This window comes from Vicugna pacos, unplaced genomic scaffold, assembly GCF_048564905.1.
Source record: "Vicugna pacos unplaced genomic scaffold, VicPac4 scaffold_20, whole genome shotgun sequence".
Classification (NCBI taxonomy): domain Eukaryota; kingdom Metazoa; phylum Chordata; class Mammalia; order Artiodactyla; family Camelidae; genus Vicugna; species Vicugna pacos.
In genome coordinates this window covers 10,836,639-10,908,727 of record NW_027328741.1, presented here as the reverse complement: position 1 = coordinate 10,908,727, position 72,089 = coordinate 10,836,639, and the positions used below count along the sequence as shown (strand labels likewise).

General features: G+C 45.0%; 3 long non-coding RNA genes across 3 annotated transcripts in view; all 3 read left to right on the top strand.

Annotated features, from left to right (window-relative positions):
* The first annotated feature begins 37,632 nt into the window (after positions 1–37,632).
* Positions 37,633–42,616, top strand: LOC140694129 (uncharacterized). The gene is made up of 3 exons (XR_012069883.1): positions 37,633–37,793; positions 42,164–42,234; positions 42,443–42,616. It is a non-coding gene; the product is annotated as an uncharacterized lncRNA (long non-coding RNA).
* A 299-nt stretch (positions 42,617–42,915) lies between these two features.
* LOC140694128 (uncharacterized) lies at positions 42,916–47,890 on the top strand. The gene is made up of 3 exons (XR_012069882.1): positions 42,916–43,088; positions 47,462–47,532; positions 47,741–47,890. It is a non-coding gene; the product is annotated as an uncharacterized lncRNA (long non-coding RNA).
* A 21,462-nt stretch (positions 47,891–69,352) lies between these two features.
* Positions 69,353–72,089, top strand: part of LOC140694127 (uncharacterized) — a 5,743-nt gene continuing 3,006 nt past the window's right edge. Inside the window, exon 1 of the long non-coding RNA XR_012069881.1 lies at positions 69,353–69,577. This is a non-coding gene — a long non-coding RNA (uncharacterized lncRNA). The remainder of the gene's footprint in view (positions 69,578–72,089) is intronic.

Here is a 72,089-nt window from a genome sequence, read left to right as displayed (position 1 = left end):
ATTCTCACGACCTCTTCCAAGAACAGGAGCGTTTTGATCATCTCTGCCATTTCTTCTCCTTCAAACGTCAGGGACCTTGGACCCGTTATTGGAGAAGAGAACTGAGGAACTTCCTCAAGTCCACGTTGGCACTCCGTATGTTTCTGCCTGTATCAGTGAGGTTCAATATGTCTCATGAATGTCTTTTGAGCCTGGTATCCTCTACAGCTGTCTCCACGCCAGTATTCTCCATTGTAGCAGAACATCTCTCATCCATGTGTTCGCATCTCTCCTCAATCCGTGCAGCCAGCTTATCGGCCAGCTTCTCTTCGTGTCTCCCCTAAAGTCGACTTCACCAGGACTGGGCAAGTCTGAAAGTACCTCGGAGCCTGACCAGTAAGCTGATGACAGGCAGATCTTCCACTGTCTGCCCTTTCAGGTTCTGGAAACTGACCTGTGACCTCAGGTCTTTGGGCAGCAGCAGTATCTCGAACTTACACAGCTTCCCGGACCAAACACCTAAGCCAAGCTCCACAGAGGGCGGCAGCCCCTCCATCACACTGATCCACCCACAGAACTCTGCCCGGTTACCTAGGATCCAACAGCCACAACAAGCCTCGCGGTAAACACCAACATTCCACCTGGAATCCAACCGCTAACTGCCATCCCCAATGGCTGCTGCATCTTGTCAGTGTTGGGGGAGGGGCTGCATCCGACGAGAGGTTCCTAAGGTAAATGTGATTCTACCCACTAGCGTCCCATGGGCCTTTCTTCTTCCCTCTTTCCTTTTGTTCAGAGCTCTATGCACCGTACCAATGGAGGGAAGTGTGTCCCTTTTCAGTTGATGGTTTCACACGTCTTTAAACTTTCTAACAGTTCACAGTACACAGGGACCCACTAAAGGAGACTTATGTTCCTATAATATCCGTACACCCGGAATGCATATGCGTCGCCTGAGTTCTGCTGAAACACCCACACTCTCAGGACATGGATCCATTGGATTCATGGGGGCTGAAATTCCAAGAAATGAAACCAACCCCAATGTGCACTTTGCTGTCGGTCTCTTTTGCACTTAGTACACTTTGGCAGAGCTACTTGCCTTTGTTATAGGCTTCTTACATTTCTTCTCTACGTAGCCTAGAATATGGCATTCCTTCATCCTGTTGGAAGACATACAAGTCTACATCACGGACTAGGAAACCATTTGATTCCAAATCGGCATTAGTGTTAGGTCACGATATGCTCTTATGAATCAAAATTTACGAATATGAATGCACGCTTCTGATTTCCGAATACAAGTGTGCTGAGTACATGCAAGCCACGATACTGGGTCGATGCGTTCTGAATGACCCTTGACCTCACCTTGAGTATTTTCTTTTGAATAATCATGGTTCCCTTTGTATATGTCAGCCAACCATACCATTTTGGTGCTTGTTTGTTGGTTTGATTCTTTGTTGGTCTTCTTCTCGCTTGTTTTGCAAACACGTCAGGCCATGCATCTCTCCTTTCGCTTCAAACAGAGTCAAATAAGCTGATTCACTTAAGAGAGTGCTTCCAATCACCTATGATTTCCTGCTTCCCTCTCCCATCTTTAGGGTTTTGATGTCCTCCTTAAGTTCTTCTTCTTTCTTCTCTGCCACACATGCTCTTCTTGCATTTCCAATAATGGTTTCTTCTTTCCATTCCATCTTGCTGCTTTTCTATTCAGGGGAGTTTTCTCAACCTTTCTTTTAGAAAAACTTTTGAACTGCTGAATTCTTTTAAGATTTGCCGGTCTGTAGAATTCTCTAGCTCTGCCGTTATTTGAAATGGTGTTCATGTGGCATAGGCTACCCTAGGTGGCAGCATTTGGCCATTCAGGATATGGTCTGTGTCCTGGCACTCCTCCCTGTCCTGCAATATTGCTGCCGAGATATCAGCTGAAACCCCTCTGGAGGTTTCCTTGTGACTATGTTGTTTCCTCCAGGTGCATTTTAAATCACTCGGATATTCGTGAACTTTGTTGATTTGAATCATACAGCTGCTGGTAGGTCTATTGGGATTCCACCTCCTTCGGATGCTGTGTAATTCCTGAATTCGCATAGATGATTCTTTCTTGGCTTTCAGCAAGTTTCAGTCTGATTTTTCTACAGATAAATTTTCAGACACTTTTTGTTTCTTTATCTCTTGCTTTTCCATCTGGGACTCATGATTTCTATTCTTTCATGCCCTGTCTTAACCCAGGGTTCAACTGCAATGTTTTCATTTGTTTGCACTTGCTTTCCTATGTCTGCTTCTGACCGAGGTTTTTCTCTTCCCCTGTCTTCAACAGTCATTCACGCGTCCCTCTGCATTATCTAGTCTGCTAAGGACTGAATTTTAGCCCTGATATTATCACAACCATTGAGTTTCCTGATATTTTTGGCTCGTGTTGAGACTTTCTCTTCCCCTTTTCTGGTATTCTGCCTTTTGTGATTCTGAGACACTGGTGTTCTTCAGTGTTTTCCTGACCTTCATTTTCAACACTTGTTCTGGATAGCGTTTTGCAGACTAGTTGTTTGAAAGCTTATCTTTTGCGCCTTCAATATCTTTGGAACTGAAAATGGTACTTCCTGTTTCTTTTACTGTTCTTCTTCATCTCTACTGGTCAGGTAATATCAGGTATCTAATGTAGACTTCTAGGGCTTTGTTAATTGAAAATTTTAGACTCTTGTCTCTACGCAATTCCATGGGATTTCTGTGAGGACAATTTCTCCTAGACATTGATGCCATAACCTGTACCTGTGTGTGTTGTTTGGTATATCTCCAATTGCTGGTGTTGCATTAGTTGTGATGAACAACCCATACTACTTCGATTAGCATAACTTCATTTTGATTATACTTATCTCACACTTCTGAAAGTGCACAGGACACTTCCTCTTGTGGAAATGAAGCTTCTAAAAGTTCTCAGCTCTGCATTCTTCTCTATGTCATTTTGGAGTGTTTCCAAAACAGCAAACTGAGAGTGCTCTTCTGCTTTTTATTGCCACGGGAATGTCCCAATGAAATCAGTTCTTTCCAGAGCTTCTCTGTCTACAGAAACACCAGTGGAAGCATATATATGGATGTCACATATCAGGGCCTGCTGGAATGATCCCGCAGACCTTCCTTGTTGTCCTAGGTGCCGTACCGTGCCGGTGCCATCCAAAATGTAGCATCCGCCTTTGGGAGATAGTGCTGAAGGGAATGCTTCCTCTTCTCACGCTGTGGACTTGGACCACTCTCCCTTGTCCTCTCATCCTTGTGGCACGGGTGCACGAAGGCAACCACAGAGTTGTTGCGCATCCTGTGACTCAAACCAAACCATAATCCCAGCCCAGGTTATGAATGTAGCATATCCTAAGGCTTTTCATTCTGATTTCAAATTCAAGGCCCCCTGGATCCCTCAGACCAGATGCACGATATCTCTGATTCAGCCCCACACGTGCTCTATTGGCAAAATTCCCAATTGGTCCCTGGTCCTGCAGATGTACTGGGTGTGGCCATGGGACATATCGGTAATCGCAACCGCGCGACCAGTGTGGTTGATTTATTATTGGTACACAGTTCGGTTTGCTCTCTTGATTCGACCCACCACATCCCACAGCGCACTCCAGATCCCTGAGACTCAGCGTGTGCCATCATCCGTAGCTCTATGCCTCACTGACCATTGCCTCTGCTACCTCAAATTTGGCAGCTGGGATCTTGGTCTCAGAATTAACTGTGGGGATGTTTTGCGCTGGTTTCTTTGAGTTCTCTCAGCCAAGCATCTGCTGTGCACTCTTGTAAATCTCAGCACATCACCTTCAAACCCATGTCTCCTGTCCGCTTGAGAGTGTGCGTCCAAGTTAAACAGAGTTTCACCCTTGTTGCTCCATCACCAGGGGTCCGAACCTGCACTGGTTTCCATTCCCTGCTTTGCATTCTCCTGCTTCCAGGTGTCCTGAGGCCTCATCCTGTCTTCGGGAGTAACAGACCTCTCTTCGGCCAGTGTCCTATGCTAAGGGCTGGGTGAGTGGATGTTTCCATTGCTCTGTACATGGGAGCGAGTGAGTGCAGGTTGCACTTCTTCTCTGCCAACTGGGCATCGATGAATCAACACTATCCAGATACATTTCACAGAAATGTGATATTTGCTTAGCTCTTTGTTTCTATACAGCCGTGGTGGGAGGGATTGTCCGAAGACAACTATTTTGACATTGTGTTGATATCCCATTTGCAGTCTTTAAGAAGTTTAACAGAACTCATTTACATGTTTTGGGAGTTATACGAAAATGGAGTTATTTTTTGAAACACACTAAATCGACCTAGAAGCCAGACTTGTCAATTTTGGTAACATTGTGTCAGCTCTACGGAAAAGCTAGACAGATAGAATGCAAACTAGCAGTCCAAACTGTTCAAGGGGTCATGTCAGCTCTTTAAGGTTGAAGCCTCCGAAACCAACAGGAACCATGAAATAACTTTTGGAAACATGGAATAACCCCCAACCTTGGATACACTTGTGCATGTGGTGCCCTTTATCCCAATGACACCTCCTGGCCAATGTTGGCATTTCAAGGGGTAACATCCCTCTCTAGGAAAATACAAGAGGAAACAAACCAAATATATACATTTAGGTTTGAATCCAAAAGCACCTAGAGGCATTCTAGCTAGGAGAATCCTGCTGCAGTTATGCTAGTCTATTGAGAACCAGGTGTTTTTCTATCAGTGTTGAGAACGCTTAATCATCCGATCCTGTAGTTTAAAGCCATTTAACGCAACCAAGTCTGCACCCCCATGATATAGTGCCCCCGGGGGCTTGACTCAAGTGAAAGACGATCCACATAAGCTGTGTCTTTAATGTCATTGGCGACTTTTACAGTTCAGTTCACTTTCTGACTTGTACTATTTACCTTCACTGTCTTGAAAAACTGAAGCCTAATACAGATTCATGTTCAGTCAAAGATTCCCCTCACTTACCACACTCCCTTCACCCCAGGGAAGACATAAACACAACATTTGCTGAATCTAGCGGAAGGACATCGTTTCTAGGTGTGAGCTAAGTATTCAAGTTTATCTATTTCAGCCGAGACTATTTGACCTTTAAGGTGTTCACTGTTGTTCACAGAGAGTGAAGCTGGAGGAACTCTGATTCTAGGAGGGGCTTGCTCTTCTCGTAATGGCTTCATTGCAGCTCAGGTACTGATCCTTCAAAATGGATGCCTGAGTGGAGGGGAGGGAAGGGCAAGTGCTCACTAGCTAGGCCCAAACCTGGGAAAAGGCTTACCTGGGCTTGTTGAATTTTGGTCTGAATGGCTTGGGAATGCCCCTTGGGACGTGTGGATTCTCACGACCTCTTCCAAGAACAGGAGCGTTTTGATCATCTCTGCCATTTCTTCTCCTTCAAACGTCAGGGACCTTGGACCCGTTATTGGAGAAGAGAACTGAGGAACTTCCTCAAGTCCACGTTGGCACTCCGTATGTTTCTGCCTGTATCAGTGAGGTTCAATATGTCTCATGAATGTCTTTTGAGCCTGGTATCCTCTACAGCTGTCTCCACGCCAGTATTCTCCATTGTAGCAGAACATCTCTCATCCATGTGTTCGCATCTCTCCTCAATCCGTGCAGCCAGCTTATCGGCCAGCTTCTCTTCGTGTCTCCCCTAAAGTCGACTTCACCAGGACTGGGCAAGTCTGAAAGTACCTCGGAGCCTGACCAGTAAGCTGATGACAGGCAGATCTTCCACTGTCTGCCCTTTCAGGTTCTGGAAACTGACCTGTGACCTCAGGTCTTTGGGCAGCAGCAGTATCTCGAACTTACACAGCTTCCCGGACCAAACACCTAAGCCAAGCTCCACAGAGGGCGGCAGCCCCTCCATCACACTGATCCACCCACAGAACTCTGCCCGGTTACCTAGGATCCAACAGCCACAACAAGCCTCGCGGTAAACACCAACATTCCACCTGGAATCCAACCGCTAACTGCCATCCCCAATGGCTGCTGCATCTTGTCAGTGTTGGGGGAGGGGCTGCATCCGACGAGAGGTTCCTAAGGTAAATGTGATTCTACCCACTAGCGTCCCATGGGCCTTTCTTCTTCCCTCTTTCCTTTTGTTCAGAGCTCTATGCACCGTACCAATGGAGGGAAGTGTGTCCCTTTTCAGTTGATGGTTTCACACGTCTTTAAACTTTCTAACAGTTCACAGTACACAGGGACCCACTAAAGGAGACTTATGTTCCTATAATATCCGTACACCCGGAATGCATATGCGTCGCCTGAGTTCTGCTGAAACACCCACACTCTCAGGACATGGATCCATTGGATTCATGGGGGCTGAAATTCCAAGAAATGAAACCAACCCCAATGTGCACTTTGCTGTCGGTCTCTTTTGCACTTAGTACACTTTGGCAGAGCTACTTGGCTTTGTTATAGGCTTCTTACATTTCTTCTCTACGTAGCCTAGAATATGGCATTCCTTCATCCTGTTGGAAGACATACAAGTCTACATCACGGACTAGGAAACCATTTGATTCCAAATCGGCATTAGTGTTAGGTCACGATATGCTCTTATGAATCAAAATTTACGAATATGAATGCACGCTTCTGATTTCCGAATACAAGTGTGCTGAGTACATGCAAGCCACGATACTGGGTCGATGCGTTCTGAATGACCCTTGACCTCACCTTGAGTATTTTCTTTTGAATAATCATGGTTCCCTTTGTATATGTCAGCCAACCATACCATTTTGGTGCTTGTTTGTTGGTTTGATTCTTTGTTGGTCTTCTTCTCGCTTGTTTTGCAAACACGTCAGGCCATGCATCTCTCCTTTCGCTTCAAACAGAGTCAAATAAGCTGATTCACTTAAGAGAGTGCTTCCAATCACCTATGATTTCCTGCTTCCCTCTCCCATCTTTAGGGTTTTGATGTCCTCCTTAAGTTCTTCTTCTTTCTTCTCTGCCACACATGCTCTTCTTGCATTTCCAATAATGGTTTCTTCTTTCCATTCCATCTTGCTGCTTTTCTATTCAGGGGAGTTTTCTCAACCTTTCTTTTAGAAAAACTTTTGAACTGCTGAATTCTTTTAAGATTTGCCGGTCTGTAGAATTCTCTAGCTCTGCCGTTATTTGAAATGGTGTTCATGTGGCATAGGCTACCCTAGGTGGCAGCATTTGGCCATTCAGGATATGGTCTGTGTCCTGGCACTCCTCCCTGTCCTGCAATATTGCTGCCGAGATATCAGCTGAAACCCCTCTGGAGGTTTCCTTGTGACTATGTTGTTTCCTCCAGGTGCATTTTAAATCACTCGGATATTCGTGAACTTTGTTGATTTGAATCATACAGCTGCTGGTAGGTCTATTGGGATTCCACCTCCTTCGGATGCTGTGTAATTCCTGAATTCGCATAGATGATTCTTTCTTGGCTTTCAGCAAGTTTCAGTCTGATTTTTCTACAGATAAATTTTCAGACACTTTTTGTTTCTTTATCTCTTGCTTTTCCATCTGGGACTCATGATTTCTATTCTTTCATGCCCTGTCTTAACCCAGGGTTCAACTGCAATGTTTTCATTTGTTTGCACTTGCTTTCCTATGTCTGCTTCTGACCGAGGTTTTTCTCTTCCCCTGTCTTCAACAGTCATTCACGCGTCCCTCTGCATTATCTAGTCTGCTAAGGACTGAATTTTAGCCCTGATATTATCACAACCATTGAGTTTCCTGATATTTTTGGCTCGTGTTGAGACTTTCTCTTCCCCTTTTCTGGTATTCTGCCTTTTGTGATTCTGAGACACTGGTGTTCTTCAGTGTTTTCCTGACCTTCATTTTCAACACTTGTTCTGGATAGCGTTTTGCAGACTAGTTGTTTGAAAGCTTATCTTTTGCGCCTTCAATATCTTTGGAACTGAAAATGGTACTTCCTGTTTCTTTTACTGTTCTTCTTCATCTCTACTGGTCAGGTAATATCAGGTATCTAATGTAGACTTCTAGGGCTTTGTTAATTGAAAATTTTAGACTCTTGTCTCTACGCAATTCCATGGGATTTCTGTGAGGACAATTTCTCCTAGACATTGATGCCATAACCTGTACCTGTGTGTGTTGTTTGGTATATCTCCAATTGCTGGTGTTGCATTAGTTGTGATGAACAACCCATACTACTTCGATTAGCATAACTTCGTTTTGATTATACTTATCTCACACTTCTGAAAGTGCACAGGACACTTCCTCTTGTGGAAATGAAGCTTCTAAAAGTTCTCAGCTCTGCATTCTTCTCTATGTCATTTTGGAGTGTTTCCAAAACAGCAAACTGAGAGTGCTCTTCTGCTTTTTATTGCCACGGGAATGTCCCAATGAAATCAGTTCTTTCCAGAGCTTCTCTGTCTACAGAAACACCAGTGGAAGCATATCTATGGATGTCACATATCAGGGCCTGCTGGAATGATCCCGCAGACCTTCCTTGTTGTCCTAGGTGCCGTACCGTGCCGGTGCCATCCAAAATGTAGCATCCGCCTTTGGGAGATAGTGCTGAAGGGAATGCTTCCTCTTCTCACGCTGTGGACTTGGACCACTCTCCCTTGTCCTCTCATCCTTGTGGCACGGGTGCACGAAGGCAACCACAGAGTTGTTGCGCATCCTGTGACTCAAACCAAACCATAATCCCAGCCCAGGTTATGAATGTAGCATATCCTAAGGCTTTTCATTCTGATTTCAAATTCAAGGCCCCCTGGATCCCTCAGACCAGATGCACGATATCTCTGATTCAGCCCCACACGTGCTCTATTGGCAAAATTCCCAATTGGTCCCTGGTCCTGCAGATGTACTGGGTGTGGCCATGGGACATATCGGTAATCGCAACCGCGCGACCAGTGTGGTTGATTTATTATTGGTACACAGTTCGGTTTGCTCTCTTGATTCGACCCACCACATCCCACAGCGCACTCCAGATCCCTGAGACTCAGCGTGTGCCATCATCCGTAGCTCTATGCCTCACTGACCATTGCCTCTGCTACCTCAAATTTGGCAGCTGGGATCTTGGTCTCAGAATTAACTGTGGGGATGTTTTGCGCTGGTTTCTTTGAGTTCTCTCAGCCAAGCATCTGCTGTGCACTCTTGTAAATCTCAGCACATCACCTTCAAACCCATGTCTCCTGTCCGCTTGAGAGTGTGCGTCCAAGTTAAACAGAGTTTCACCCTTGTTGCTCCATCACCAGGGGTCCGAACCTGCACTGGTTTCCATTCCCTGCTTTGCATTCTCCTGCTTCCAGGTGTCCTGAGGCCTCATCCTGTCTTCGGGAGTAACAGACCTCTCTTCGGCCAGTGTCCTATGCTAAGGGCTGGGTGAGTGGATGTTTCCATTGCTCTGTACATGGGAGCGAGTGAGTGCAGGTTGCACTTCTTCTCTGCCAACTGGGCATCGATGAATCAACACTATCCAGATACATTTCACAGAAATGTGATATTTGCTTAGCTCTTTGTTTCTATACAGCCGTGGTGGGAGGGATTGTCCGAAGACAACTATTTTGACATTGTGTTGATATCCCATTTGCAGTCTTTAAGAAGTTTAACAGAACTCATTTACATGTTTTGGGAGTTATACGAAAATGGAGTTATTTTTTGAAACACACTAAATCGACCTAGAAGCCAGACTTGTCAATTTTGGTAACATTGTGTCAGCTCTACGGAAAAGCTAGACAGATAGAATGCAAACTAGCAGTCCAAACTGTTCAAGGGGTCATGTCAGCTCTTTAAGGTTGAAGCCTCCGAAACCAACAGGAACCATGAAATAACTTTTGGAAACATGGAATAACCCCCAACCTTGGATACACTTGTGCATGTGGTGCCCTTTATCCCAATGACACCTACTGGCCAATGTTGGCATTTCAAGGGGTAACATCCCTCTCTAGGAAAATACAAGAGGAAACAAACCAAATATATACATTTAGGTTTGAATCCAAAAGCACCTAGAGGCATTCTAGCTAGGAGAATCCTGCTGCAGTTATGCTAGTCTATTGAGAACCAGGTGTTTTTCTATCAGTGTTGAGAACGCTTAATCATCCGATCCTGTAGTTTAAAGCCATTTAACGCAACCAAGTCTGCACCCCCATGATATAGTGCCCCCGGGGGCTTGACTCAAGTGAAAGACGATCCACATAAGCTGTGTCTTTAATGTCATTGGCGACTTTTACAGTTCAGTTCACTTTCTGACTTGTACTATTTACCTTCACTGTCTTGAAAAACTGAAGCCTAATACAGATTCATGTTCAGTCAAAGATTCCCCTCACTTACCACACTCCCTTCACCCCAGGGAAGACATAAACACAACATTTGCTGAATCTAGCGGAAGGACATCGTTTCTAGGTGTGAGCTAAGTATTCAAGTTTATCTATTTCAGCCGAGACTATTTGACCTTTAAGGTGTTCACTGTTGTTCACAGAGAGTGAAGCTGGAGGAACTCTGATTCTAGGAGGGGCTTGCTCTTCTCGTAATGGCTTCATTGCAGCTCAGGTACTGATCCTTCAAAATGGATGCCTGAGTGGAGGGGAGGGAAGGGCAAGTGCTCACTAGCTAGGCCCAAACCTGGGAAAAGGCTTACCTGGGCTTGTTGAATTTTGGTCTGAATGGCTTGGGAATGCCCCTTGGGACGTGTGGATTCTCACGACCTCTTCCAAGAACAGGAGCGTTTTGATCATCTCTGCCATTTCTTCTCCTTCAAACGTCAGGGACCTTGGACCCGTTATTGGAGAAGAGAACTGAGGAACTTCCTCAAGTCCACGTTGGCACTCCGTATGTTTCTGCCTGTATCAGTGAGGTTCAATATGTCTCATGAATGTCTTTTGAGCCTGGTATCCTCTACAGCTGTCTCCACGCCAGTATTCTCCATTGTAGCAGAACATCTCTCATCCATGTGTTCGCATCTCTCCTCAATCCGTGCAGCCAGCTTATCGGCCAGCTTCTCTTCGTGTCTCCCCTAAAGTCGACTTCACCAGGACTGGGCAAGTCTGAAAGTACCTCGGAGCCTGACCAGTAAGCTGATGACAGGCAGATCTTCCACTGTCTGCCCTTTCAGGTTCTGGAAACTGACCTGTGACCTCAGGTCTTTGGGCAGCAGCAGTATCTCGAACTTACACAGCTTCCCGGACCAAACACCTAAGCCAAGCTCCACAGAGGGCGGCAGCCCCTCCATCACACTGATCCACCCACAGAACTCTGCCCGGTTACCTAGGATCCAACAGCCACAACAAGCCTCGCGGTAAACACCAACATTCCACCTGGAATCCAACCGCTAACTGCCATCCCCAATGGCTGCTGCATCTTGTCAGTGTTGGGGGAGGGGCTGCATCCGACGAGAGGTTCCTAAGGTAAATGTGATTCTACCCACTAGCGTCCCATGGGCCTTTCTTCTTCCCTCTTTCCTTTTGTTCAGAGCTCTATGCACCGTACCAATGGAGGGAAGTGTGTCCCTTTTCAGTTGATGGTTTCACACGTCTTTAAACTTTCTAACAGTTCACAGTACACAGGGACCCACTAAAGGAGACTTATGTTCCTATAATATCCGTACACCCGGAATGCATATGCGTCGCCTGAGTTCTGCTGAAACACCCACACTCTCAGGACATGGATCCATTGGATTCATGGGGGCTGAAATTCCAAGAAATGAAACCAACCCCAATGTGCACTTTGCTGTCGGTCTCTTTTGCACTTAGTACACTTTGGCAGAGCTACTTGGCTTTGTTATAGGCTTCTTACATTTCTTCTCTACGTAGCCTAGAATATGGCATTCCTTCATCCTGTTGGAAGACATACAAGTCTACATCACGGACTAGGAAACCATTTGATTCCAAATCGGCATTAGTGTTAGGTCACGATATGCTCTTATGAATCAAAATTTACGAATATGAATGCACGCTTCTGATTTCCGAATACAAGTGTGCTGAGTACATGCAAGCCACGATACTGGGTCGATGCGTTCTGAATGACCCTTGACCTCACCTTGAGTATTTTCTTTTGAATAATCATGGTTCCCTTTGTATATGTCAGCCAACCATACCATTTTGGTGCTTGTTTGTTGGTTTGATTCTTTGTTGGTCTTCTTCTCGCTTGTTTTGCAAACACGTCAGGCCATGCATCTCTCCTTTCGCTTCAAACAGAGTCAAATAAGCTGATTCACTTAAGAGAGTGCTTCCAATCACCTATGATTTCCTGCTTCCCTCTCCCATCTTTAGGGTTTTGATGTCCTCCTTAAGTTCTTCTTCTTTCTTCTCTGCCACACATGCTCTTCTTGCATTTCCAATAATGGTTTCTTCTTTCCATTCCATCTTGCTGCTTTTCTATTCAGGGGAGTTTTCTCAACCTTTCTTTTAGAAAAACTTTTGAACTGCTGAATTCTTTTAAGATTTGCCGGTCTGTAGAATTCTCTAGCTCTGCCGTTATTTGAAATGGTGTTCATGTGGCATAGGCTACCCTAGGTGGCAGCATTTGGCCATTCAGGATATGGTCTGTGTCCTGGCACTCCTCCCTGTCCTGCAATATTGCTGCCGAGATATCAGCTGAAACCCCTCTGGAGGTTTCCTTGTGACTATGTTGTTTCCTCCAGGTGCATTTTAAATCACTCGGATATTCGTGAACTTTGTTGATTTGAATCATACAGCTGCTGGTAGGTCTATTGGGATTCCACCTCCTTCGGATGCTGTGTAATTCCTGAATTCGCATAGATGATTCTTTCTTGGCTTTCAGCAAGTTTCAGTCTGATTTTTCTACAGATAAATTTTCAGACACTTTTTGTTTCTTTATCTCTTGCTTTTCCATCTGGGACTCATGATTTCTATTCTTTCATGCCCTGTCTTAACCCAGGGTTCAACTGCAATGTTTTCATTTGTTTGCACTTGCTTTCCTATGTCTGCTTCTGACCGAGGTTTTTCTCTTCCCCTGTCTTCAACAGTCATTCACGCGTCCCTCTGCATTATCTAGTCTGCTAAGGACTGAATTTTAGCCCTGATATTATCACAACCATTGAGTTTCCTGATATTTTTGGCTCGTGTTGAGACTTTCTCTTCCCCTTTTCTGGTATTCTGCCTTTTGTGATTCTGAGACACTGGTGTTCTTCAGTGTTTTCCTGACCTTCATTTTCAACACTTGTTCTGGATAGCGTTTTGCAGACTAGTTGTTTGAAAGCTTATCTTTTGCGCCTTCAATATCTTTGGAACTGAAAATGGTACTTCCTGTTTCTTTTACTGTTCTTCTTCATCTCTACTGGTCAGGTAATATCAGGTATCTAATGTAGACTTCTAGGGCTTTGTTAATTGAAAATTTTAGACTCTTGTCTCTACGCAATTCCATGGGATTTCTGTGAGGACAATTTCTCCTAGACATTGATGCCATAACCTGTACCTGTGTGTGTTGTTTGGTATATCTCCAATTGCTGGTGTTGCATTAGTTGTGATGAACAACCCATACTACTTCGATTAGCATAACTTCGTTTTGATTATACTTATCTCACACTTCTGAAAGTGCACAGGACACTTCCTCTTGTGGAAATGAAGCTTCTAAAAGTTCTCAGCTCTGCATTCTTCTCTATGTCATTTTGGAGTGTTTCCAAAACAGCAAACTGAGAGTGCTCTTCTGCTTTTTATTGCCACGGGAATGTCCCAATGAAATCAGTTCTTTCCAGAGCTTCTCTGTCTACAGAAACACCAGTGGAAGCATATCTATGGATGTCACATATCAGGGCCTGCTGGAATGATCCCGCAGACCTTCCTTGTTGTCCTAGGTGCCGTACCGTGCCGGTGCCAACCAAAATGTAGCATCCGCCTTTGGGAGATAGTGCTGAAGGGAATGCTTCCTCTTCTCACGCTGTGGACTTGGACCACTCTCCCTTGTCCTCTCATCCTTGTGGCACGGGTGCACGAAGGCAACCACAGAGTTGTTGCGCATCCTGTGACTCAAACCAAACCATAATCCCAGCCCAGGTTATGAATGTAGCATATCCTAAGGCTTTTCATTCTGATTTCAAATTCAAGGCCCCCTGGATCCCTCAGACCAGATGCACGATATCTCTGATTCAGCCCCACACGTGCTCTATTGGCAAAATTCCCAATTGGTCCCTGGTCCTGCAGATGTACTGGGTGTGGCCATGGGACATATCGGTAATCGCAACCGCGCGACCAGTGTGGTTGATTTATTATTGGTACACAGTTCGGTTTGCTCTCTTGATTCGACCCACCACATCCCACAGCGCACTCCAGATCCCTGAGACTCAGCGTGTGCCATCATCCGTAGCTCTATGCCTCACTGACCATTGCCTCTGCTACCTCAAATTTGGCAGCTGGGATCTTGGTCTCAGAATTAACTGTGGGGATGTTTTGCGCTGGTTTCTTTGAGTTCTCTCAGCCAAGCATCTGCTGTGCACTCTTGTAAATCTCAGCACATCACCTTCAAACCCATGTCTCCTGTCCGCTTGAGAGTGTGCGTCCAAGTTAAACAGAGTTTCACCCTTGTTGCTCCATCACCAGGGGTCCGAACCTGCACTGGTTTCCATTCCCTGCTTTGCATTCTCCTGCTTCCAGGTGTCCTGAGGCCTCATCCTGTCTTTGGGAGTAACAGACCTCTCTTCGGCCAGTGTCCTATGCTAAGGGCTGGGTGAGTGGATGTTTCCATTGCTCTGTACATGGGAGCGAGTGAGTGCAGGTTGCACTTCTTCTCTGCCAACTGGGCATCGATGAATCAACACTATCCAGATACATTTCACAGAAATGTGATATTTGCTTAGCTCTTTGTTTCTATACAGCCGTGGTGGGAGGGATTGTCCGAAGACAACTATTTTGACATTGTGTTGATATCCCATTTGCAGTCTTTAAGAAGTTTAACAGAACTCATTTACATGTTTTGGGAGTTATACGAAAATGGAGTTATTTTTTGAAACACACTAAATCGACCTAGAAGCCAGACTTGTCAATTTTGGTAACATTGTGTCAGCTCTACGGAAAAGCTAGACAGATAGAATGCAAACTAGCAGTCCAAACTGTTCAAGGGGTCATGTCAGCTCTTTAAGGTTGAAGCCTCCGAAACCAACAGGAACCATGAAATAACTTTTGGAAACATGGAATAACCCCCAACCTTGGATACACTTGTGCATGTGGTGCCCTTTATCCCAATGACACCTCCTGGCCAATGTTGGCATTTCAAGGGGTAACATCCCTCTCTAGGAAAATACAAGAGGAAACAAACCAAATATATACATTTAGGTTTGAATCCAAAAGCACCTAGAGGCATACTAGCTAGGAGAATCCTGCTGCAGTTATGCTAGTCTATTGAGAACCAGGTGTTTTTCTATCAGTGTTGAGAACGCTTAATCATCCGATCCTGTAGTTTAAAGCCATTTAACGCAACCAAGTCTGCACCCCCATGATATAGTGCCCCCGGGGGCTTGACTCAAGTGAAAGACGATCCACATAAGCTGTGTCTTTAATGTCATTGGCGACTTTTACAGTTCAGTTCACTTTCTGACTTGTACTATTTACCTTCACTGTCTTGAAAAACTGAAGCCTAATACAGATTCATGTTCAGTCAAAGATTCCCCTCACTTACCACACTCCCTTCACCCCAGGGAAGACATAAACACAACATTTGCTGAATCTAGCGGAAGGACATCGTTTCTAGGTGTGAGCTAAGTATTCAAGTTTATCTATTTCAGCCGAGACTATTTGACCTTTAAGGTGTTCACTGTTGTTCACAGAGAGTGAAGCTGGAGGAACTCTGATTCTAGGAGGGGCTTGCTCTTCTCGTAATGGCTTCATTGCAGCTCAGGTACTGATCCTTCAAAATGGATGCCTGAGTGGAGGGGAGGAAAGGGCAAGTGCTCACTAGCTAGGCCCAAACCTGGGAAAAGGCTTACCTGGGCTTGTTGAATTTTGGTCTGAATGGCTTGGGAATGCCCCTTGGGACGTGTGGATTCTCACGACCTCTTCCAAGAACAGGAGCGTTTTGATCATCTCTGCCATTTCTTCTCCTTCAAACGTCAGGGACCTTGGACCCGTTATTGGAGAAGAGAACTGAGGAACTTCCTCAAGTCCACGTTGGCACTCCGTATGTTTCTGCCTGTATCAGTGAGGTTCAATATGTCTCATGAATGTCTTTTGAGCCTGGTATCCTCTACAGCTGTCTCCACGCCAGTATTCTCCATTGTAGCAGAACATCTCTCATCCATGTGTTCGCATCTCTCCTCAATCCGTGCAGCCAGCTTATCGGCCAGCTTCTCTTCGTGTCTCCCCTAAAGTCGACTTCACCAGGACTGGGCAAGTCTGAAAGTACCTCGGAGCCTGACCAGTAAGCTGATGACAGGCAGATCTTCCACTGTCTGCCCTTTCAGGTTCTGGAAACTGACCTGTGACCTCAGGTCTTTGGGCAGCAGCAGTATCTCGAACTTACACAGCTTCCCGGACCAAACACCTAAGCCAAGCTCCACAGAGGGCGGCAGCCCCTCCATCACACTGATCCACCCACAGAACTCTGCCCGGTTACCTAGGATCCAACAGCCACAACAAGCCTCGCGGTAAACACCAACATTCCACCTGGAATCCAACCGCTAACTGCCATCCCCAATGGCTGCTGCATCTTGTCAGTGTTGGGGGAGGGGCTGCATCCGACGAGAGGTTCCTAAGGTAAATGTGATTCTACCCACTAGCGTCCCATGGGCCTTTCTTCTTCCCTCTTTCCTTTTGTTCAGAGCTCTATGCACCGTACCAATGGAGGGAAGTGTGTCCCTTTTCAGTTGATGGTTTCACACGTCTTTAAACTTTCTAACAGTTCACAGTACACAGGGACCCACTAAAGGAGACTTATGTTCCTATAATATCCGTACACCCGGAATGCATATGCGTCGCCTGAGTTCTGCTGAAACACCCACACTCTCAGGACATGGATCCATTGGATTCATGGGGGCTGAAATTCCAAGAAATGAAACCAACCCCAATGTGCACTTTGCTGTCGGTCTCTTTTGCACTTAGTACACTTTGGCAGAGCTACTTGGCTTTGTTATAGGCTTCTTACATTTCTTCTCTACGTAGCCTAGAATATGGCATTCCTTCATCCTGTTGGAAGACATACAAGTCTACATCACGGACTAGGAAACCATTTGATTCCAAATCGGCATTAGTGTTAGGTCACGATATGCTCTTATGAATCAAAATTTACGAATATGAATGCACGCTTCTGATTTCCGAATACAAGTGTGCTGAGTACATGCAAGCCACGATACTGGGTCGATGCGTTCTGAATGACCCTTGACCTCACCTTGAGTATTTTCTTTTGAATAATCATGGTTCCCTTTGTATATGTCAGCCAACCATACCATCTTGGTGCTTGTTTGTTGGTTTGATTCTTTGTTGGTCTTCTTCTCGCTTGTTTTGCAAACACGTCAGGCCATGCATCTCTCCTTTCGCTTCAAACAGAGTCAAATAAGCTGATTCACTTAAGAGAGTGCTTCCAATCACCTATGATTTCCTGCTTCCCTCTCCCATCTTTAGGGTTTTGATGTCCTCCTTAAGTTCTTCTTCTTTCTTCTCTGCCACACATGCTCTTCTTGCATTTCCAATAATGGTTTCTTCTTTCCATTCCATCTTGCTGCTTTTCTATTCAGGGGAGTTTTCTCAACCTTTCTTTTAGAAAAACTTTTGAACTGCTGAATTCTTTTAAGATTTGCCGGTCTGTAGAATTCTCTAGCTCTGCCGTTATTTGAAATGGTGTTCATGTGGCATAGGCTACCCTAGGTGGCAGCATTTGGCCATTCAGGATATGGTCTGTGTCCTGGCACTCCTCCCTGTCCTGCAATATTGCTGCCGAGATATCAGCTGAAACCCCTCTGGAGGTTTCCTTGTGACTATGTTGTTTCCTCCAGGTGCATTTTAAATCACTCGGATATTCGTGAACTTTGTTGATTTGAATCATACAGCTGCTGGTAGGTCTATTGGGATTCCACCTCCTTCGGATGCTGTGTAATTCCTGAATTCGCATAGATGATTCTTTCTTGGCTTTCAGCAAGTTTCAGTCTGATTTTTCTACAGATAAATTTTCAGACACTTTTTGTTTCTTTATCTCTTGCTTTTCCATCTGGGACTCATGATTTCTATTCTTTCATGCCCTGTCTTAACCCAGGGTTCAACTGCAATGTTTTCATTTGTTTGCACTTGCTTTCCTATGTCTGCTTCTGACCGAGGTTTTTCTCTTCCCCTGTCTTCAACAGTCATTCACGCGTCCCTCTGCATTATCTAGTCTGCTAAGGACTGAATTTTAGCCCTGATATTATCACAACCATTGAGTTTCCTGATATTTTTGGCTCGTGTTGAGACTTTCTCTTCCCCTTTTCTGGTATTCTGCCTTTTGTGATTCTGAGACCCTGGTGTTCTTCAGTGTTTTCCTGACCTTCATTTTCAACACTTGTTCTGGATAGCGTTTTGCAGACTAGTTGTTTGAAAGCTTATCTTTTGCGCCTTCAATATCTTTGGAACTGAAAATGGTACTTCCTGTTTCTTTTACTGTTCTTCTTCATCTCTACTGGTCAGGTAATATCAGGTATCTAATGTAGACTTCTAGGGCTTTGTTAATTGAAAATTTTAGACTCTTGTCTCTACGCAATTCCATGGGATTTCTGTGAGGACAATTTCTCCTAGACATTGATGCCATAACCTGTACCTGTGTGTGTTGTTTGGTATATCTCCAATTGCTGGTGTTGCATTAGTTGTGATGAACAACCCATACTACTTCGATTAGCATAACTTCGTTTTGATTATACTTATCTCACACTTCTGAAAGTGCACAGGACACTTCCTCTTGTGGAAATGAAGCTTCTAAAAGTTCTCAGCTCTGCATTCTTCTCTATGTCATTTTGGAGTGTTTCCAAAACAGCAAACTGAGAGTGCTCTTCTGCTTTTTATTGCCACGGGAATGTCCCAATGAAATCAGTTCTTTCCAGAGCTTCTCTGTCTACAGAAACACTAGTGGAAGCATATCTATGGATGTCACATATCAGGGCCTGCTGGAATGATCCCGCAGACCTTCCTTGTTGTCCTAGGTGCCGTACCGTGCCGGTGCCATCCAAAATGTAGCATCCGCCTTTGGGAGATAGTGCTGAAGGGAATGCTTCCTCTTCTCACGCTGTGGACTTGGACCACTCTCCCTTGTCCTCTCATCCTTGTGGCACGGGTGCACGAAGGCAACCACAGAGTTGTTGCGCATCCTGTGACTCAAACCAAACCATAATCCCAGCCCAGGTTATGAATGTAGCATATCCTAAGGCTTTTCATTCTGATTTCAAATTCAAGGCCCCCTGGATCCCTCAGACCAGATGCACGATATCTCTGATTCAGCCCCACACGTGCTCTATTGGCAAAATTCCCAATTGGTCCCTGGTCCTGCAGATGTACTGGGTGTGGCCATGGGACATATCGGTAATCGCAACCGCGCGACCAGTGTGGTTGATTTATTATTGGTACACAGTTCGGTTTGCTCTCTTGATTCGACCCACCACATCCCACAGCGCACTCCAGATCCCTGAGACTCAGCGTGTGCCATCATCCGTAGCTCTATGCCTCACTGACCATTGCCTCTGCTACCTCAAATTTGGCAGCTGGGATCTTGGTCTCAGAATTAACTGTGGGGATATTTTGCGCTGGTTTCTTTGAGTTCTCTCAGCCAAGCATCTGCTGTGCACTCTTGTAAATCTCAGCACATCACCTTCAAACCCATGTCTCCTGTCCGCTTGAGAGTGTGCGTCCAAGTTAAACAGAGTTTCACCCTTGTTGCTCCATCACCAGGGGTCCGAACCTGCACTGGTTTCCATTCCCTGCTTTGCATTCTCCTGCTTCCAGGTGTCCTGAGGCCTCATCCTGTCTTTGGGAGTAACAGACCTCTCTTCGGCCAGTGTCCTATGCTAAGGGCTGGGTGAGTGGATGTTTCCATTGCTCTGTACATGGGAGCGAGTGAGTGCAGGTTGCACTTCTTCTCTGCCAACTGGGCATCGATGAATCAACACTATCCAGATACATTTCACAGAAATGTGATATTTGCTTAGCTCTTTGTTTCTATACAGCCGTGGTGGGAGGGATTGTCCGAAGACAACTATTTTGACATTGTGTTGATATCCCATTTGCAGTCTTTAAGAAGTTTAACAGAACTCATTTACATGTTTTGGGAGTTATACGAAAATGGAGTTATTTTTTGAAACACACTAAATCGACCTAGAAGCCAGACTTGTCAATTTTGGTAACATTGTGTCAGCTCTACGGAAAAGCTAGACAGATAGAATGCAAACTAGCAGTCCAAACTGTTCAAGGGGTCATGTCAGCTCTTTAAGGTTGAAGCCTCCGAAACCAACAGGAACCATGAAATAACTTTTGGAAACATGGAATAACCCCCAACCTTGGATACACTTGTGCATGTGGTGCCCTTTATCCCAATGACACCTCCTGGCCAATGTTGGCATTTCAAGGGGTAACATCCCTCTCTAGGAAAATACAAGAGGAAACAAACCAAATATATACATTTAGGTTTGAATCCAAAAGCACCTAGAGGCATTCTAGCTAGGAGAATCCTGCTGCAGTTATGCTAGTCTATTGAGAACCAGGTGTTTTTCTATCAGTGTTGAGAACGCTTAATCATCCGACCCTGTAGTTTAAAGCCATTTAACGCAACCAAGTCTGCACCCCCATGATATAGTGCCCCCGGGGGCTTGACTCAAGTGAAAGACGATCCACATAAGCTGTGTCTTTAATGTCATTGGCGACTTTTACAGTTCAGTTCACTTTCTGACTTGTACTATTTACCTTCACTGTCTTGAAAAACTGAAGCCTAATACAGATTCATGTTCAGTCAAAGATTCCCCTCACTTACCACACTCCCTTCACCCCAGGGAAGACATAAACACAACATTTGCTGAATCTAGCGGAAGGACATCGTTTCTAGGTGTGAGCTAAGTATTCAAGTTTATCTATTTCAGCCGAGACTATTTGACCTTTAAGGTGTTCACTGTTGTTCACAGAGAGTGAAGCTGGACGAACTCTGATTCTAGGAGGGGCTTGCTCTTCTCGTAATGGCTTCATTGCAGCTCAGGTACTGATCCTTCAAAATGGATGCCTGAGTGGAGGGGAGGGAAGGGCAAGTGCTCACTAGCTAGGCCCAAACCTGGGAAAAGGCTTACCTGGGCTTGTTGAATTTTGGTCTGAATGGCTTGGGAATGCCCCTTGGGACGTGTGGATTCTCACGACCTCTTCCAAGAACAGGAGCGTTTTGATCATCTCTGCCATTTCTTCTCCTTCAGACGTCAGGGACCTTGGACCCGTTATTGGAGAAGAGAACTGAGGAACTTCCTCAAGTCCACGTTGGCACTCCGTATGTTTCTGCCTGTATCAGTGAGGTTCAATATGTCTCATGAATGTCTTTTGAGCCTGGTATCCTCTACAGCTGTCTCCACGCCAGTATTCTCCATTGTAGCAGAACATCTCTCATCCATGTGTTCGCATCTCTCCTCAATCCGTGCAGCCAGCTTATCGGCCAGCTTCTCTTCGTGTCTCCCCTAAAGTCGACTTCACCAGGACTGGGCAAGTCTGAAAGTACCTCGGAGCCTGACCAGTAAGCTGATGACAGGCAGATCTTCCACTGTCTGCCCTTTCAGGTTCTGGAAACTGACCTGTGACCTCAGGTCTTTGGGCAGCAGCAGTATCTCGAACTTACACAGCTTCCCGGACCAAACACCTAAGCCAAGCTCCACAGAGGGCGGCAGCCCCTCCATCACACTGATCCACCCACAGAACTCTGCCCGGTTACCTAGGATCCAACAGCCACAACAAGCCTCGCGGTAAACACCAACATTCCACCTGGAATCCAACCGCTAACTGCCATCCCCAATGGCTGCTGCATCTTGTCAGTGTTGGGGGAGGGGCTGCATCCGACGAGAGGTTCCTAAGGTAAATGTGATTCTACCCACTAGCGTCCCATGGGCCTTTCTTCTTCCCTCTTTCCTTTTGTTCAGAGCTCTATGCACCGTACCAATGGAGGGAAGTGTGTCCCTTTTCAGTTGATGGTTTCACACGTCTTTAAACTTTCTAACAGTTCACAGTACACAGGGACCCACTAAAGGAGACTTATGTTCCTATAATATCCGTACACCCGGAATGCATATGCGTCGCCTGATTTCTGCTGAAACACCCACACTCTCAGGACATGGATCCATTGGATTCATGGGGGCTGAAATTCCAAGAAATGAAACCAACCCCAATGTGCACTTTGCTGTCGGTCTCTTTTGCACTTAGTACACTTTGGCAGAGCTACTTGCCTTTGTTATAGGCTTCTTACATTTCTTCTCTACGTAGCCTAGAATATGGCATTCCTTCATCCTGTTGGAAGACATACAAGTCTACATCACGGACTAGGAAACCATTTGATTCCAAATCGGCATTAGTGTTAGGTCACGATATGCTCTTATGAATCAAAATTTACGAATATGAATGCACGCTTCTGATTTCCGAATACAAGTGTGCTGAGTACATGCAAGCCACGATACTGGGTCGATGCGTTCTGAATGACCCTTGACCTCACCTTGAGTATTTTCTTTTGAATAATCATGGTTCCCTTTGTATATGTCAGCCAACCATACCATTTTGGTGCTTGTTTGTTGGTTTGATTCTTTGTTGGTCTTCTTCTCGCTTGTTTTGCAAACACGTCAGGCCATGCATCTCTCCTTTCGCTTCAAACAGAGTCAAATAAGCTGATTCACTTAAGAGAGTACTTCCAATCACCTATGATTTCCTGCTTCCCTCTCCCATCTTTAGGGTTTTGATGTCCTCCTTAAGTTCTTCTTCTTTCTTCTCTGCCACACATGCTCTTCTTGCATTTCCAATAATGGTTTCTTCTTTCCATTCCATCTTGCTGCTTTTCTATTCAGGGGAGTTTTCTCAACCTTTCTTTTAGAAAAACTTTTGAACTGCTGAATTCTTTTAAGATTTGCCGGTCTGTAGAATTCTCTAGCTCTGCCGTTATTTGAAATGGTGTTCATGTGGCATAGGCTACCCTAGGTGGCAGCATTTGGCCATTCAGGATATGGTCTGTGTCCTGGCACTCCTCCCTGTCCTGCAATATTGCTGCCGAGATATCAGCTGAAACCCCTCTGGAGGTTTCCTTGTGACTATGTTGTTTCCTCCAGGTGCATTTTAAATCACTCGGATATTCGTGAACTTTGTTGATTTGAATCATACAGCTGCTGGTAGGTCTATTGGGATTCCACCTCCTTCGGATGCTGTGTAATTCCTGAATTCGCATAGATGATTCTTTCTTGGCTTTCAGCAAGTTTCAGTCTGATTTTTCTACAGATAAATTTTCAGACACTTTTTGTTTCTTTATCTCTTGCTTTTCCATCTGGGACTCATGATTTCTATTCTTTCATGCCCTGTCTTAACCCAGGGTTCAACTGCAATGTTTTCATTTGTTTGCACTTGCTTTCCTATGTCTGCTTCTGACCGAGGTTTTTCTCTTCCCCTGTCTTCAACAGTCATTCACGCGTCCCTCTGCATTATCTAGTCTGCTAAGGACTGAATTTTAGCCCTGATATTATCACAACCATTGAGTTTCCTGATATTTTTGGCTCGTGTTGAGACTTTCTCTTCCCCTTTTCTGGTATTCTGCCTTTTGTGATTCTGAGACCCTGGTGTTCTTCAGTGTTTTCCTGACCTTCATTTTCAACACTTGTTCTGGATAGCGTTTTGCAGACTAGTTGTTTGAAAGCTTATCTTTTGCGCCTTCAATATCTTTGGAACTGAAAATGGTACTTCCTGTTTCTTTTACTGTTCTTCTTCATCTCTACTGGTCAGGTAATATCAGGTATCTAATGTAGACTTCTAGGGCTTTGTTAATTGAAAATTTTAGACTCTTGTCTCTACGCAATTCCATGGGATTTCTGTGAGGACAATTTCTCCTAGACATTGATGCCATAACCTGTACCTGTGTGTGTTGTTTGGTATATCTCCAATTGCTGGTGTTGCATTAGTTGTGATGAACAACCCATACTACTTCGATTAGCATAACTTCATTTTGATTATACTTATCTCACACTTCTGAAAGTGCACAGGACACTTCCTCTTGTGGAAATGAAGCTTCTAAAAGTTCTCAGCTCTGCATTCTTCTCTATGTCATTTTGGAGTGTTTCCAAAACAGCAAACTGAGAGTGCTCTTCTGCTTTTTATTGCCACGGGAATGTCCCAATGAAATCAGTTCTTTCCAGAGCTTCTCTGTCTACAGAAACACCAGTGGAAGCATATCTATGGATGTCACATATCAGGGCCTGCTGGAATGATCCCGCAGACCTTCCTTGTTGTCCTAGGTGCCGTACCGTGCCGGTGCCATCCAAAATGTAGCATCCGCCTTTGGGAGATAGTGCTGAAGGGAATGCTTCCTCTTCTCACGCTGTGGACTTGGACCACTCTCCCTTGTCCTCTCATCCTTGTGGCACGGGTGCACGAAGGCAACCACAGAGTTGTTGCGCATCCTGTGACTCAAACCAAACCATAATCCCAGCCCAGGTTATGAATGTAGCATATCCTAAGGCTTTTCATTCTGATTTCAAATTCAAGGCCCCCTGGATCCCTCAGACCAGATGCACGATATCTCTGATTCAGCCCCACACGTGCTCTATTGGCAAAATACCCAATTGGTCCCTGGTCCTGCAGATGTACTGGGTGTGGCCATGGGACATATCGGTAATCGCAACCGCGCGACCAGTGTGGTTGATTTATTATTGGTACACAGTTCGGTTTGCTCTCTTGATTCGACCCACCACATCCCACAGCGCACTCCAGATCCCTGAGACTCAGCGTGTGCCATCATCCGTAGCTCTATGCCTCACTGACCATTGCCTCTGCTACCTCAAATTTGGCAGCTGGGATCTTGGTCTCAGAATTAACTGTGGGGATATTTTGCGCTGGTTTCTTTGAGTTCTCTCAGCCAAGCATCTGCTGTGCACTCTTGTAAATCTCAGCACATCATCTTCAAACCCATGTCTCCTGTCCGCTTGAGAGTGTGCGTCCAAGTTAAACAGAGTTTCACCCTTGTTGCTCCATCACCAGGGGTCCGAACCTGCACTGGTTTCCATTCCCTGCTTTGCATTCTCCTGCTTCCAGGTGTCCTGAGGCCTCATCCTGTCTTTGGGAGTAACAGACCTCTCTTCGGCCAGTGTCCTATGCTAAGGGCTGGGTGAGTGGATGTTTCCATTGCTCTGTACATGGGAGCGAGTGAGTGCAGGTTGCACTTCTTCTCTGCCAACTGGGCATCGATGAATCAACACTATCCAGATACATTTCACAGAAATGTGATATTTGCTTAGCTCTTTGTTTCTATACAGCCGTGGTGGGAGGGATTGTCCGAAGACAACTATTTTGACATTGTGTTGATATCCCATTTGCAGTCTTTAAGAAGTTTAACAGAACTCATTTACATGTTTTGGGAGTTATACGAAAATGGAGTTATTTTTTGAAACACACTAAATCGACCTAGAAGCCAGACTTGTCAATTTTGGTAACATTGTGTCAGCTCTACGGAAAAGCTAGACAGATAGAATGCAAACTAGCAGTCCAAACTGTTCAAGGGGTCATGTCAGCTCTTTAAGGTTGAAGCCTCCGAAACCAACAGGAACCATGAAATAACTTTTGGAAACATGGAATAACCCCCAACCTTGGATACACTTGTGCATGTGGTGCCCTTTATCCCAATGACACCTACTGGCCAATGTTGGCATTTCAAGGGGTAACATCCCTCTCTAGGAAAATACAAGAGGAAACAAACCAAATATATACATTTAGGTTTGAATCCAAAAGCACCTAGAGGCATTCTAGCTAGGAGAATCCTGCTGCAGTTATGCTAGTCTATTGAGAACCAGGTGTTTTTCTATCAGTGTTGAGAACGCTTAATCATCCGATCCTGTAGTTTAAAGCCATTTAACGCAACCAAGTCTGCACCCCCATGATATAGTGCCCCCGGGGGCTTGACTCAAGTGAAAGACGATCCACATAAGCTGTGTCTTTAATGTCATTGGCGACTTTTACAGTTCAGTTCACTTTCTGACTTGTACTATTTACCTTCACTGTCTTGAAAAACTGAAGCCTAATACAGATTCATGTTCAGTCAAAGATTCCCCTCACTTACCACACTCCCTTCACCCCAGGGAAGACATAAACACAACATTTGCTGAATCTAGCGGAAGGACATCGTTTCTAGGTGTGAGCTAAGTATTCAAGTTTATCTATTTCAGCCGAGACTATTTGACCTTTAAGGTGTTCACTGTTGTTCACAGAGAGTGAAGCTGGAGGAACTCTGATTCTAGGAGGGGCTTGCTCTTCTCGTAATGGCTTCATTGCAGCTCAGGTACTGATCCTTCAAAATGGATGCCTGAGTGGAGGGGAGGGAAGGGCAAGTGCTCACTAGCTAGGCCCAAACCTGGGAAAAGGCTTACCTGGGCTTGTTGAATTTTGGTCTGAATGGCTTGGGAATGCCCCTTGGGACGTGTGGATTCTCACGACCTCTTCCAAGAACAGGAGCGTTTTGATCATCTCTGCCATTTCTTCTCCTTCAGACGTCAGGGACCTTGGACCCGTTATTGGAGAAGAGAACTGAGGAACTTCCTCAAGTCCACGTTGGCACTCCGTATGTTTCTGCCTGTATCAGTGAGGTTCAATATGTCTCATGAATGTCTTTTGAGCATGGTATCCTCTACAGCTGTCTCCACGCCAGTATTCTCCATTGTAGCAGAACATCTCTCATCCATGTGTTCGCATCTCTCCTCAATCCGTGCAGCCAGCTTATCGGCCAGCTTCTCTTCGTGTCTCCCCTAAAGTCGACTTCACCAGGACTGGGCAAGTCTGAAAGTACCTCGGAGCCTGACCAGTAAGCTGATGACAGGCAGATCTTCCACTGTCTGCCCTTTCAGGTTCTGGAAGCTGACCTGTGACCTCAGGTCTTTGGGCAGCAGCAGTATCTCGAACTTACACAGCTTCCCGGACCTAACACCTAAGCCAAGCTCCACAGAGGGCGGCAGCCCCTCCATCACACTGATCCACCCACAGAACTCTGCCCGGTTACCTAGGATCCAACAGCCACAACAAGCCTCGCGGTAAACACCAACATTCCACCTGGAATCCAACCGCTAACTGCCATCCCCAATGGCTGCTGCATCTTGTCAGTGTTGGGGGAGGGGCTGCATCCGACGAGAGGTTCCTAAGGTAAATGTGATTCTACCCACTAGCGTCCCATGGGCCTTTCTTCTTCCCTCTTTCCTTTTGTTCAGAGCTCTATGCACCGTACCAATGGAGGGAAGTGTGTCCCTTTTCAGTTGATGGTTTCACACGTCTTTAAACTTTCTAACAGTTCACAGTACACAGGGACCCACTAAAGGAGACTTATGTTCCTATAATATCCGTACACCCGGAATGCATATGCGTCGCCTGATTTCTGCTGAAACACCCACACTCTCAGGACATGGATCCATTGGATTCATGGGGGCTGAAATTCCAAGAAATGAAACCAACCCCAATGTGCACTTTGCTGTCGGTCTCTTTTGCACTTAGTACACTTTGGCAGAGCTACTTGCCTTTGTTATAGGCTTCTTACATTTCTTCTCTACGTAGCCTAGAATATGGCATTCCTTCATCCTGTTGGAAGACATACAAGTCTACATCACGGACTAGGAAACCATTTGATTCCAAATCGGCATTAGTGTTAGGTCACGATATGCTCTTATGAATCAAAATTTACGAATATGAATGCACGCTTCTGATTTCCGAATACAAGTGTGCTGAGTACATGCAAGCCACGATACTGGGTCGATGCGTTCTGAATGACCCTTGACCTCACCTTGAGTATTTTCTTTTGAATAATCATGGTTCCCTTTGTATATGTCAGCCAACCATTCCATTTTGGTGCTTGTTTGTTGGTTTGATTCTTTGTTGGTCTTCTTCTCGCTTGTTTTGCAAACACGTCAGGCCATGCATCTCTCCTTTCGCTTCAAACAGAGTCAAATAAGCTGATTCACTTAAGAGAGTGCTTCCAATCACCTATGATTTCCTGCTTCCCTCTCCCATCTTTAGGGTTTTGATGTCCTCCTTAAGTTCTTCTTTCTTCTCTAGCACACATGCTCTTCTTGCATTTCCAATAATGGTTTCTTCTTTCCATTCCATCTTGCTGCTTTTCTATTCAGGGGAGTTTTCTCAACCTTTCTTTTAGAAAAACTTTTGAACTGCTGAATTCTTTTAAGATTTGCCGGTCTGTAGAATTCTCTAGCTCTGCCGTTATTTGAAATGGTGTTCATGTGGCATAGGCTACCCTAGGTGGCAGCATTTGGCCATTCAGGATATGGTCTGTGTCCTGGCACTCCTCCCTGTCCTGCAATATTGCTGCCGAGATATCAGCTGAAACCCCTCTGGAGGTTTCCTTGTGACTATGTTGTTTCCTCCAGGTGCATTTTAAATCACTCGGATATTCGTGAACTTTGTTGATTTGAATCATACAGCTGCTGGTAGGTCTATTGGGATTCCACCTCCTTCGGATGCTGTGTAATTCCTGAATTCGCATAGATGATTCTTTCTTGGCTTTCAGCAAGTTTCAGTCTGATTTTTCTACAGATAAATTTTCAGACACTTTTTGTTTCTTTATCTCTTGCTTTTCCATCTGGGACTCATGATTTCTATTCTTTCATGCCCTGTCTTAACCCAGGGTTCAACTGCAATGTTTTCATTTGTTTGCACTTGCTTTCCTATGTCTGCTTCTGACCGAGGTTTTTCTCTTCCCCTGTCTTCAACAGTCATTCACGCGTCCCTCTGCATTATCTAGTCTGCTAAGGACTGAATTTTAGCCCTGATATTATCACAACCATTGAGTTTCCTGATATTTTTGGCTCGTGTTGAGACTTTCTCTTCCCCTTTTCTGGTATTCTGCCTTTTGTGATTCTGAGACACTGGTGTTCTTCAGTGTTTTCCTGACCTTCATTTTCAACACTTGTTCTGGATAGCGTTTTGCAGACTAGTTGTTTGAAAGCTTATCTTTTGCGCCTTCAATATCTTTGGAACTGAAAATGGTACTTCCTGTTTCTTTTACTGTTCTTCTTCATCTCTACTGGTCAGGTAATATCAGGTATCTAATGTAGACTTCTAGGGCTTTGTTAATTGAAAATTTTAGACTCTTGTCTCTACGCAATTCCATGGGATTTCTGTGAGGACAATTTCTCCTAGACATTGATGCCATAACCTGTACCTGTGTGTGTTGTTTGGTATATCTCCAATTGCTGGTGTTGCATTAGTTGTGATGAACAACCCATACTACTTCGATTAGCATAACTTCGTTTTGATTATACTTATCTCACACTTCTGAAAGTGCACAGGACACTTCCTCTTGTGGAAATGAAGCTTCTAAAAGTTCTCAGCTCTGCATTCTTCTCTATGTCATTTTGGAGTGTTTCCAAAACAGCAAACTGAGAGTGCTCTTCTGCTTTTTATTGCCACGGGAATGTCCCAATGAAATCAGTTCTTTCCAGAGCTTCTCTGTCTACAGAAACACCAGTGGAAGCATATCTATGGATGTCACATATCAGGGCCTGCTGGAATGATCCCGCAGACCTTCCTTGTTGTCCTAGGTGCCGTACCGTGCCGGTGCCATCCAAAATGTAGCATCCGCCTTTGGGAGATAGTGCTGAAGGGAATGCTTCCTCTTCTCACGCTGTGGACTTGGACCACTCTCCCTTGTCCTCTCATCCTTGTGGCACGGGTGCACGAAGGCAACCACAGAGTTGTTGCGCATCCTGTGACTCAAACCAAACCATAATCCCAGCCCAGGTTATGAATGTAGCATATCCTAAGGCTTTTCATTCTGATTTCAAATTCAAGGCCCCCTGGATCCCTCAGACCAGATGCACGATATCTCTGATTCAGCCCCACACGTGCTCTATTGGCAAAATTCCCAATTGGTCCCTGGTCCTGCAGATGTACTGGGTGTGGCCATGGGACATATCGGTAATCGCAACCGCGCGACCAGTGTGGTTGATTTATTATTGTTACACAGTTCGGTTTGCTCTCTTGATTCGACCCGCCACATCCCACAGCGCACTCCAGATCCCTGAGACTCAGCGTGTGCCATCATCCGTAGCTCTATGCCTCACTGACCATTGCCTCTGCTACCTCAAATTTGGCAGCTTGGATCTTGGTCTCAGAATTAACTGTGGGGATATTTTGCGCTGGTTTCTTTGAGTTCTCTCAGCCAAGCATCTGCTGTGCACTCTTGTAAATCTCAGCACATCACCTTCAAACCCATGTCTCCTGTCCGCTTGAGAGTGTGCGTCCAAGTTAAACAGAGTTTCACCCTTGTTGCTCCATCACCAGGGGTCCGAACCTGCACTGGTTTCCATTCCCTGCTTTGCATTCTCCTGCTTCCAGGTGTCCTGAGGCCTCATCCTGTCTTTGGGAGTAACAGACCTCTCTTCGGCCAGTGTCCTATGCTAAGGGCTGGGTGAGTGGATGTTTCCATTGCTCTGTACATGGGAGCGAGTGAGTGCAGGTTGCACTTCTTCTCTGCCAACTGGGCATCGATGAATCAACACTATCCAGATACATTTCACAGAAATGTGATATTTGCTTAGCTCTTTGTTTCTATACAGCCGTGGTGGGAGGGATTGTCCGAAGACAACTATTTTGACATTGTGTTGATATCCCATTTGCAGTCTTTAAGAAGTTTAACAGAACTCATTTACATGTTTTGGGAGTTATACGAAAATGGAGTTATTTTTTGAAACACACTAAATCGACCTAGAAGCCAGACTTGTCAATTTTGGTAACATTGTGTCAGCTCTACGGAAAAGCTAGACAGATAGAATGCAAACTAGCAGTCCAAACTGTTCAAGGGGTCATGTCAGCTCTTTAAGGTTGAAGCCTCCGAAACCAACAGGAACCATGAAATAACTTTTGGAAACATGGAATAACCCCCAACCTTGGATACACTTGTGCATGTGGTGCCCTTTATCCCAATGACACCTACTGGCCAATGTTGGCATTTCAAGGGGTAACATCCCTCTCTAGGAAAATACAAGAGGAAACAAACCAAATATATACATTTAGGTTTGAATCCAAAAGCACCTAGAGGCATTCTAGCTAGGAGAATCCTGCTGCAGTTATGCTAGTCTATTGAGAACCAGGTGTTTTTCTATCAGTGTTGAGAACGCTTAAACATCCGATCCTGTAGTTTAAAGCCATTTAACGCAACCAAGTCTGCACCCCCATGATATAGTGCCCCCGGGGGCTTGACTCAAGTGAAAGACGATCCACATAAGCTGTGTCTTTAATGTCATTGGCGACTTTTACAGTTCAGTTCACTTTCTGACTTGTACTATTTACCTTCACTGTCTTGAAAAACTGAAGCCTAATACAGATTCATGTTCAGTCAAAGATTCCCCTCACTTACCACACTCCCTTCACCCCAGGGAAGACATAAACACAACATTTGCTGAATCTAGCGGAAGGACATCGTTTCTAGGTGTGAGCTAAGTATTCAAGTTTATCTATTTCAGCCGAGACTATTTGACCTTTAAGGTGTTCACTGTTGTTCACAGAGAGTGAAGCTGGAGGAACTCTGATTCTAGGAGGGGCTTGCTCTTCTCGTAATGACTTCATTGCAGCTCAGGTACTGATCCTTCAAAATGGATGCCTGAGTGGAGGGGAGGGAAGGGCAAGTGCTCACTAGCTAGGCCCAAACCTGGGAAAAGGCTTACCTGGGCTTGTTGAATTTTGGTCTGAATGGCTTGGGAGTGCCCCTTGGGACGTGTGGATTCTCACGACCTCTTCCAAGAACAGGAGCGTTTTGATCATCTCTGCCATTTCTTCTCCTTCAGACGTCAGGGACCTTGGACCCGTTATTGGAGAAGAGAATTGAGGAACTTCCTCAAGTCCACGTTGGCACTCCGTATGTTTCTGCCTGTATCAGTGAGTTTCAATATGTCTCATGAATGTCTTTTGAGCCTGGTATCCTCTACAGCTGTCTCCACGCCAGTATTCTCCATTGTAGCAGAACATCTCTCATCCATGTGTTCGCATCTCTCCTCAATCCGTGCAGCCAGCTTATCGGCCAGCTTCTCTTCGTGTCTCCCCTAAAGTCGACTTCACCAGGACTGGGCAAGTCTGAAAGTACCTCGGAGCCTGACCAGTAAGCTGATGACAGGCAGATCTTCCACTGTCTGCCCTTTCAGGTTCTGGAAACTGACCTGTGACCTCAGGTCTTTGGGCAGCAGCAGTATCTCGAACTTACACAGCTACCCGGACCTAACACCTAAGCCAAGCTCCACAGAGGGCGGCAGCCCCTCCATCACACTGATCCACCCACAGAACTCTGCCCGGTTACCTAGGATCCAACAGCCACAACAAGCCTCGCGGTAAACACCAACATTCCACCTGGAATCCAACCGCTAACTGCCATCCCCAATGGCTGCTGCATCTTGTCAGTGTTGGGGGAGGGGCTGCATCCGACGAGAGGTTCCTAAGGTAAATGTGATTCTACCCACTAGCGTCCCATGGGCCTTTCTTCTTCCCTCTTTCCTTTTGTTCAGAGCTCTATGCACCGTACCAATGGAGGGAAGTGTGTCCCTTTTCAGTTGATGGTTTCACACGTCTTTAAACTTTCTAACAGTTCACAGTACACAGGGACCCACTAAAGGAGACTTATGTTCCTATAATATCCGTACACCCGGAATGCATATGCGTCGCCTGATTTCTGCTGAAACACCCACACTCTCAGGACATGGATCCATTGGATTCATGGGGGCTGAAATTCCAAGAAATGAAACCAACCCCAATGTGCACTTTGCTGTCGGTCTCTTTTGCACTTAGTACACTTTGGCAGAGCTACTTGCCTTTGTTATAGGCTTCTTACATTTCTTCTCTACGTAGCCTAGAATATGGCATTCCTTCATCCTGTTGGAAGACATACAAGTCTACATCACGGACTAGGAAACCATTTGATTCCAAATCGGCATTAGTGTTAGGTCACGATATGCTCTTATGAATCAAAATTTACGAATATGAATGCACGCTTCTGATTTCCGAATACAAGTGTGCTGAGTACATGCAAGCCACGATACTGGGTCGATGCGTTCTGAATGACCCTTGACCTCACCTTGAGTATTTTCTTTTGAATAATCATGGTTCCCTTTGTATATGTCAGCCAACCATACCATTTTGGTGCTTGTTTGTTGGTTTGATTCTTTGTTGGTCTTCTTCTCGCTTGTTTTGCAAACACGTCAGGCCATGCATCTCTCCTTTCGCTTCAAACAGAGTCAAATAAGCTGATTCACTTAAGAGAGTGCTTCCAATCACCTATGATTTCCTGCTTCCCTCTCCCATCTTTAGGGTTTTGATGTCCTCCTTAAGTTCTTCTTCTTTCTTCTCTGCCACACATGCTCTTCTTGCATTTCCAATAATGGTTTCTTCTTTCCATTCCATCTTGCTGCTTTTCTATTCAGGGGAGTTTTCTCAACCTTTCTTTTAGAAAAACTTTTGAACTGCTGAATTCTTTTAAGATTTGCCGGTCTGTAGAATTCTCTAGCTCTGCCGTTATTTGAAATGGTGTTCATGTGGCATAGGCTACCCTAGGTGGCAGCATTTGGCCATTCAGGATATGGTCTGTGTCCTGGCACTCCTCCCTGTCCTGCAATATTGCTGCCGAGATATCAGCTGAAACCCCTCTGGAGGTTTCCTTGTGACTATGTTGTTTCCTCCAGGTGCATTTTAAATCACTCGGATATTCGTGAACTTTGTTGATTTGAATCATACAGCTGCTGGTAGGTCTATTGGGATTCCACCTCCTTCGGATGCTGTGTAATTCCTGAATTCGCATAGATGATTCTTTCTTGGCTTTCAGCAAGTTTCAGTCTGATTTTTCTACAGATAAATTTTCAGACACTTTTTGTTTCTTTATCTCTTGCTTTTCCATCTGGGACTCATGATTTCTATTCTTTCATGCCCTGTCTTAACCCAGGGTTCAACTGCAATGTTTTCATTTGTTTGCACTTGCTTTCCTATGTCTGCTTCTGACCGAGGTTTTTCTCTTCCCCTGTCTTCAACAGTCATTCACGCGTCCCTCTGCATTATCTAGTCTGCTAAGGACTGAATTTTAGCCCTGATATTATCACAACCATTGAGTTTCCTGATATTTTTGGCTCGTGTTGAGACTTTCTCTTCCCCTTTTCTGGTATTCTGCCTTTTGTGATTCTGAGACACTGGTGTTCTTCAGTGTTTTCCTGACCTTCATTTTCAACACTTGTTCTGGATAGCGTTTTGCAGACTAGTTGTTTGAAAGCTTATCTTTTGCGCCTTCAATATCTTTGGAACTGAAAATGGTACTTCCTGTTTCTTTTACTGTTCTTCTTCATCTCTACTGGTCAGGTAATATCAGGTATCTAATGTAGACTTCTAGGGCTTTGTTAATTGAAAATTTTAGACTCTTGTCTCTACGCAATTCCATGGGATTTCTGTGAGGACAATTTCTCCTAGACATTGATGCCATAACCTGTACCTGTGTGTGTTGTTTGGTATATCTCCAATTGCTGGTGTTGCATTAGTTGTGATGAACAACCCATACTACTTCGATTAGCATAACTTCATTTTGATTATACTTATCTCACACTTCTGAAAGTGCACAGGACACTTCCTCTTGTGGAAATGAAGCTTCTAAAAGTTCTCAGCTCTGCATTCTTCTCTATGTCATTTTGGAGTGTTTCCAAAACAGCAAACTGAGAGTGCTCTTCTGCTTTTTATTGCCACGGGAATGTCCCAATGAAATCAGTTCTTTCCAGAGCTTCTCTGTCTACAGAAACACCAGTGGAAGCATATCTATGGATGTCACATATCAGGGCCTGCTGGAATGATCCCGCAGACCTTCCTTGTTGTCCTAGGTGCCGTACCGTGCCGGTGCCATCCAAAATGTAGCATCCGCCTTTGGGAGATAGTGCTGAAGGGAATGCTTCCTCTTCTCACGCTGTGGACTTGGACCACTCTCCCTTGTCCTCTCATCCTTGTGGCACAGGTGCACGAAAGCAACCACAGAGTTGTTGCGCATCCTGTGACTCAAACCAAACCATAATCCCAGCCCAGGTTATGAATGTAGCATATCCTAAGGCTTTTCATTCTGATTTCAAATTCAAGGCCCCCTGGATCCCTCAGACCAGATGCACGATATCTCTGATTCAGCCCCACACGTGCTCTATTGGCAAAATTCCCAATTGGTCCCTGGTCCTGCAGATGTACTGGGTGTGGCCATGGGACATATCGGTAATCGCAACCGCGCGACCAGTGTGGTTGATTTATTATTGGTACACAGTTCGGTTTGCTCTCTTGATTCGACCCACCACATCCCACAGCGCACTCCAGATCCCTGAGACTCAGCGTGTGCCATCATCCGTAGCTCTATGCCTCACTGACCATTGCCTCTGCTACCTCAAATTTGGCAGCTGGGATCTTGGTCTCAGAATTAACTGTGGGGATATTTTGCGCTGGTTTCTTTGAGTTCTCTCAGCCAAGCATCTGCTGTGCACTCTTGTAAATCTCAGCACATCACCTTCAAACCCATGTCTCCTGTCCGCTTGAGAGTGTGCGTCCAAGTTAAACAGAGTTTCACCCTTGTTGCTCCATCACCAGGGGTCCGAACCTGCACTGGTTTCCATTCCCTGCTTTGCATTCTCCTGCTTCCAGGTGTCCTGAGGCCTCATCCTGTCTTTGGGAGTAACAGACCTCTCTTCGGCCAGTGTCCTATGCTAAGGGCTGGGTGAGTGGATGTTTCCATTGCTCTGTACATGGGAGCGAGTGAGTGCAGGTTGCACTTCTTCTCTGCCAACTGGGCATCGATGAATCAACACTATCCAGATACATTTCACAGAAATGTGATATTTGCTTAGCTCTTTGTTTCTATACAGCCGTGGTGGGAGGGATTGTCCGAAGACAACTATTTTGACATTGTGTTGATATCCCATTTGCAGTCTTTAAGAAGTTTAACAGAACTCATTTACATGTTTTGGGAGTTATACGAAAATGGAGTTATTTTTTGAAACACACTAAATCGACCTAGAAGCCAGACTTGTCAATTTTGGTAACATTGTGTCAGCTCTACGGAAAAGCTAGACAGATAGAATGCAAACTAGCAGTCCAAACTGTTCAAGGGGTCATGTCAGCTCTTTAAGGTTGAAGCCTCCGAAACCAACAGGAACCATGAAATAACTTTTGGAAACATGGAATAACCCCCAACCTTGGATACACTTGTGCATGTGGTGCCCTTTATCCCAATGACACCTACTGGCCAATGTTGGCATTTCAAGGGGTAACATCCCTCTCTAGGAAAATACAAGAGGAAACAAACCAAATATATACATTTAGGTTTGAATCCAAAAGCACCTAGAGGCATTCTAGCTAGGAGAATCCTGCTGCAGTTATGCTAGTCTATTGAGAACCAGGTGTTTTTCTATCAGTGTTGAGAACGCTTAATCATCCGACCCTGTAGTTTAAAGCCATTTAACAAAACCAAGTCTGCACCCCCATGATATAGTGCCCCCGGGGGCTTGACTCAAGTGAAAGACGATCCACATAAGCTGTGTCTTTAATGTCATTGGCGACTTTTACAGTTCAGTTCACTTTCTGACTTGTACTATTTACCTTCACTGTCTTGAAAAACTGAAGCCTAATACAGATTCATGTTCAGTCAAAGATTCCCCTCACTTACCACACTCCCTTCACCCCAGGGAAGACATAAACACAACATTTGCTGAATCTAGCAGAAGGACATCGTTTCTAGGTGTGAGCTAAGTATTCAAGTTTATCTATTTCAGCCGAGACTATTTGACCTTTAAGGTGTTCACTGTTGTTCACAGAGAGTGAAGCTGGACGAACTCTGATTCTAGGAGGGGCTTGCTCTTCTCGTAATGGCTTCATTGCAGCTCAGGTACTGATCCTTCAAAATGGATGCCTGAGTGGAGGGGAGGGAAGGGCAAGTGCTCACTAGCTAGGCCCAAACCTGGGAAAAGGCTTACCTGGGCTTGTTGAATTTTGGTCTGAATGGCTTGGGAATGCCCCTTGGGACGTGTGGATTCTCACGACCTCTTCCAAGAACAGGAGCGTTTTGATCATCTCTGCCATTTCTTCTCCTTCAGACGTCAGGGACCTTGGACCCGTTATTGGAGAAGAGAATTGAGGAACTTCCTCAAGTCCACGTTGGCACTCCGTATGTTTCTGCCTGTATCAGTGAGGTTCAATATGTCTCATGAATGTCTTTTGAGCCTGGTATCCTCTACAGCTGTCTCCACGCCAGTATTCTCCATTGTAGCAGAACATCTCTCATCCATGTGTTCGCATCTCTCCTCAATCCGTGCAGCCAGCTTATCGGCCAGCTTCTCTTCGTGTCTCCCCTAAAGTCGACTTCACCAGGACTGGGCAAGTCTGAAAGTACCTCGGAGCCTGACCAGTAAGCTGATGACAGGCAGATCTTCCACTGTCTGCCCTTTCAGGTTCTGGAAACTGACCTGTGACCTCAGGTCTTTGAGCAGCAGCAGTATCTCGAACTTACACAGCTTCCCGTACCAAACACCTAAGCCAAGCTCCACAGAGGGCGGCAGCCCCTCCATCACACTGATCCACCCACAGAACTCTGCCCGGTTACCTAGGATCCAACAGCCACAACAAGCCTCGCGGTAAACACCAACATTCCACCTGGAATCCAACCGCTAACTGCCATCCCCAATGGCTGCTGCATCTTGTCAGTGTTGGGGGAGGGGCTGCATCCGACGAGAGGTTCCTAAGGTAAATGTGATTCTACCCACTAGCGTCCCATGGGCCTTTCTTCTTCCCTCTTTCCTTTTGTTCAGAGCTCTATGCACCGTACCAATGGAGGGAAGTGTGTCCCTTTTCAGTTGATGGTTTCACACGTCTTTAAACTTTCTAACAGTTCACAGTACACAGGGACCCACTAAAGGAGACTTATGTTCCTATAATATCCGTACACCCGGAATGCATATGCGTCGCCTGATTTCTGCTGAAACACCCACACTCTCAGGACATGGATCCATTGGATTCATGGGGGCTGAAATTCCAAGAAATGAAACCAACCCCAATGTGCACTTTGCTGTCGGTCTCTTTTGCACTTAGTACACTTTGGCAGAGCTACTTGCCTTTGTTATAGGCTTCTTACATTTCTTCTCTACGTAGCCTAGAATATGGCATTCCTTCATCCTGTTGGAAGACATACAAGTCTACATCACGGACTAGGAAACCATTTGATTCCAAATCGGCATTAGTGTTAGGTCACGATATGCTCTTATGAATCAAAATTTACGAATATGAATGCACGCTTCTGATTTCCGAATACAAGTGTGCTGAGTACATGCAAGCCACGATACTGGGTCGATGCGTTCTGAATGACCCTTGACCTCACCTTGAGTATTTTCTTTTGAATAATCATGGTTCCCTTTGTATATGTCAGCCAACCATACCATTTTGGTGCTTGTTTGTTGGTTTGATTCTTTGTTGGTCTTCTTCTCGCTTGTTTTGCAAACACGTCAGGCCATGCATCTCTCCTTTCGCTTCAAACAGAGTCAAATAAGCTGATTCACTTAAGAGAGTGCTTCCAATCACCTATGATTTCCTGCTTCCCTCTCCCATCTTTAGGGTTTTGATGTCCTCCTTAAGTTCTTCTTTCTTCTCTAGCACACATGCTCTTCTTGCATTTCCAATAATGGTTTCTTCTTTCCATTCCATCTTGCTGCTTTTCTATTCAGGGGAGTTTTCTCAACCTTTCTTTTAGAAAAACTTTTGAACTGCTGAATTCTTTTAAGATTTGCCGGTCTGTAGAATTCTCTAGCTCTGCCGTTATTTGAAATGGTGTTCATGTGGCATAGGCTACCCTAGGTGGCAGCATTTGGCCATTCAGGATATGGTCTGTGTCCTGGCACTCCTCCCTGTCCTGCAATATTGCTGCCGAGATATCAGCTGAAACCCCTCTGGAGGTTTCCTTGTGACTATGTTGTTTCCTCCAGGTGCATTTTAAATCACTCGGATATTCGTGAACTTTGTTGATTTGAATCATACAGCTGCTGGTAGGTCTATTGGGATTCCACCTCCTTCGGATGCTGTGTAATTCCTGAATTCGCATAGATGATTCTTTCTTGGCTTTCAGCAAGTTTCAGTCTGATTTTTCTACAGATAAATTTTCAGACACTTTTTGTTTCTTTATCTCTTGCTTTTCCATCTGGGACTCATGATTTCTATTCTTTCATGCCCTGTCTTAACCCAGGGTTCAACTGCAATGTTTTCATTTGTTTGCACTTGCTTTCCTATGTCTGCTTCTGACCGAGGTTTTTCTCTTCCCCTGTCTTCAACAGTCATTCACGCGTCCCTCTGCATTATCTAGTCTGCTAAGGACTGAATTTTAGCCCTGATATTATCACAACCATTGAGTTTCCTGATATTTTTGGCTCGTGTTGAGACTTTCTCTTCCCCTTTTCTGGTATTCTGCCTTTTGTGATTCTGAGACACTGGTGTTCTTCAGTGTTTTCCTGACCTTCATTTTCAACACTTGTTCTGGATAGCGTTTTGCAGACTAGTTGTTTGAAAGCTTATCTTTTGCGCCTTCAATATCTTTGGAACTGAAAATGGTACTTCCTGTTTCTTTTACTGTTCTTCTTCATCTCTACTGGTCAGGTAATATCAGGTATCTAATGTAGACTTCTAGGGCTTTGTTAATTGAAAATTTTAGACTCTTGTCTCTACGCAATTCCATGGGATTTCTGTGAGGACAATTTCTCCTAGACATTGATGCCATAACCTGTACCTGTGTGTGTTGTTTGGTATATCTCCAATTGCTGGTGTTGCATTAGTTGTGATGAACAACCCATACTACTTCGATTAGCATAACTTCGTTTTGATTATACTTATCTCACACTTCTGAAAGTGCACAGGACACTTCCTCTTGTGGAAATGAAGCTTCTAAAAGTTCTCAGCTCTGCATTCTTCTCTATGTCATTTTGGAGTGTTTCCAAAACAGCAAACTGAGAGTGCTCTTCTGCTTTTTATTGCCACGGGAATGTCCCAATGAAATCAGTTCTTTCCAGAGCTTCTCTGTCTACAGAAACACCAGTGGAAGCATATCTATGGATGTCACATATCAGGGCCTGCTGGAATGATCCCGCAGACCTTCCTTGTTGTCCTAGGTGCCGTACCGTGCCGGTGCCATCCAAAATGTAGCATCCGCCTTTGGGAGATAGTGCTGAAGGGAATGCTTCCTCTTCTCACGCTGTGGACTTGGACCACTCTCCCTTGTCCTCTCATCCTTGTGGCACGGGTGCACGAAGGCAACCACAGAGTTGTTGCGCATCCTGTGACTCAAACCAAACCATAATCCCAGCCCAGGTTATGAATGTAGCATATCCTAAGGCTTTTCATTCTGATTTCCAATTCAAGGCCCCCTGGATGCCTCAGACCAGATGCACGATATCTCTGATTCAGCCCCACACGTGCTCTATTGGCAAAATTCCCAATTGGTCCCTGGTCCTGCAGATGTACTGGGTGTGGCCATGGGACATATCGGTAATCGCAACCGCGCGACCAGTGTGGTTGATTTATTATTGGTACACAGTTCGGTTTGCTCTCTTGATTCGACCCACCACATCCCACAACGCACTCCAGATCCCTGAGACTCAGCGTGTGCCATCATCTGTAGCTCTATGCCTCACTGACCATTGCCTCTGCTACCTCAAATTTGGCAGCTTGGATCTTGGTCTCAGAATTAACTGTGGGGATATTTTGCGCTGGTTTCTTTGAGTTCTCTCAGCCAAGCATCTGCTGTGCACTCTTGTAAATCTCAGCACATCACCTTCAAACCCATGTCTCCTGTCCGCTTGAGAGTGTGCGTCCAAGTTAAACAGAGTTTCACCCTTGTTGCTCCATCACCAGGGGTCCGAACCTGCACTGGTTTCCATTCCCTGCTTTGCATTCTCCTGCTTCCAGGTGTCCTGAGGCCTCATCCTGTCTTTGGGAGTAACAGACCTCTCTTCGGCCAGTGTCCTATGCTAAGGGCTGGGTGAGTGGATGTTTCCATTGCTCTGTACATGGGAGCGAGTGAGTGCAGGTTGCACTTCTTCTCTGCCAACTGGGCATCGATGAATCAACACTATCCAGATACATTTCACAGAAATGTGATATTTGCTTAGCTCTTTGTTTCTATACAGCCGTGGTGGGAGGGATTGTCCGAAGACAACTATTTTGACATTGTGTTGATATCCCATTTGCAGTCTTTAAGAAGTTTAACAGAACTCATTTACATGTTTTGGGAGTTATACGAAAATGGAGTTATTTTTTGAAACACACTAAATCGACCTAGAAGCCAGACTTGTCAATTTTGGTAACATTGTGTCAGCTCTACGGAAAAGCTAGACAGATAGAATGCAAACTAGCAGTCCAAACTGTTCAAGGGGTCATGTCAGCTCTTTAAGGTTGAAGCCTCCGAAACCAACAGGAACCATGAAATAACTTTTGGAAACATGGAATAACCCCCAACCTTGGATACACTTGTGCATGTGGTGCCCTTTATCCCAATGACACCTACTGGCCAATGTTGGCATTTCAAGGGGTAACATCCCTCTCTAGGAAAATACAAGAGGAAACAAACCAAATATATACATTTAGGTTTGAATCCAAAAGCACCTAGAGGCATTCTAGCTAGGAGAATCCTGCTGCAGTTATGCTAGTCTATTGAGAACCAGGTGTTTTTCTATCAGTGTTGAGAACGCTTAAACATCCGATCCTGTAGTTTAAAGCCATTTAACGCAACCAAGTCTGCACCCCCATGATATAGTGCCCCCGGGGGCTTGACTCAAGTGAAAGACGATTCACATAAGCTGTGTCTTTAATGTCATTGGCGACTTTTACAGTTCAGTTCACTTTCTGACTTGTACTATTTACCTTCACTGTCTTGAAAAACTGAAGCCTAATACAGATTCATGTTCAGTCAAAGATTCCCCTCACTTACCACACTCCCTTCACCCCAGGGAAGACATAAACACAACATTTGCTGAATCTAGCGGAAGGACATCGTTTCTAGGTGTGAGCTAAGTATTCAAGTTTATCTATTTCAGCCGAGACTATTTGACCTTTAAGGTGTTCACTGTTGTTCACAGAGAGTGAAGCTGGAGGAACTCTGATTCTAGGAGGGGCTTGCTCTTCTCGTAATGGCTTCATTGCAGCTCAGGTACTGATCCTTCAAAATGGATGCCTGAGTGGAGGGGAGGGAAGGGCAAGTGCTCACTAGCTAGGCCCAAACCTGGGAAAAGGCTTACCTGGGCTTGTTGAATTTTGGTCTGAATGGCTTGGGAGTGCCCCTTGGGACGTGTGGATTCTCACGACCTCTTCCAAGAACAGGAGCGTTTTGATCATCTCTGCCATTTCTTCTCCTTCAGACGTCAGGGACCTTGGACCCGTTATTGGAGAAGAGAATTGAGGAACTTCCTCAAGTCCACGTTGGCACTCCGTATGTTTCTGCCTGTATCAGTGAGGTTCAATATGTCTCATGAATGTCTTTTGAGCCTGGTATCCTCTACAGCTGTCTCCACGCCAGTATTCTCCATTGTAGCAGAACATCTCTCATCCATGTGTTCGCATCTCTCCTCAATCCGTGCAGCCAGCTTATCGGCCAGCTTCTCTTCGTGTCTCCCCTAAAGTCGACTTCACCAGGACTGGGCAAGTCTGAAAGTACCTCGGAGCCTGACCAGTAAGCTGATGACAGGCAGATCTTCCACTGTCTGCCCTTTCAGGTTCTGGAAACTGACCTGTGACCTCAGGTCTTTGGGCAGCAGCAGTATCTCGAACTTACACAGCTTCCCGGACCAAACACCTAAGCCAAGCTCCACAGAGGGCGGCAGCCCCTCCATCACACTGATCCACCCACAGAACTCTGCCCGGTTACCTAGGATCCAACAGCCACAACAAGCCTCGCGGTAAACACCAACATTCCACCTGGAATCCAACCGCTAACTGCCATCCCCAATGGCTGCTGCATCTTGTCAGTGTTGGGGGAGGGGCTGCATCCGACGAGAGGTTCCTAAGGTAAATGTGATTCTACCCACTAGCGTCCCATGGGCCTTTCTTCTTCCCTCTTTCCTTTTGTTCAGAGCTCTATGCACCGTACCAATGGAGGGAAGTGTGTCCCTTTTCAGTTGATGGTTTCACACGTCTTTAAACTTTCTAACAGTTCACAGTACACAGGGACCCACTAAAGGAGACTTATGTTCCTATAATATCCGTACACCCGGAATGCATATGCGTCGCCTGATTTCTGCTGAAACACCCACACTCTCAGGACATGGATCCATTGGATTCATGGGGGCTGAAATTCCAAGAAATGAAACCAACCCCAATGTGCACTTTGCTGTCGGTCTCTTTTGCACTTAGTACACTTTGGCAGAGCTACTTGCCTTTGTTATAGGCTTCTTACATTTCTTCTCTACGTAGCCTAGAATATGGCATTCCTTCATCCTGTTGGAATACATACAAGTCTACATCACGGACTAGGAAACCATTTGATTCCAAATCGGCATTAGTGTTAGGTCACGATATGCTCTTATGAATCAAAATTTACGAATATGAATGCACGCTTCTGATTTCCGAATACAAGTGTGCTGAGTACATGCAAGCCACGATACTGGGTCGATGCGTTCTGAATGACCCTTGACCTCACCTTGAGTATTTTCTTTTGAATAATCATGGTTCCCTTTGTATATGTCAGCCAACCATACCATTTTGGTGCTTGTTTGTTGGTTTGATTCTTTGTTGGTCTTCTTCTCGCTTGTTTTGCAAACACGTCAGGCCATGCATCTCTCCTTTCGCTTCAAACAGAGTCAAATAAGCTGATTCACTTAAGAGAGTGCTTCCAATCACCTATGATTTCCTGCTTCCCTCTCCCATCTTTAGGGTTTTGATGTCCTCCTTAAGTTCTTCTTCTTTCTTCTCTGCCACACATGCTCTTCTTGCATTTCCAATAATGGTTTCTTCTTTCCATTCCATCTTGCTGCTTTTCTATTCAGGGGAGTTTTCTCAACCTTTCTTTTAGAAAAACTTTTGAACTGCTGAATTCTTTTAAGATTTGCCGGTCTGTAGAATTCTCTAGCTCTGCCGTTATTTGAAATGGTGTTCATGTGGCATAGGCTACCCTAGGTGGCAGCATTTGGCCATTCAGGATATGGTCTGTGTCCTGGCACTCCTCCCTGTCCTGCAATATTGCTGCCGAGATATCAGCTGAAACCCCTCTGGAGGTTTCCTTGTGACTATGTTGTTTCCTCCAGGTGCATTTTAAATCACTCGGATATTCGTGAACTTTGTTGATTTGAATCATACAGCTGCTGGTAGGTCTATTGGGATTCCACCTCCTTCGGATGCTGTGTAATTCCTGAATTCGCATAGATGATTCTTTCTTGGCTTTCAGCAAGTTTCAGTCTGATTTTTCTACAGATAAATTTTCAGACACTTTTTGTTTCTTTATCTCTTGCTTTTCCATCTGGGACTCATGATTTCTATTCTTTCATGCCCTGTCTTAACCCAGGGTTCAACTGCAATGTTTTCATTTGTTTGCACTTGCTTTCCTATGTCTGCTTCTGACCGAGGTTTTTCTCTTCCCCTGTCTTCAACAGTCATTCACGCGTCCCTCTGCATTATCTAGTCTGCTAAGGACTGAATTTTAGCCCTGATATTATCACAACCATTGAGTTTCCTGATATTTTTGGCTCGTGTTGAGACTTTCTCTTCCCCTTTTCTGGTATTCTGCCTTTTGTGATTCTGAGACCCTGGTGTTCTTCAGTGTTTTCCTGACCTTCATTTTCAACACTTGTTCTGGATAGCGTTTTGCAGACTAGTTGTTTGAAAGCTTATCTTTTGCGCCTTCAATATCTTTGGAACTGAAAATGGTACTTCCTGTTTCTTTTACTGTTCTTCTTCATCTCTACTGGTCAGGTAATATCAGGTATCTAATGTAGACTTCTAGGGCTTTGTTAATTGAAAATTTTAGACTCTTGTCTCTACGCAATTCCATGGGATTTCTGTGAGGACAATTTCTCCTAGACATTGATGCCATAACCTGTACCTGTGTGTGTTGTTTGGTATATCTCCAATTGCTGGTGTTGCATTAGTTGTGATGAACAACCCATACTACTTCGATTAGCATAACTTCGTTTTGATTATACTTATCTCACACTTCTGAAAGTGCACAGGACACTTCCTCTTGTGGAAATGAAGCTTCTAAAAGTTCTCAGCTCTGCATTCTTCTCTATGTCATTTTGGAGTGTTTCCAAAACAGCAAACTGAGAGTGCTCTTCTGCTTTTTATTGCCACGGGAATGTCCCAATGAAATCAGTTCTTTCCAGAGCTTCTCTGTCTACAGAAACACCAGTGGAAGCATATCTATGGATGTCACATATCAGGGCCTGCTGGAATGATCCCGCAGACCTTCCTTGTTGTCCTAGGTGCCGTACCGTGCCGGTGCCATCCAAAATGTAGCATCCGCCTTTGGGAGATAGTGCTGAAGGGAATGCTTCCTCTTCTCACGCTGTGGACTTGGACCACTCTCCCTTGTCCTCTCATCCTTGTGGCACGGGTGCACGAAGGCAACCACAGAGTTGTTGCGCATCCTGTGACTCAAACCAAACCATAATCCCAGCCCAGGTTATGAATGTAGCATATCCTAAGGCTTTTCATTCTGATTTCCAATTCAAGGCCCCCTGGATCCCTCAGACCAGATGCACGATATCTCTGATTCAGCCCCACACGTGCTCTATTGGCAAAATTCCCAATTGGTCCCTGGTCCTGCAGATGTACTGGGTGTGGCCATGGGACATATCGGTAATCGCAACCGCGCGACCAGTGTGGTTGATTTATTATTGGTACACAGTTCGGTTTGCTCTCTTGATTCGACCCACCACATCCCACAACGCACTCCAGATCCCTGAGACTCAGCGTGTGCCATCATCCGTAGCTCTATGCCTCACTGACCGTTGCCTCTGCTACCTCAAATTTGGCAGCTTGGATCTTGGTCTCAGAATTAACTGTGGGGATATTTTGCGCTGGTTTCTTTGAGTTCTCTCAGCCAAGCATCTGCTGTGCACTCTTGTAAATCTCAGCACATCACCTTCAAACCCATGTCTCCTGTCCGCTTGAGAGTGTGCGTCCAAGTTAAACAGAGTTTCACCCTTGTTGCTCCATCACCAGGGGTCCGAACCTGCACTGGTTTCCATTCCCTGCTTTGCATTCTCCTGCTTCCAGGTGTCCTGAGGCCTCATCCTGTCTTTGGGAGTAACAGACCTCTCTTCGGCCAGTGTCCTATGCTAAGGGCTGGGTGAGTGGATGTTTCCATTGCTCTGTACATGGGAGCGAGTGAGTGCAGGTTGCACTTCTTCTCTGCCAACTGGGCATCGATGAATCAACACTATCCAGATACATTTCACAGAAATGTGATATTTGCTTAGCTCTTTGTTTCTATACAGCCGTGGTGGGAGGGATTGTCCGAAGACAACTATTTTGACATTGTGTTGATATCCCATTTGCAGTCTTTAAGAAGTTTAACAGAACTCATTTACATGTTTTGGGAGTTATACGAAAATGGAGTTATTTTTTGAAACACACTAAATCGACCTAGAAGCCAGACTTGTCAATTTTGGTAACATTGTGTCAGCTCTACGGAAAAGCTAGACAGATAGAATGCAAACTAGCAGTCCAAACTGTTCAAGGGGTCATGTCAGCTCTTTAAGGTTGAAGCCTCCGAAACCAACAGGAACCATGAAATAACTTTTGGAAACATGGAATAACCCCCAACCTTGGATACACTTGTGCATGTGGTGCCCTTTATCCCAATGACACCTACTGGCCAATGTTGGCATTTCAAGGGGTAACATCCCTCTCTAGGAAAATACAAGAGGAAACAAACCAAATATATACATTTAGGTTTGAATCCAAAAGCACCTAGAGGCATTCTAGCTAGGAGAATCCTGCTGCAGTTATGCTAGTCTATTGAGAACCAGGTGTTTTTCTATCAGTGTTGAGAACGCTTAAACATCCGATCCTGTAGTTTAAAGCCATTTAACGCAACCAAGTCTGCACCCCCATGATATAGTGCCCCCGGGGGCTTGACTCAAGTGAAAGACGATCCACATAAGCTGTGTCTTTAATGTCATTGGCGACTTTTACAGTTCAGTTCACTTTCTGACTTGTACTATTTACCTTCACTGTCTTGAAAAACTGAAGCCTAATACAGATTCATGTTCAGTCAAAGATTCCCCTCACTTACCACACTCCCTTCACCCCAGGGAAGACATAAACACAACATTTGCTGAATCTAGCGGAAGGACATCGTTTCTAGGTGTGAGCTAAGTATTCAAGTTTATCTATTTCAGCCGAGACTATTTGACCTTTAAGGTGTTCACTGTTGTTCACAGAGAGTGAAGCTGGAGGAACTCTGATTCTAGGAGGGGCTTGCTCTTCTCGTAATGGCTTCATTGCAGCTCAGGTACTGATCCTTCAAAATGGATGCCTGAGTGGAGGGGAGGGAAGGGCAAGTGCTCACTAGCTAGGCCCAAACCTGGGAAAAGGCTTACCTGGGCTTGTTGAATTTTGGTCTGAATGGCTTGGGAGTGCCCCTTGGGACGTGTGGATTCTCACGACCTCTTCCAAGAACAGGAGCGTTTTGATCATCTCTGCCATTTCTTCTCCTTCAGACGTCAGGGACCTTGGACCCGTTATTGGAGAAGAGAATTGAGGAACTTCCTCAAGTCCACGTTGGCACTCCGTATGTTTCTGCCTGTATCAGTGAGGTTCAATATGTCTCATGAATGTCTTTTGAGCCTGGTATCCTCTACAGCTGACTCCACGCCAGTATTCTCCATTGTAGCAGAACATCTCTCATCCATGTGTTCGCATCTCTCCTCAATCCGTGCAGCCAGCTTATCGGCCAGCTTCTCTTCGTGTCTCCCCTAAAGTCGACTTCACCAGGACTGGGCAAGTCTGAAAGTACCTCGGAGCCTGACCAGTAAGCTGATGACAGGCAGATCTTCCACTGTCTGCCCTTTCAGGTTCTGGAAACTGACCTGTGACCTCAGGTCTTTGGGCAGCAGCATTATCTCGAACTTACACAGCTTCCCGGACCTAACACCTAAGCCAAGCTCCGCAGAGGGCGGCAGCCCCTCCATCACACTGATCCACCCACAGAACTCTGCCCGGTTACCTAGGATCCAACAGCCACAACAAGCCTCGCGGTAAACACCAACATTCCACCTGGAATCCAACCGCTAACTGCCATCCCCAATGGCTGCTGCATCTTGTCAGTGTTGGGGGAGGGGCTGCATCCGACGAGAGGTTCCTAAGGTAAATGTGATTCTACCCACTAGCGTCCCATGGGCCTTTCTTCTTCCCTCTTTCCTTTTGTTCAGAGCTCTATGCACCGTACCAATGGAGGGAAGTGTGTTCCTTTTCAGTTGATGGTTTCACACGTCTTTAAACTTTCTAACAGTTCACAGTACACAGGGACCCACTAAAGGAGACTTATGTTCCTATAATATCCGTACACCCGGAATGCATATGCGTCGCCTGATTTCTGCTGAAACACCCACACTCTCAGGACATGGATCCATTGGATTCATGGGGGCTGAAATTCCAAGAAATGAAACCAACCCCAATGTGCACTTTGCTGTCGGTCTCTTTTGCACTTAGTACACTTTGGCAGAGCTACTTGCCTTTGTTATAGGCTTCTTACATTTCTTCTCTACGTAGCCTAGAATATGGCATTCCTTCATCCTGTTGGAAGACATACAAGTCTACATCACGGACTAGGAAACCATTTGATTCCAAATCGGCATTAGTGTTAGGTCACGATATGCTCTTATGAATCAAAATTTACGAATATGAATGCACGCTTCTGATTTCCGAATACAAGTGTGCTGAGTACATGCAAGCCACGATACTGGGTCGATGCGTTCTGAATGACCCTTGACCTCACCTTGAGTATTTTCTTTTGAATAATCATGGTTCCCTTTGTATATGTCAGCCAACCATAACATTTTGGTGCTTGTTTGTTGGTTTGATTCTTTGTTGGTCTTCTTCTCGCTTGTTTTGCAAACACGTCAGGCCATGCATCTCTCCTTTCGCTTCAAACAGAGTCAAATAAGCTGATTCACTTAAGAGAGTGCTTCCAATCACCTATGATTTCCTGCTTCCCTCTCCCATCTTTAGGGTTTTGATGTCCTCCTTAAGTTCTTCTTCTTTCTTCTCTGCCACACATGCTCTTCTTGCATTTCCAATAATGGTTTCTTCTTTCCATTCCATCTTGCTGCTTTTCTATTCAGGGGAGTTTTCTCAACCTTTCTTTTAGAAAAACTTTTGAACTGCTGAATTCTTTTAAGATTTGCCGGTCTGTAGAATTCTCTAGCTCTGCCGTTATTTGAAATGGTGTTCATGTGGCATAGGCTACCCTAGGTGGCAGCATTTGGCCATTCAGGATATGGTCTGTGTCCTGGCACTCCTCCCTGTCCTGCAATATTGCTGCCGAGATATCAGCTGAAACCCCTCTGGAGGTTTCCTTGTGACTATGTTGTTTCCTCCAGGTGCATTTTAAATCACTCGGATATTCGTGAACTTTGTTGATTTGAATCATACAGCTGCTGGTAGGTCTATTGGGATTCCACCTCCTTCGGATGCTGTGTAATTCCTGAATTCGCATAGATGATTCTTTCTTGGCTTTCAGCAAGTTTCAGTCTGATTTTTCTACAGATAAATTTTCAGACACTTTTTGTTTCTTTATCTCTTGCTTTTCCATCTGGGACTCATGATTTCTATTCTTTCATGCCCTGTCTTAACCCAGGGTTCAACTGCAATGTTTTCATTTGTTTGCACTTGCTTTCCTATGTCTGCTTCTGACCGAGGTTTTTCTCTTCCCCTGTCTTCAACAGTCATTCACGCGTCCCTCTGCATTATCTAGTCTGCTAAGGACTGAATTTTAGCCCTGATATTATCACAACCATTGAGTTTCCTGATATTTTTGGCTCGTGTTGAGACTTTCTCTTCCCCTTTTCTGGTATTCTGCCTTTTGTGATTCTGAGACACTGGTGTTCTTCAGTGTTTTCCTGACCTTCATTTTCAACACTTGTTCTGGATAGCGTTTTGCAGACTAGTTGTTTGAAAGCTTATCTTTTGCGCCTTCAATATCTTTGGAACTGAAAATGGTACTTCCTGTTTCTTTTACTGTTCTTCTTCATCTCTACTGGTCAGGTAATATCAGGTATCTAATGTAGACTTCTAGGGCTTTGTTAATTGAAAATTTTAGACTCTTGTCTCTACGCAATTCCATGGGATTTCTGTGAGGACAATTTCTCCTAGACATTGATGCCATAACCTGTACCTGTGTGTGTTGTTTGGTATATCTCCAATTGCTGGTGTTGCATTAGTTGTGATGAACAACCCATACTACTTCGATTAGCATAACTTCATTTTGATTATACTTATCTCACACTTCTGAAAGTGCACAGGACACTTCCTCTTGTGGAAATGAAGCTTCTAAAAGTTCTCAGCTCTGCATTCTTCTCTATGTCATTTTGGAGTGTTTCCAAAACAGCAAACTGAGAGTGCTCTTCTGCTTTTTATTGCCACGGGAATGTCCCAATGAAATCAGTTCTTTCCAGAGCTTCTCTGTCTACAGAAACACCAGTGGAAGCATATCTATGGATGTCACATATCAGGGCCTGCTGGAATGATCCCGCAGACCTTCCTTGTTGTCCTAGGTGCCGTACCGTGCCGGTGCCATCCAAAATGTAGCATCCGCCTTTGGGAGATAGTGCTGAAGGGAATGCTTCCTCTTCTCACGCTGTGGACTTGGACCACTCTCCCTTGTCCTCTCATCCTTGTGGCACGGGTGCACGAAGGCAACCACAGAGTTGTTGCGCATCCTGTGACTCAAACCAAACCATAATCCCAGCCCAGGTTATGAATGTAGCATATCCTAAGGCTTTTCATTCTGATTTCCAATTCAAGGCCCCCTGGATCCCTCAGACCAGATGCACGATATCTCTGATTCAGCCCCACACGTGCTCTATTGGCAAAATTCCCAATTGGTCCCTGGTCCTGCAGATGTACTGGGTGTGGCCATGGGACATATCGGTAATCGCAACCGCGCGACCAGTGTGGTTGATTTATTATTGGTACACAGTTCGGTTTGCTCTCTTGATTCGACCCACCACATCCCACAACGCACTCCAGATCCCTGAGACTCAGCGTGTGCCATCATCCGTAGCTCTATGCCTCACTGACCGTTGCCTCTGCTACCTCAAATTTGGCAGCTTGGATCTTGGTCTCAGAATTAACTGTGGGGATATTTTGCGCTGGTTTCTTTGAGTTCTCTCAGCCAAGCATCTGCTGTGCACTCTTGTAAATCTCAGCACATCATCTTCAAACCCATGTCTCCTGTCCTCTTGAGAGTGTGCGTCCAAGTTAAACAGAGTTTCACCCTTGTTGCTCCATCACCAGGGGTCCGAACCTGCACTGGTTTCCATTCCCTGCTTTGCATTCTCCTGCTTCCAGGTGTCCTGAGGCCTCATCCTGTCTTTGGGAGTAACAGACCTCTCTTCGGCCAGTGTCCTATGCTAAGGGCTGGGTGAGTGGATGTTTCCATTGCTCTGTACATGGGAGCGAGTGAGTGCAGGTTGCACTTCTTCTCTGCCAACTGGGCATCGATGAATCAACACTATCCAGATACATTTCACAGAAATGTGATATTTGCTTAGCTCTTTGTTTCTATACAGCCGTGGTGGGAGGGATTGTCCGAAGACAACTATTTTGACATTGTGTTGATATCCCATTTGCAGTCTTTAAGAAGTTTAACAGAACTCATTTACATGTTTTGGGAGTTATACGAAAATGGAGTTATTTTTTGAAACACACTAAATCGACCTAGAAGCCAGACTTGTCAATTTTGGTAACATTGTGTCAGCTCTACGGAAAAGCTAGACAGATAGAATGCAAACTAGCAGTCCAAACTGTTCAAGGGGTCATGTCAGCTCTTTAAGGTTGAAGCCTCCGAAACCAACAGGAACCATGAAATAACTTTTGGAAACATGGAATAACCCCCAACCTTGGATACACTTGTGCATGTGGTGCCCTTTATCCCAATGACACCTACTGGCCAATGTTGGCATTTCAAGGGGTAACATCCCTCTCTAGGAAAATACAAGAGGAAACAAACCAAATATATACATTTAGGTTTGAATCCAAAAGCACCTAGAGGCATTCTAGCTAGGAGAATCCTGCTGCAGTTATGCTAGTCTATTGAGAACCAGGTGTTTTTCTATCAGTGTTGAGAACGCTTAATCATCCGATCCTGTAGTTTAAAGCCATTTAACGCAACCAAGTCTGCACCCCCATGATATAGTGCCCCCGGGGGCTTGACTCAATTGAAAGACGATCCACATAAGCTGTGTCTTTAATGTCATTGGCGACTTTTACAGTTCAGTTCACTTTCTGACTTGTACTATTTACCTTCACTGTCTTGAAAAACTGAAGCCTAATACAGATTCATGTTCAGTCAAAGATTCCCCTCACTTACCACACTCCCTTCACCCCAGGGAAGACATAAACACAACATTTGCTGAATCTAGCGAAAGGACATCGTTTCTAGGTGTGAGCTAAATATTCAAGTTTACCTATTTCAGCTGAGACTATTTGACCTTTAAGGTTTTTACTGTTGTTCACAGAGAGTGAACCTGGAGGAACTCTGATTCTAGGAGGGGCTTGCTTTTCTCGTAATGGCTTCATTGCAGCTCAGGTACTGATCCTTCAAAATGGATGCCTGAGTGGAGGGGAGGGAAGGGCAAGTGCTCACTAGCTAGGCCCAAACCTGGGAAAAGGCTTACCTGGGCTTGTTGAATTTTGGTCTGAATGGCTTGGGAATGCCCCTTGGGACGTGTGGATTCTTACGACCTCTTCCAAGAACAGGAGCGTATTGATCATATCTGCCATTTCTTCTCCTTCAGACGTCAGGGACCTTGGACCCGTTATTGGAGAAGGGAATTGAGGAACTTCCTCAAGTCCACGTTGGCACTCCGTATGTTTCTGCCTGTATCAGTGAGGTTCAATATGTCTCATGAATGTCTTTTGAGCCTGGTATCCTCTACAGCTGTCTCCACGCCAGTATTCTCCATTGTAGCAGAACATCTCTCATCCATGTGTTCGCATCTCTCCTCAATCCGTGCAGCCAGCTTATCGGCCAGCTTCTCTTCGTGTCTCCCCTAAAGTCGACTTCACCAGGACTGGGCAAGTCTGAAAGTACCTCGGAGCCTGACCAGTAAGCTGATGACAGGCAGATCTTCCACTGTCTGCCCTTTCAGTTTCTGGAAACTGACCTGTGACCTCAGGTCTTTGGGCAGCAGCAGTATCTCGAACTTACACAGCTTCCCGGACCAAACACCTAAGCCAAGCTCCACAGAGGGCGGCAGCCCCTCCATCACACTGATCCACCCACAGAACTCTGCCCGGTTACCTAGGATCCAACAGCCACAACAAGCCTCGCGGTAAACACCAACATTCCACCTGGAATCCAACCGCTAACTGCCATCCCCAATGGCTGCTGCATCTTGTCAGTGTTGGGGGAGGGGCTGCATCCGACGAGAGGTTCCTAAGGTAAATGTGATTCTACCCACTAGCGTCCCATGGGCCTTTCTTCTTCCCTCTTTCCTTTTGTTCAGAGCTCTATGCACCGTACCAATGGAGGGAAGTGTGTCCCTTTTCAGTTGATGGTTTCACACGTCTTTAAACTTTCTAAAAGTTCACAGTACACAGGGACCCACTAAAGGAGACTTATGTTCCTATAGTATCCGTACACCCGGAATGCATATGCGTCGCCTGATTTCTGCTGAAACACCCACACTCTCAGGACATGGATCCATTGGATTCATGGGGGCTGAAATTCCAAGAAATGAAACCAACCCCAATGTGCACTTTGCTGTCGGTCTCTTTTGCACTTAGTACACTTTGGCAGAGCTACTTGCCTTTGTTATAGGCTTCTTACATTTCTTCTCTACGTAGCCTAGAATATGGCATTCCTTCATCCTGTTGGAAGACATACAAGTCTACATCACGGACTAGGAAACCATTTGATTCCAAATCGGCATTAGTGTTAGGTCACGATATGCTCTTATGAATCAAAATTTACGAATATGAATGCACGCTTCTGATTTCCGAATACAAGTGTGCTGAGTACATGCAAGCCACGATGCTGGGTCGATGCGTTCTGAATGACCCTTGACCTCACCTTGAGTATTTTCTTTTGAATAATCATGTTTCCCTTTGTATATGTCAGCCAACCATACCATTTTGGTGCTTGTTTGTTGGTTTGATTCTTTGTTGGTCTTCTTCTCGCTTGTTTTGCAAACACGTCAGGCCATGCATCTCTCCTTTCGCTTCAAACAGAGTCAAATAAGCTGATTCACTTAAGAGAGTGCTTCCAATCACCTATGATTTCCTGCTTCCCTCTCCCATCTTTAGGGTTTTGATGTCCTCCTTAAGTTCTTCTTCTTTCTTCTCTGCCACACATGCTCTTCTTGCATTTCCAATAATGGTTTCTTCTTTCCATTCCATCTTGCTGCTTTTCTATTCAGGGGAGTTTTCTCAACCTTTCTTTTAGAAAAACTTTTGAACTGCTGAATTCTTTTAAGATTTGCCGGTCTGTAGAATTCTCTAGCTCTGCCGTTATTTGAAATGGTGTTCATGTGGCATAGGCTACCCTAGGTGGCAGCATTTGGCCATTCAGGATATGGTCTGTGTCCTGGCACTCCTCCCTGTCCTGCAATATTGCTGCCGAGATATCAGCTGAAACCCCTCTGGAGGTTTCCTTGTGACTATGTTGTTTCCTCCAGGTGCATTTTAAATCACTCGGATATTCGTGAACTTTGTTGATTTGAATCATACAGCTGCTGGTAGGTCTATTGGGATTCCACCTCCTTCGGATGCTGTGTAATTCCTGAATTCGCATAGATGATTCTTTCTTGGCTTTCAGCAAGTTTCAGTCTGATTTTTCTACAGATAAATTTTCAGACACTTTTTGTTTCTTTATCTCTTGCTTTTCCATCTGGGACTCATGATTTCTATTCTTTCATGCCCTGTCTTAACCCAGGGTTCAACTGCAATGTTTTCATTTGTTTGCACTTGCTTTCCTATGTCTGCTTCTGACCGAGGTTTTTCTCTTCCCCTGTCTTCAACAGTCATTCACGCGTCCCTCTGCATTATCTAGTCTGCTAAGGACTGAATTTTAGCCCTGATATTATCACAACCATTGAGTTTCCTGATATTTTTGGCTCGTGTTGAGACTTTCTCTTCCCCTTTTCTGGTATTCTGCCTTTTGTGATTCTGAGACACTGGTGTTCTTCAGTGTTTTCCTGACCTTCATTTTCAACACTTGTTCTGGATAGCGTTTTGCAGACTAGTTGTTTGAAAGCTTATCTTTTGCGCCTTCAATATCTTTGGAACTGAAAATGGTACTTCCTGTTTCTTTTACTGTTCTTCTTCATCTCTACTGGTCAGGTAATATCAGGTATCTAATGTAGACTTCTAGGGCTTTGTTAATTGAAAATTTTAGACTCTTGTCTCTACGCAATTCCATGGGATTTCTGTGAGGACAATTTCTCCTAGACATTGATGCCATAACCTGTACCTGTGTGTGTTGTTTGGTATATCTCCAATTGCTGGTGTTGCATTAGTTGTGATGAACAACCCATACTACTTCGATTAGCATAACTTCATTTTGATTATACTTATCTCACACTTCTGAAAGTGCACAGGACACTTCCTCTTGTGGAAATGAAGCTTCTAAAAGTTCTCAGCTCTGCATTCTTCTCTATGTCATTTTGGAGTGTTTCCAAAACAGCAAACTGAGAGTGCTCTTCTGCTTTTTATTGCCACGGGAATGTCCCAATGAAATCAGTTCTTTCCAGAGCTTCTCTGTCTACAGAAACACCAGTGGAAGCATATCTATGGATGTCACATATCAGGGCCTGCTGGAATGATCCCGCAGACCTTCCTTGTTGTCCTAGGTGCCGTACCGTGCCGGTGCCATCCAAAATGTAGCATCCGCCTTTGGGAGATAGTGCTGAAGGGAATGCTTCCTCTTCTCACGCTGTGGACTTGGACCACTCTCCCTTGTCCTCTCATCCTTGTGGCACGGGTGCACGAAGGCAACCACAGAGTTGTTGCGCATCCTGTGACTCAAACCAAACCATAATCCCAGCCCAGGTTATGAATGTAGCATATCCTAAGGCTTTTCATTCTGATTTCCAATTCAAGGCCCCCTGGATCCCTCAGACCAGATGCACGATATCTCTGATTCAGCCCCACACGTGCTCTATTGGCAAAATTCCCAATTGGTCCCTGGTCCTGCAGATGTACTGGGTGTGGCCATGGGACATATCGGTAATCGCAACCGCGCGACCAGTGTGGTTGATTTATTATTGGTACACAGTTCGGTTTGCTCTCTTGATTCGACCCACCACATCCCACAACGCACTCCAGATCCCTGAGACTCAGCGTGTGCCATCATCCGTAGCTCTATGCCTCACTGACCGTTGCCTCTGCTACCTCAAATTTGGCAGCTTGGATCTTGGTCTCAGAATTAACTGTGGGGATATTTTGCGCTGGTTTCTTTGAGTTCTCTCAGCCAAGCATCTGCTGTGCACTCTTGTAAATCTCAGCACATCATCTTCAAACCCATGTCTCCTGTCCGCTTGAGAGTGTGCGTCCAAGTTAAACAGAGTTTCACCCTTGTTGCTCCATCACCAGGGGTCCGAACCTGCACTGGTTTCCATTCCCTGCTTTGCATTCTCCTGCTTCCAGGTGTCCTGAGGCCTCATCCTGTCTTTGGGAGTAACAGACCTCTCTTCGGCCAGTGTCCTATGCTAAGGGCTGGGTGAGTGGATGTTTCCATTGCTCTGTACATGGGAGCGAGTGAGTGCAGGTTGCACTTCTTCTCTGCCAACTGGGCATCGATGAATCAACACTATCCAGATACATTTCACAGAAATGTGATATTTGCTTAGCTCTTTGTTTCTATACAGCCGTGGTGGGAGGGATTGTCCGAAGACAACTATTTTGACATTGTGTTGATATCCCATTTGCAGTCTTTAAGAAGTTTAACAGAACTCATTTACATGTTTTGGGAGTTATACGAAAATGGAGTTATTTTTTGAAACACACTAAATCGACCTAGAAGCCAGACTTGTCAATTTTGGTAACATTGTGTCAGCTCTACGGAAAAGCTAGACAGATAGAATGCAAACTAGCAGTCCAAACTGTTCAAGGGGTCATGTCAGCTCTTTAAGGTTGAAGCCTCCGAAACCAACAGGAACCATGAAATAACTTTTGGAAACATGGAATAACCCCCAACCTTGGATACACTTGTGCATGTGGTGCCCTTTATCCCAATGACACCTACTGGCCAATGTTGGCATTTCAAGGGGTAACATCCCTCTCTAGGAAAATACAAGAGGAAACAAACCAAATATATACATTTAGGTTTGAATCCAAAAGCACCTAGAGGCATTCTAGCTAGGAGAATCCTGCTGCAGTTATGCTAGTCTATTGAGAACCAGGTGTTTTTCTATCAGTGTTGAGAACGCTTAATCATCCGATCCTGTAGTTTAAAGCCATTTAACGCAACCAAGTCTGCACCCCCATGATATAGTGCCCCCGGGGGCTTGACTCAATTGAAAGACGATCCACATAAGCTGTGTCTTTAATGTCATTGGCGACTTTTACAGTTCAGTTCACTTTCTGACTTGTACTATTTACCTTCACTGTCTTGAAAAACTGAAGCCTAATACAGATTCATGTTCAGTCAAAGATTCCCCTCACTTACCACACTCCCTTCACCCCAGGGAAGACATAAACACAACATTTGCTGAATCTAGCGAAAGGACATCGTTTCTAGGTGTGAGCTAAATATTCAAGTTTACCTATTTCAGCTGAGACTATTTGACCTTTAAGGTTTTTACTGTTGTTCACAGAGAGTGAACCTGGAGGAACTCTGATTCTAGGAGGGGCTTGCTTTTCTCGTAATGGCTTCATTGCAGCTCAGGTACTGATCCTTCAAAATGGATGCCTGAGTGGAGGGGAGGGAAGGGCAAGTGCTCACTAGCTAGGCCCAAACCTGGGAAAAGGCTTACCTGGGCTTGTTGAATTTTGGTCTGAATGGCTTGGGAATGCCCCTTGGGACGTGTGGATTCTTACGACCTCTTCCAAGAACAGGAGCGTATTGATCATATCTGCCATTTCTTCTCCTTCAGACGTCAGGGACCTTGGACCCGTTATTGGAGAAGGGAATTGAGGAACTTCCTCAAGTCCACGTTGGCACTCCGTATGTTTCTGCCTGTATCAGTGAGGTTCAATATGTCTCATGAATGTCTTTTGAGCCTGGTATCCTCTACAGCTGTCTCCACGCCAGTATTCTCCATTGTAGCAGAACATCTCTCATCCATGTGTTCGCATCTCTCCTCAATCCGTGCAGCCAGCTTATCGGCCAGCTTCTCTTCGTGTCTCCCCTAAAGTCGACTTCACCAGGACTGGGCAAGTCTGAAAGTACCTCGGAGCCTGACCAGTAAGCTGATGACAGGCAGATCTTCCACTGTCTGCCCTTTCAGTTTCTGGAAACTGACCTGTGACCTCAGGTCTTTGGGCAGCAGCAGTATCTCGAACTTACACAGCTTCCCGGACCAAACACCTAAGCCAAGCTCCACAGAGGGCGGCAGCCCCTCCATCACACTGATCCACCCACAGAACTCTGCCCGGTTACCTAGGATCCAACAGCCACAACAAGCCTCGCGGTAAACACCAACATTCCACCTGGAATCCAACCGCTAACTGCCATCCCCAATGGCTGCTGCATCTTGTCAGTGTTGGGGGAGGGGCTGCATCCGACGAGAGGTTCCTAAGGTAAATGTGATTCTACCCACTAGCGTCCCATGGGCCTTTCTTCTTCCCTCTTTCCTTTTGTTCAGAGCTCTATGCACCGTACCAATGGAGGGAAGTGTGTCCCTTTTCAGTTGATGGTTTCACACGTCTTTAAACTTTCTAAAAGTTCACAGTACACAGGGACCCACTAAAGGAGACTTATGTTCCTATAGTATCCGTACACCCGGAATGCATATGCGTCGCCTGATTTCTGCTGAAACACCCACACTCTCAGGACATGGATCCATTGGATTCATGGGGGCTGAAATTCCAAGAAATGAAACCAACCCCAATGTGCACTTTGCTGTCGGTCTCTTTTGCACTTAGTACACTTTGGCAGAGCTACTTGCCTTTGTTATAGGCTTCTTACATTTCTTCTCTACGTAGCCTAGAATATGGCATTCCTTCATCCTGTTGGAAGACATACAAGTCTACATCACGGACTAGGAAACCATTTGATTCCAAATCGGCATTAGTGTTAGGTCACGATATGCTCTTATGAATCAAAATTTACGAATATGAATGCACGCTTCTGATTTCCGAATACAAGTGTGCTGAGTACATGCAAGCCACGATGCTGGGTCGATGCGTTCTGAATGACCCTTGACCTCACCTTGAGTATTTTCTTTTGAATAATCATGTTTCCCTTTGTATATGTCAGCCAACCATACCATTTTGGTGCTTGTTTGTTGGTTTGATTCTTTGTTGGTCTTCTTCTCGCTTGTTTTGCAAACACGTCAGGCCATGCATCTCTCCTTTCGCTTCAAACAGAGTCAAATAAGCTGATTCACTTAAGAGAGTGCTTCCAATCACCTATGATTTCCTGCTTCCCTCTCCCATCTTTAGGGTTTTGATGTCCTCCTTAAGTTCTTCTTCTTTCTTCTCTGCCACACATGCTCTTCTTGCATTTCCAATAATGGTTTCTTCTTTCCATTCCATCTTGCTGCTTTTCTATTCAGGGGAGTTTTCTCAACCTTTCTTTTAGAAAAACTTTTGAACTGCTGAATTCTTTTAAGATTTGCCGGTCTGTAGAATTCTCTAGCTCTGCCGTTATTTGAAATGGTGTTCATGTGGCATAGGCTACCCTAGGTGGCAGCATTTGGCCATTCAGGATATGGTCTGTGTCCTGGCACTCCTCCCTGTCCTGCAATATTGCTGCCGAGATATCAGCTGAAACCCCTCTGGAGGTTTCCTTGTGACTATGTTGTTTCCTCCAGGTGCATTTTAAATCACTCGGATATTCGTGAACTTTGTTGATTTGAATCATACAGCTGCTGGTAGGTCTATTGGGATTCCACCTCCTTCGGATGCTGTGTAATTCCTGAATTCGCATAGATGATTCTTTCTTGGCTTTCAGCAAGTTTCAGTCTGATTTTTCTACAGATAAATTTTCAGACACTTTTTGTTTCTTTATCTCTTGCTTTTCCATCTGGGACTCATGATTTCTATTCTTTCATGCCCTGTCTTAACCCAGGGTTCAACTGCAATGTTTTCATTTGTTTGCACTTGCTTTCCTATGTCTGCTTCTGACCGAGGTTTTTCTCTTCCCCTGTCTTCAACAGTCATTCACGCGTCCCTCTGCATTATCTAGTCTGCTAAGGACTGAATTTTAGCCCTGATATTATCACAACCATTGAGTTTCCTGATATTTTTGGCTCGTGTTGAGACTTTCTCTTCCCCTTTTCTGGTATTCTGCCTTTTGTGATTCTGAGACACTGGTGTTCTTCAGTGTTTTCCTGACCTTCATTTTCAACACTTGTTCTGGATAGCGTTTTGCAGACTAGTTGTTTGAAAGCTTATCTTTTGCGCCTTCAATATCTTTGGAACTGAAAATGGTACTTCCTGTTTCTTTTACTGTTCTTCTTCATCTCTACTGGTCAGGTAATATCAGGTATCTAATGTAGACTTCTAGGGCTTTGTTAATTGAAAATTTTAGACTCTTGTCTCTACGCAATTCCATGGGATTTCTGTGAGGACAATTTCTCCTAGACATTGATGCCATAACCTGTACCTGTGTGTGTTGTTTGGTATATCTCCAATTGCTGGTGTTGCATTAGTTGTGATGAACAACCCATACTACTTCGATTAGCATAACTTCATTTTGATTATACTTATCTCACACTTCTGAAAGTGCACAGGACACTTCCTCTTGTGGAAATGAAGCTTCTAAAAGTTCTCAGCTCTGCATTCTTCTCTATGTCATTTTGGAGTGTTTCCAAAACAGCAAACTGAGAGTGCTCTTCTGCTTTTTATTGCCACGGGAATGTCCCAATGAAATCAGTTCTTTCCAGAGCTTCTCTGTCTACAGAAACACCAGTGGAAGCATATCTATGGATGTCACATATCAGGGCCTGCTGGAATGATCCCGCAGACCTTCCTTGTTGTACTAGGTGCCGTACCGTGCCGGTGCCATCCAAAATGTAGCATCCGCCTTTGGGAGATAGTGCTGAAGGGAATGCTTCCTCTTCTCACGCTGTGGACTTGGACCACTCTCCCTTGTCCTCTCATCCTTGTGGCACAGGTGCACGAAGGCAACCACAGAGTTGTTGCGCATCCTGTGACTCAAACCAAACCATAATCCCAGCCCAGGTTATGAATGTAGCATATCCTAAGGCTTTTCATTCTGATTTCAAATTCAAGGCCCCCTGGATCCCTCAGACCAGATGCACGATATCTCTGATTCAGCCCCACACGTGCTCTATTGGCAAAATTCCCAATTGGTCCCTGGTCCTGCAGATGTACTGGGTGTGGCCATGGGACATATCGGTAATCGCAACCGCGCGACCAGTGTGGTTGATTTATTATTGGTACACAGTTCGGTTTGCTCTCTTGATTCGACCCACCACATCCCACAACGCACTCCAGATCCCTGAGACTCAGCGTGTGCCATCATCCGTAGCTCTATGCCTCACTGACCGTTGCCTCTGCTACCTCAAATTTGGCAGCTTGGATCTTGCTCTCTGAATCAAGTGTGGGAATATATTGCGCTGGTTTCTTTGAGTACTGTCAGCCAAGCATCTGCTGTGCACTCTTGTAAATCTCAGCACATCACCTTCTTTCCCATGTCTCCTGTCCGCTTGAGAGTGTGCATCCAAGTTAAACAGAGTTTCACCCTTGTTGCTCCATCACCAGGGGTCAGACCCTGCACTGTTTTCCATTCCCTGCTTTGCCTCCTCCTGCTTCCAGGTGTCCTGAGGCCTCATCCTGTCTTTGGAAGTAACAGACCTCTCTTCGGCAAGTGTCCTGTGCCAAGGGCTGGGTGAGTGGATGTTTCCATTGCTCTGTTCATGGGAGCGAGTGAGTGCAGGTTGCACTTCTTCTCTGCCAACTGGGCATCGATGAATCAACACTATCCAGATACATTTCACAGAAATGTGATATTTGCTTAGCTCTTTGTTTCTATACAGCCGTGGTGGGAGTGATGGTCCGAATACACCTCTTTTGACATTGTGTTGATATCTCATTTGCAGTCTTTAACAATTTTAAAAGAATTCATTTACATGTTTTGGGAGTTATACGAAAATGAAGTTATTTTTTGAAACACACTCAATCGACCTAGAAGCCAGACTTGTCAATTTTGGTAACATTTTGTCAGCTCGACGAAAAACCTAGGCAGATAGAATGCAAATTAGCAGTCCAAACTGTCAAAGGGTTCATGCCGGCTCTTTACGGTTGAAGCCTCCGAATCCAACAGGAACCATGAAATAACTATTGGAAACTTGAAATAACCCCCAAACTTGGATACACTTGTGCATTTGTGCCCTTTAATTCCAATGAGACCTACTGGCCAATATTGGCATTTCAAAGGGTAACATCCCTCTCTAGGAATATACAAGTGGAAAGAAACCAAATATATACATTTAGGTTTGAATCCAAAAGCACCTAGATGCATTATAGCTAGGAGAACCCTGCTGCAGTTATGCTAGTCTATGGAGAACCAGGTGTTCTTCTATCAGTGATGAGAATGCTTAATCATCCGATCATGTTTTGTAAAGCCATTTAACGCAACCAAGTCTGCACCCGCATGATATAGTGCCCACGGGGGCTTGACTCAAGTGAAAGACGATCCACATAAGCTGTGTGTTTAATGTCATTGGCGACTTTAACAGTACAGTTCTCTTTCTGACTTGTATTATTTACCTATACTGTCTTGAAAAACTGAGGCCTAATACAGATTCAAGTTCAGTCAAATATTCCCCTCACTTACCACACTCCCTTCACCCCAGGGAAGACATAAACACAACATTTGCTGAATCTAGCGGAAGGCCATCGTTTCTACGTGTGAGCTAAGTATTCATATCCTATCTATTTCAGCCGGGACAATTTGACATTTAAGGATTTCTCTGTTGTTCACAGGGTGTGAAGCTGGACGAACTATGATTCTAGGAGGGGCTTGCTCTTCTCGTAATGGCTTCATTGCAGCTCAGGTACTGATCCTTCAAAATGGATGCCTGAGTGGAGGGGATGGAAGGGCATGTGCTCGCTAGCTAGGCACAAACCTGGGAAAAGTTTTACCTGGGCTTGGTGAATTCTGGTCTGAATGGCTTGGGAATGCCCCTTGGGACGTGTGGATTCTCACGACCACTTCCAAGAACAGGAGCGTTTTGATCAACTCTGCCATCTCTTCTCTTGCAGACGTCAGGGACCTTGGACCCGTTTTTGGAGAAGAGAATTGAGAAACTTCCTCAAGTCCACGTTGGCACTCCGTATGTTTCTGCCAGTATCAGCGAGGTTCAATATGTGTCATGAATGACTTTTGAGCCTGGTATCCTCTACAGCTGTCTCCACGCCAGTATTCTCCATTGTAGCAGAACATCTCTCATCCATGTGTTCGCATCTCTCCTCAATCCGTGTAGCCAGCTTTTCGGCCAGCTTCTCTTCGGGTCTCCCCTAAAGTCGACATCACCAGGACTGGGCAAGTCTGAAAGTACCTCGGAGCCTGACCAGTAAGCTGATGACAGGCAGATCTTCCACTGTCTGCCCTTTCAGGTTCTGGAAACTGACCTGTGAACTCAGGTCTTTGGGCAGCAGCAGTATCTCGAACTTACACAGCTTCCCGGAACAAACACCTAAGCCAAGTTCCACAAAGGGTGGCAGCCCCTCCATCACACTGATCCACCCACAGAACTCTGCCCGGTTACCTAGGATCTAACAGCCGCAAGAAGCCTCGCGGTACACACCAACATTCCACCAGGAATCCAACCACAACCTGCCATCCCCAATGGCTGCTGCATCTTGTCAGTGTTGGGGGAGGGGCTGCATCCGACGAGAGGTTCCTAAGGTAAATGGATTCTTCCCACTAGCGTTCCATTGGACTTTCTTCTTCCCTCTTTCCTTTAGTTCAGATCTCCATGCACAGTACCAATGGAGGAAAGTGTGTCCCTTTTCAGTTGATGGTTTCACACGTCTTTAAACTTTCTACCAGTTCACAGTACACAGGGACCCACTAAAGGAGACTTATGTTCCTATAATATCCGTACACCCGGAATACATATGCGTCGCCTGATTTCTGCTGAAACACCCGCACTCTCAGTACATGGATCCATTGGTTTCATGGGGGCTGAAATTCCAATAAATGAAACCAACCCCTATGTGCACTTTACTGTCTGTCTCTTTTGCTCTTAGTACAATTTGGCAGAACTACTTACCTTTGTTATAGACTTCTTACATTTCTTCTCTACGTAGCGTAGAATATAGCATTCTTTCATCCTGTTGGAAGACATACAAGTCTACATCACGGACTAGGAAACCATTTGATTCCAAATCGGCATTAGGGTTAGGTCACGATATGCTCTTATGAATCAAAATTTACGAATATGAATGCACGCCTCTGATTTCCGAATACAAGTGTGCTGAGTACATGCAAGCCGCGATACTGGGTCAATGCATGCTGAATGATCCTTGACATCAGCATAAGAATTTTGTTTTGAATAATCATGTTTCCCTTGGTAAATTTCAGCCAACCGTACCATTTTGGTGTTTGTTTGTTGGTTTGATTCTTTGTTGGTCTTCTTCTCGCTTGTTTTGCAAACACGTCAGGCCATGCATCTCTCCTTTACCTTCAAACTGAGAGTCAAATAAGCTGATTCACTTAAGAGATTGCTTCCAATCACCTATGATTTCCTGCTTCCCTCTCCCATCTTTAGGGTTTTGATGTCCTCCTTGCCTTCTTCTTGTTTCTTCTTTGCCACTCATGCTCTTCTTTCATTTCCAATAATGGTTTCTTCTTTCCATTTCATCTTGCTGCTTTTCTATTCAGGGTAGATTTCTCAACCATTCTTGTAGGATAAGTTTTGAACTGCTGAATTCTTTTAAGATTTGCCAGTCTGTGGAATTCACTAGATCTGCAATTAATAGAAATTGCGGTCATGTGGCATAGGCTCCCCTAGGTGGCAGCATTTGGCCATTCAGGATATGGTCTGTGTCCTGGCACTCCTCCCTGACCTGCAATATTGCTGTGAGATATCAGCTGAAACCTATCTGGAGGTTACCTTGTGACTATGTTGAATCCTCCAGGTGCATTTTAAATCACTGGGATATTCGTGAACTTTGTTGATTTCAATCATACAGCTGCTGGTATGTCTTTTGGGATTCCACCTCCTTCGGATGCTGTGTAATTCCTGAATTCGCATAGATGATTCTTTCTTGGCTTTCAGCAAGTTTCAGTCTGATTTTTCTACAGATAAATTTTCAGACATTTTTTGTTTCCTTATCTCTTGCTTTTCCATCTGGGACCCTTATGAATTCTATTATTTCATGCCCTGTCTTAACTCAGGGTTCAACAGCAATGTTTACATTGGTTTGCACTTGCTTTCCTATGTCTGCTTCTGACCGAGGTTTTTCTGATCCCATGTCTTCACAGTCATTCACGCGTCCCTCTGCATTATCTAGTCTGCTTACGTCTAAATTTTAGCCCTGATATTATCACACCATTGTGTTTCCTATTATTTTTTGGCTCGTCTTTAGACTTTCTCTTCCCCTTTTCCGGTATTTTGCCTTTTGTGATTCTGAGACACTGTTGTTTTTCAGTGTTTTCCTGACCTCCATTTTCAACAATTTTTCTTTATAGCGTTATGCAGTCTAGTTGTTTGAAAGCTTATCTTTTGGGCCTTCAATATCTTTGGAACTTAAAATGGTACTTCCTGTTTCTTTTACTGTACTTCTTCACCTCTACTGGTCAGGTAATATCAGGTATGTAATGTGGACTTCTAGGGCTTTGTTAAGTTAAAATTTTAGACTTTTGGCTCTACGCAATTCCATGGGATTTCTGTGCGGACAATTTCTCCTAGACATTGATGCCATATCGTTTTCCTGTGTGTGTTGTCTGGTATATCTCCAATTGCTGGTGTTGCATTAGTTTTGATGAAAAACCAATACTATTTCGATTTGCATAACTTCATTTTGATAATGCTTATCTCACAATTCTGAAAGTGCGCAGGACACTTCCTCTTTTGGAAATGAAGCTTCTAAAGGTTCTCAGCTCTGCATTCTGCTCTATGTCATTTTGGAGTGTTTCCAAAACAGCAAACTGAGAGTGCTCTTGTGCTTTGTAGTTCCACGGGAATGTCCCAATGAAAGCAGTTCTTCTCAGAGCTTCTCTGTCTACAGAATCACCAGTGGAAGCATATCTATGGATTTCACATATCAGGGCCTGCTGGAATGATCCCGCAGACCTACCTTGGTGTCCTCGGTGCCGTACCGCGCCGGTGCCATCCAAAATGTAGCATCCGCTTTAGGGAGATAATGCTGTAGGTAATGCTTCCTCTTCTAACGCTGTGGACTTGGACCACTCTTCTTGTCCTCTCATCCTTGTGGCACGCGTGCACGAAGGCAACCTCACAGCTGTTGCGCATCGTATGCCTCAAACCAAACCATAATCCCAGCCCAGGTTTTGAATGTAGCAGATCCTAAGTCTTTTCATTCTGATTTCAAAACCAAGGCCCCCTAGATCCCTCAGACCAGATGAACGATATATGTGATTCAGCCCCACACGTGCTCTATTGGCAAAATGCCCAATTGGTCCCTGGTCCTGCAGATGCACTGGGTGTGGCCATGGGACATATTGGTAATCTCAACCACGTGACCAGTTTTGATGCTTTATCATTGGTACACATTTTGGTTTGCTCTCTTGATTCGACACACCACATCCCACAATGCACTCCAGATTCCTGAGACTCAGCGTGTGCCATCATTCGTAGCCCTTTCCCTCACAGAACGTTGCCTCTGCTACCTCAAATTTGGCAGCTGGTATCTTGGACTCCGAATCAACTGTGGGGATATTTTGCGCTGGTTTCTTTGAGTTCTGTCAGCCAAGCATCTGCTGTGCACTCTTGTAAATCTCAGCACATCAACTTCTATCCCATGTCTCCTGTCCGCTTGAGAGTGTGCGTCCAAGTTAAAGAGAGTTTCACCCTTGTTGCTCCATCACCAGGGGTCAGACCCTGCACTGTTTTCCATTCCCTGCTTTGCCTTCTCCTGCTTCCAGGTGTCCTGAGGCCTCATCCTGTCTTTGGAAGTAACAGACCTCTCTTCGGCAAGTGTCCTGTGCCAAGGGCTGGGTGAGTGGATGTTTCCATTGCTCTGTTCATGGGAGCGAGTGAGTGCAGGTTGCAATTTTCTCTGTCAACTGGGCATCGATCAATCAACAGTATCCAGATACATTTCACAGAAATGTGATATTTGCTTAGGTCTTTGTTTCTATAGAGCCGTGGTGGGAGTGATGGTCCGAATACACCTGTTTTGACATTGTGTTGATATCTCATTTGCAGTCTTTAACAAGTTTAAAAGAATTCATTTACATGTTTTGGGAGTTATACGAAAATGAAGTTATTTTTTGAAACACACTCAATCGACCTAGAAGCCAGACTTGTCAATTTTGGTAACATTTTGTCAGCTCGACGGAAAACCTAGACAGATAGAATGCAAATTAGCAGTCCAAACTGTTAAAGGGTTCATGTCGGCTCTTTACTGTTGAAGCCTCCGAAACCAACAGGAACCATGAAATAACTATTGGAAACTTGAAATAACCCCCAAACTTGGATACACTTGTGCATTGTTGCCCATTACTCCCAATGACACCTACTGGCCAATATTGGCATTTCAAGGGGTAACATCCCTCTCTAGGAAAATACAAGAGGAAAGAAACCAAATATATACATTTAGGTTTGAATCCAAAAGCACCTAGAGGCATTCTAGCTAGGAGAACCCTGCTGCAATTATTCTAGTCTATGGAGAACCAGGTGTTCTTCTATTAGTGATGAGAACGCTTAATCATCCGATCATGTTGGGTAAAGCCATTTAACGCAACCAAGTCTGCACCCGCATGATATAGTGCCCACGTGGGCTTGACTCATGTGAAAGACGATCCACATAAGCTGTGTCTTTAATATCATTGGCGACTTTTACAGTACAGTTCTCTTTCTGACTTGTACTATTTACCTATACTGTCTTGAAAAATTGAGGCCTAATACAGATTCAAGTTCAGTCAGTTTCCCCTCACTTACCACACTCCCTTCACCCCAGGGAAGACATAAACACAACATTTGCTGAATCTAGCGGAAGGACATCGTTTCTAGGTGTGAGCTAATTATTCAATTCCTATCTATTTCAGCCAAGATTATTAGACCTTTAAGGAGTTCACTGTTGTTCACATAGTGTGAAGCTGGAGGAATTCCGATTCTAGGAGGGGCTTGTTTTTCTCGTAATGGCTTCATTGCAGCTTAGCTACTGATCCTTCAAAATGGATGCCTGTGTGGAGGGGAAGGAAGGGCAAGTGCTTGCTACCTAGGCCCAAACCTGGGAAAAGGCTTACCTGGGCTTGGTGAATTCTGGTCTGAATGCCTGGGGAAGGTCCCTTGGGAAGTGTGGATTCCCATGACCTCTTCCAAGAACAGGAGAGTTTTGATCATCTCTGCCATCTCTTCTCTTGCAGACGTCAGGGACCTTGGACCCGTTCTTGGAGAAGAGAATTGAGGAACTTCCTCAAGTCCACGTTGGCACTCCGTATGTTTCTGCCAGTATCAGCGATGTTCAATATGTCTCATGAATGCCTTTTGAGCCTGCTATCCTCTACAGCTGTCTCCAGGCCAGTATTCTCTATTGTAGCAGAACATCTCTCATCAATGTGTTCGCATCTCTCCTCAATACGTGCAGCCATGTTTTCGGCCAGCTTCTCTTCGTGTCTCCCATAAAGTCGACTTCAACAGGACTGGGCAAGTCTGAAAGGACCTCGGAGCCTCTCCAGTAAGCTGAAGACAGGCAGATCTTCCACTGTCTGCCCTTTCAGTTTCTGGAAACTGACCCATGAACTCAGGTCTTTGGGCAGCAGCAGTATCTTGAACTGACACAGCTTCCCGGACCAAAGTCCTAAGCCAAGCTCCACAGAGGGCGGCAGCCCCTCCATCGCACTGATCCACCCACAGAACTCTGCCCGGTTACCTAGGATCCACCAGCCACAACAAGCCTCGGGGTACACACCAACATTCCACCTGGAATCCAACCGCTAACTGCCACCCCCAATGGCTTCTGCATCTTGTCAGTGTTGGGTGAAGGGCTGCATCCGACGAGAGTTTCCTAAGGTAAATGTGATTCTACCCACTAGATTCCCATGGGCCTTTCTGCTTCCCTCTTTCCTTTTGTTCAGATCTCTATGCACAGTACCAATGAAGGGAATTGTGTCCCTTTTCAGTTGATAGTTTCACACGTTTAAACTTTCTAACAGTTCACAGTACACAGAGACCCACTAAAGGAGACTTATGTTCCTATAATATCCGTACACCCGGAATACATATGCGTCGCCTGATTTCTGCTGAAACACCCGCACTCTCAAGACATGTATCCATTGGTTTCATGGGGGCTGAAATTCCAAGAAATGAAACCAACCCCAATGTGCACTTTACTGTCGGTCTCTTTTGCTCTTAGTACACTTTGGCAGAGATACTTGCCTTTGTTATAGGCTTCTTACAATTCTTCTCTACGTAGCGTAGAATATGGCATTCCTTCATCCTGTTGGAAGACATACAACTCTACATCACGGACTAGGAATCCATTTGATTCCAAATCGGCATTAGGGTTAGGTCACGATATGCTCTTATGTATCAAAATTTACGAATATGTTTGCACGCCTCTGATTTCCGAATATAAGTGTGCTGAATACATGCAAGCCCCGATACTGGGTCGATGCATGCTGAATGATCCTTGACATCACCTTGAGTAATTTCTTTTTAGTAATCATGTTTCCCTTGTTAAATGTCAGCCAACCGTACCATTTTGGTGCTTGTTTGTTGGTTTGATTCTTTGTTGGTCGGCTTCTAGCTTGTTTTGCAAACATGTCAGGCCATGCATTGCGGGGAGCCGCTCGTGACGGAGGGCTGCCGAGCACAAAACTTGGGCGTAAAACCCCAAAGTGCAGGGCGCCAAACTCTGAGATTGAGGCTGCCGAGCACAAAGGTTGGGCCTAAACTCCCACAGTGCGGGGCGCCCGTCTCAAAGGTCAATTGAGTTAGAACAATCTCTGTCCCGCCACCTCTTTTACTAAAGAATGCACCAGGTGCGCTAATGCCTGAGGAAACATCTTTGAGCTATTAAGTCACAAAAGACCTTCGGAGGGAGAGATACAATTGGCACACAAACCAGTGATCCTTTTAGAGAACAATCACCTGAGTTGAATGTATCACCTGAGTTGAATGTATACGAGTCACGAGGTTAGGCTTTATTGCCTACGTGCAGGAATGTATGAGCTAATGTGTTAAAATCATATAAAAGAACCACCTGAAATAAACTCGAGGTCCACTCCTGACCTAGCGTCTTGAGGGCTAGAGTGAGACGCTCTCAACCCCAACTTTTCTTGTCTTGCTGTCTTTTTCTTACGTCTTTCCTTTTCTCAGTCCTGCAGCACAGGTTTCTGGACCTGATCGATAGTCGGCTGGCTCCGACAATGCATCTCTCCTTTAGCTTCAAACAGAGAGTCAAATAAGTTGATTCACTTAAGAGAGTGCTTCCAATCACCTATGATTTCCTGCTTCCCTCTCCCATCTTTGGGGTTTTGATGTCCTCCTAGCCTCCTTCTTGTTTCTTCTTTGCCACTCATGATCTTCTTGCATTTCCAATAATGGTTTCTTCTTTCCAATTCATCTTGCTGCTTTTCTATTCAGGGTAGATTTCTCAACCATTCTTGTAGGATAAGTTTTGAACTGCTGAATTCTTTTGAGATTTGCCGGTTTGTGGAATTCTCTAGATCTGTCATTATTAGAAATGGCGGTCATGTGGCATAGGCTACCCTAGGTGGCAGCATTTGGCCATTCAGGATATGGTCTGTGTCCTGGCACTCCTCCCTGTCCTGCAATATTGCTGCTGAGATATCTGCTGAAACCCCTCTTGAGGTTCCCTTGTGACTATGTTGTTTCCTCCAGGTGCATTTTAAATCCCTGGGATATTCGTGAGCTTTGATGATTTGCATCATACAGCTACTGGTAGGTTTATTAGGATTCCACATCCTTTGGATGGTGTGTAATTCCTGAATTCGCATAGATGATTCTTTCTTGGCTTTCAGCAAGTTTCAGTCTGATTTTTCTACAGATATATTTTCAGACATTTTTTGTTTCTTTATCTCTTGCTTTTCCATCTGGGACTCTTATGAATTCTAGTCATTCATGCCCTGTCTTAACCCAAGGTTCAACAGCAATGTTTACATTGGTTTGCACTTGCTTTCCTATGTCTGCTTCTGACCGAGGTTTTTCTGTTCCCCTGTCTTCACAGTCATTCACGCGTCTCTCTGCAATATCTACTCTGCTAAGGACTAAATTTTAGCCCTGATATTATCACATCCATTGAGTTTTCTGATATTATTTGGCTCGTCTTTAGACTTTCTCTTCCCCTTTTCCGGTATTCTGCCTTTTGTGCTTCTGAGACCCTGTTGTACTTCAGTGTTTCCTGACCTCCATTTTCAAATCTGGTTCTCTTTAGCGTTTTGCATTCTAGATGTTTGAATGCTTATCTTTTGGGCCCTCAATATCTTTGGAACTGAAAATGGTACTTCCTGTTTCTTTTACTGTACTTCTTCATCTCTAATGATCAGATAATATCAGGTAT